Source organism: Pinus tabuliformis, chromosome 5_2 (assembly GCF_031772625.1).
Source record: "Pinus tabuliformis cultivar Carrire ecotype Pingquan chromosome 5_2, CPIR1, whole genome shotgun sequence".
Classification (NCBI taxonomy): domain Eukaryota; kingdom Viridiplantae; phylum Streptophyta; class Pinopsida; order Pinales; family Pinaceae; genus Pinus; species Pinus tabuliformis.
Window position 1 is genome coordinate 281,214,115 of NC_142306.1, and position 72,089 is coordinate 281,286,203.

Sequence of the window (72,089 nt, forward strand, 5' to 3'; positions counted from 1 at the left end):
CAAGGTATCCTCCCTGAGCTATGCTAAGGTACGTCGATTTATGGTGATTTGGTTTAGCTGATATATTATGCCTTGCAGGAAAGAGATGATATGGCTAGAAAGGTGGTAGACTACCTAGAATCTCTCTATGCATCAGATGGGAAGCATGGTGTGGGTCACTCTTATGACTTAGCAGACACATTGAGAAGCTTGAAGGAGAAAATAAAGAGTTGCAAAGCAGACAATGACATAATAATGCAGGAACAAGAGAAATAAGTAGAGGTGAATGCGATATTACTTCAGAGTTTATTAGATTTGCAGTGACATGGACCTCTTCAGATCAGCCATGGACATGAGGACAAAACTAATGGGGCACATGGCAACAGGTCTTATAGTAGACATAGGTTGGATAGGTATGACACTATCAGAGGTGGAAGGATGTTGGACACTCTCGACAGGAGGGGTGACAGACACAGGTATTACTCTAGTTTTGATTCTGATAGACATCATGATCATCATCATTATCATTATCATTCGTACAAGAGGAATGATAGGGGATACTTGCTAGATGATTTCAAGAAGGAAAACCTACCTACCTTTGATGGAAAGATAACGAAATTGCAAGATGCAGAGGCTTGGTTGCTTAGCATGAGGAAATTCTTTATATTGCATGATTACTCAGAAAGCATGAAAGCAAGGATAACCATTTTCAGTCTCAAAGGTAAAGTGAATATTTTGTGGGAAGATGTGAAGAATTTCAAGGACGTAAATGAGGATGATTTGAATTGTCATGCGTTTGAAAGGCTCTTCAAGAAGAGGTACTTGTGTGAGAGGTATTATGATGATAAAGCTAAGGCTTTTTATGATGAGTTGCTGATGGCTTCTATTACCGATGAGGAGTATACTAGCAGATGTTTGGAGTTGTTGAGATATGTGCCTTACCTCAGAGAGGAGAAGTCCAAGGTTCAAAGATTCATCAATGGATTTCTAGTTTCATATAGAGACTGGATTGAGTTCGATGAGCCTAGGTCGTTGGAGGAGGCCATCCAAAAGTTGAAGCATTGTTTTGAGCATTCTAAGCACAAATTTGAGTCGAAACATGACTTAAAGAGAAACAACAAAGCTAAAGGAAAATGGCCACCAAAGCGACGAAGACATCAAGATGCAAGTGAGAAAAATAATTCAGTTGCTTCCAAGAGATTCAATACAACTGAGAAGGGACATGAAGAGTAACAATCTAGAGGTGGTGGTAGGGAATGATTACAGTGTTGGATATGTGGTAAGGATCATCATAAGACATATTGTCCGTAGTATCAAAGAGGTTGTAGACCCCATATATATAGTGCTCAGGAGGCACATATAGTTGGTGACATTGGTCATAACATTCCTCAAATTTATACAGTTATGGACAACATGCATGCAGATCATCAGGTATAGATCATTGAGATGGATGATAAGCTTTGTGATCAAGTTGTTTCTATTTTGATTGATCGTATACCTAACTATAGTTATATTAATCCTAACTTGGTGGATAAGTGTAGTTCGAGAAAAGAATTACATGCAAAATCTTGGTTGGTACAGTTGGCTAGAGGTACGAAGAACCAAGTTCACCATTAGGTAAGATCTTGTGCATTTGAGTTAAATGGTATGCCTACAACAACACATTTGAATGTATCACCATTAGATTCATATAGTATGATTTTCAATATATATTGGTTATACCTTCACAAAAACAAATTGGATTGCTTCGACAAGGCCATTGATTGTGTGGATGATAGTGGATAAAAGATGACCTTATAGGGAAAGAAGAAGTCTACATCATTAAGGATGGTTATCACTATGCAAGCTAAGCATAGTTGCAGAGAAGGTTGTGTGATTTTTACAATACACGTTTCCAGTGACAAGGGTAAGGAGGTTGAGGATGCTGATGTGTTGAGAAGGTACCCAAAATTGCAGCAGTTTTAGGATGTATTTCCTGAGGACATTTTAGAGTTTCCACCTCATTGGCTTTTCTATTGAATTAGTGTCAGGGGAAGCTCCAACATCGAAAGCACCTTATAGGATGAGCACACCTGAGTTGGTAAAGTTGAATTTTAAAGTGAAGGAAATGTTGGACAAAGGACATATTAGACCCAGTGTATCACCTTGGGGTGCACCAGTGTTATTCATAAAGAAAAGAGATGGTACACTTAGATTGTGCATTGACTACAAGTAGTTGAACAAGGTAACAATTAAGAACAGGTACCCATTGTCGAGGATTGATTATTTGTTTGATCAGTTGAAGGGAGCAACAATGTTCTCTAAGATCGACCTGAGATCACGATACCATCATGTATGTGTCAAGGAAGAGAATATCTTCAAGAATGTGTTCAGGACAAGGTATGGGAATTTTGAGTTTGTTGTTGTTCCATTCGGTTTGACTAATGCTCTAGCTACATTCATGTGTTTTATAAATAGTGTTTTGTGTCCTTATTTGGACAAGACTGTTATCGTATTCATTGATGACGTATTGGTATATTCTAAGAATGAGGAATAACATGCTGAACATTTAGCAATAGTGTTGAGATTTCTAAGAGAGTGTTAGTTGTATGCTAATATTAGCAAGTGCAACTTCTTTTAGAATGAGGTACACTACTTGGGACATGTTGTCTCCAAGGAAGGCATAGAAGTAGATCCAGAGAAGATAAGGGCCATCATGGAATGGGAAACTCCTAAGAATGTGGATGAGGTGAGATCATTCATGGGTTTGGCAAGTTACTACAGGAGTTTCATCACGAACTTCTCACACATTGCATATCCTATCACGTCACTGCAGCGGAAAGGTAATAAGTTTGAATGCATGAGAGAATGTGAAGATAGTTTTGAGTAGCTTAAGCAATTGTTGACACATGCACGAGTGTTAAAGATTGTGGATCTAGATAAAGAGTTTGTAGTGTGTAATAATTCTTGCAAGAGGGGACTTGGTGGATTTCTCATGCAATAAGGACAAGTACTGTGCTATGAGTCATAAAAACTAAATGAGCATGAGCAGAACAATCCAACGCATGATATTGAGCTAGCAACAATTATACATGCATTGAAGATGTGGAGACATTATCTTCTGGGCAGGAGATTTACATTGATGAGCAATCATAGTGGGTTGAGGTATTTGTTTGACCAACTGAATCTAAATGCTAGGCAAGCTAGATGGTCGACTACCCTTAGTGAGTTTGACTTCGAGATCAGATACATCAAAGGGAAGGAGAACCAGGTTACAGATTCTCTTAGCAGGAAGGTACAAGTAAATTATATAGCAACTATAAGCTCCTATGGGACAACATTACAGGATAGGATCTTGGAGGTAGGACAGTAGGATGATAAATACATGGAGATCATGCACATGTTATAGTAGAGTATAGGCATAGGTACACATTTAGGTGAAGGTACATGTTGGGTCCCTATAATACTAGTGATTACCCCATTACTATTGTAGTTATACCCCTTATTTATATTGTTGTGCCCCTATTACCCCCATATTGTTATTTCTGTGCCCCATAGAATCCCTCTATTGTTATTTTTGTGGCTTTATATTATTATTGTTAGGTCGGCTGGATTACATGGTGACTCCTTAGACTCCTATATATAGAAAGGAGGTTTTGTCATTTGTATCATCCAAGAATTGTTCATTTATGTAATGTAAAGGAGGTTGCCCCCTCGAAGAGGCTGAATTCTAAGTCGTGGATCTCTCTTTTCTATCTTTTTGTGAGCTGGTTTCATAACATTTGGTATCAGAGCTTTGGATTCTAGGGTTTCACTGCTCCAAATAGGCCATCGTGGCATTTTCGCTATAACTTTTTTTCTGTAACGTTTCAGAAGTCGCAAAAAAAAACCCATTTGAGAAGAATTGGCGCTGAACTTTGGGTCCGAATTTCAGAGCTTTTAGCGCGATATTTTCGGAGATATGATCTGAGGAATTTGGCCTTTTTGCAGACTCCTGAATTACATTCAAAACAGGTGACCTGGGGAAAATCGTCATAACTCTCTCTCTGAGGATCGGATTGAAATTTCGTAAAAAGGTGCAGAAAGAGGACAGACTGTAGTTTCTTGTGGGTGAGTTTCAGATTCAAAGGTTGAAACAGTGACTCGTGGCACGTCGTACAAGTTCGCTCTACTGAACTAGTCTAAAAGCAAGTCACTGTGGGAGATTTCACATAACTCTTCCTTGGAGAATCCAATTTGGCTCAGACTTGTGGCATTGGAAAGAGGACACAGAAGGCTACTACAGATAGCAATTTCAGAACTGGATGATCCGAAATTACAGAGATACATCAGATTCAATATCAGGCTTCTATAAAGTGAAAAAAGGTGTGTAGTTTTTTTTTTAAATTTTTGTGTAAGCTTGGTTTAACGGAATTCAAAGGGCATAGTAAAGCATTATTATCGGTAACTGATGCCCCGAGGAAAGAAAATGCAAACACCTAGTAAGGAACCTGAAAGCTCTAGCATGACTCATGAAGAAGAGGAAGAAATGCTACATGATATATCAAAATTACAAGAACAAGTGCAACAAATGTCACGCTCACAAAAGCTAACAGAAGCTAAGATAAGTGGCGTGGAATCTAAGATAAATGGCGTGGAATCTAAGGTAAATGGCGTGGAATCTAAGATAAAGGGCATGGAAGCTAAGATGGATGGCATGGAAGCTAAGATGGATGGCATGGAAGCTAAGGTGAATGGCATGGACGCTAAAATTGATGGCATGGATGATAAGATGGATGAATTGAAGAAGTTGCTACAAGAAAGGGTCACTAATGGTGAAAAGGTAGTAAAGGAAACTCATGATGAGAACAAAAGAAATGTTAATCATGATTCCATAGACTCTAATGTTGGATCGAAGACTCACCATGTTCCAAAAATCGATATGAGGAAGTTTGATGGCAAGGATCCCGCCACATGGATATTACAGATGGAGCAATTCTTCGATCTCAATAATGTGCAAAACACACAAAAGGTACGTATGCAACTTTATATTTGGAACCAAATCAGTTTGTATGGTATCAATGGCTTTGTTCTCGTAAACAATTTATCACTTGGGCAATTTTTACGGAAGAATTGATAGCACATTATGAGGATACAAAAAGCAACATTTTTTTTAGCCAATTGATAAGTCTCAAACAAAAGGGTTCAATAATGGAGCACATTGAGGAGTTCCAAAAATTGAACATAAGGGTAAAAGATATTCCAGAGGAGCATAGGATTGATGTGTTCATAGGGTCTTTAAAGGATAATATCCAACATGATGTGCGCCTTTGGGAACCTGATTCATTAGAGAAGGCATTCAGGTTAGCAAGAAAAATGGAAAGCAAAATTATGGCAACTAGGAAGCATACCGTTCACAACTATAAAGACGGAAGTGTTGTTGCCCATAGTCTTCCACAACCTACAAGGTTGACACCACAACAATTGGAAGAAAAAAGAGCAAAAGGGCTTTGTTACAATTGTGATAGCAAATACACAAAAGGTCATAAGTGTGCTGAGAAGAAATTATTCTACATAGATTGTGAAGAGGAAGAAGAAAAGGAGCAAGAAAGGTCAAAAGAAGAGGATATATTCCAGGAACAAAGCCTAGATGAAGAACAAATAAATCCGACCATATCTTGTAATGCATTGGCGGGAATTACCACTCCTCAAACCATCAAGATAGAAGGACAAATCAAGAAAAAAAAGGTAATAGTGTTGATTGATTCAGGAAGCACCCACAATTTTATTCATTGTAGGGTAGCAAAAGAATTGAATTGCTTCCTATATCCAGCACCAGAGTGTCAAGTGATGATTGCAAATGGAGGAACAATAAATTGCTCTGGAAAGTGCCATAATATCAAGCTATCCATGGGAGAATATGTATTGACTAGCCCAATGCTTTCCATTCCAATGGGAGGTGCGGATGTTGTACTAGGAGTCCAATGGCTACAATCCTTGGGTACAATAGCTTTTAATTTTCAAGAACTTTTCATCAAATTTTCTTCGGAAGGAAAGGAAGTTGAATTAAGGGGTATTGCAGGGAAACCAGGAAAGATAATCAGCTCTAATGGTATGACAAAGCTTCTAAAAAAGGAGCAAAGAGGTGTAATTGCACAATTATGTTCGCTAGATGTTTCCACATTGGAATCATCTATTTCTCCAGATCTCCAAAAAGTCTTGGACAATCATTCCAAGGTATTTGAGACTCCCAAGGGTCTCCCACCTATGCGTGATCATGATCATGCTATTCATCTGATTCCAGGAAGTGTTCCTCCAAACATCAGGCCGTACAGATATCCCTATGTCCAAAAAAGTGAAATTGAACGTATGGTTGCAGAAATGCTAGAGGCTGGTATAATTCAACCGAGTCAAAGTTCTTTCTCAGCTCCAGTAGTATTGGTGCACAAGAAGGATGGATCATGGCGCATGTGTCCAGATTATAGGGAGCTCAACAAGCTCACTATTAAAGATAAGTTCCCCATTCCTGTTATTGATGAATTACTGGATGAATTGCATGGATCAATTTACTTCACCAAGTTGGATCTTCGTTCGGGATATCATCAAATCAGAATGAAGATTGAAGACATTCCAAAAACGGCATTTAGAACTCATGAGGGTCATTATGAATTTTTGGTCATGCCTTTTGGCCTTACCAATGCACCTTCAACATTTCAAGGTTTGATGAATTCAATTTTCAAACCATTCCTTAGAAAATTTGTGTTAGTATTTTTTGATGATATACTAATCTACAGCAAGTCTTGGAAGGATCATGTTGAACATGTTGACAGGGTGCTACAACTATTGGAGGAGAAACAATTATATGCAAAAAGATCCAAATGTTTCTTTGGAGTCCAGGAGGTGGAATATTTGGGTCATATTGTATCTCATGAAGGAGTTAAGGTAGACCCTAGCAAAATTAAAGCCATTAAGGAATGGAAAATCCCCACATCCATAAAGCATCTGCGAGGATTTCTTGGGTTGACAGGGTATTATCGCAAGTTTGTTAAGAATTATGGGAGAATAGCAGCACCTCTAACAACATTATTGAAGAAAGATTCATTTTCATGGACTCCGGAAGCAACAAAGGCCTTTGAAAATCTTAAAGAGGCAATGTGCCAAGCACCGGTCTTAGCTACACCGGACTTCACAAAAACCTTTATTGTGGAATGTGATGCTTCAGGAAATGGAATTGGTGCTGTTCTAATGCAAGATGAAAGACCCATTGCTTTTGAAAGTCGTCCAATCAAGGGAAAGTTTTTAAGCAAAGCTATTTATGAGAAGGAAATGTTGGCAATACTCCATGCACTTAAGAAATGGCGACCCTACCTAATGGGAAGACACTTCAAGGTAAAAACGGATCATGATAGCCTTAAATACTTTTTAGAACAAAGATTATCCTCTGAAGAGCAACAAAAGTGGGTCACAAAGATGTTGGGTTATGACTTTGAAATCATCTACAAAAAAGGGAAGCAAAATGTGGTGGCAGATGCACTCTCAAGAAAGGATGAGGATGTGGAAGCATTGTTGTGTGCCATTTCTATTATCCAACCAGATTGGATAAACGAAGCAAGGGAGGAATGGAAGAATGACGAAGAAGTGTGGGCACTTATTCGAAAGCTACAACAAGATTCCAGTACTTCTGATACATTTAGCTGGAAAAATGATTCGTTATGGTACAAAGATCGCTTATACCTCTGTAAGAATTCCCAGCTAAAACAAAAGATTCTTATGGAATTGCACACTTCTCCCTTAGGAGGGCACTCAGGATTTTTAAAAACTTACCACAGGGTTAAGAAGGAATTTTTTTGGGATGGCCTTAAATCAGATATTCAAAAGTTTGTGGCAGAATGTTTGGTTTGCCAGCAAAATAAAGTTGAAACAATTAAGACACCGGGTCTATTACAACCTTTATCCATTCCAAGCCAACGTTGGGAGGAGGTTTCAATGGATTTTATCACAGGTTTACCCAAGTCTGAGGGAAAGAGTGTCATCATGGTGGTAGTTGACAGACTTACCAAGTATGCACACTTTTGTGCATTATCACATCCATTTAAAGCCAGTACAGTTTCTACTGCATTTATGGAAACAGTTCAAAAGCTACATGGAAACCCAAAGATTATTGTAAGTGACAGAGATCCCATTTTCACTGGAAATTTTTGGACAGAATTATTTTCTTGTCTTGGTACTCAGTTAGCTCATAGCTCATCTTATCATCCTCAATCTGATGGGCAAACTGAGATAGTAAACAAATGTTTGGAAGGATATCTTCGTTGCTTTGTATCTGATAAACAGACACAATGGGTCAAATGGTTGCCTCTGGCTGAATGGTGGTATAACACTTCCTTCCATACAGCAACAAAAATGACCCCATTTATGGCACTTTATGGGTATCAACCACCATCCATCACATCATATTTAAGAGAAAATTCTAAGGTTCAGGCAGTGGAACATCACATCGAACATCAACAACAAGTCCTCCAACTCTTAAAGGATAACCTCGTGTTGGCACAAAATAGAATGAAACAACAGGCAGATCAACATCGCAGTGAAAGAAGTTTTGATGTAGGTGATTGGGTATTCCTACGGCTACAACCATATAAGCAAATGTCCCTAAAGCAAGCTAAGAAGGATAATAAATTATCACCAAAGTATTATGGTCCATACAAGGTGTTGCAAAAGATTGGTACTATGGCATACAAATTGGAGCTTCCTGCAGCTTCTCGATTGCACCCAGCCTTCCATGTTTCATGTTTAAAGAAGGTTATAGGTGACAAGCTTCCAATTCAAACAATATTGCCAGAACTTGATGAGGAAGGAAAAATTATATTGGAACCAGAAGCAGTCATAGAAACAAGAACTCGACAGCTACGAAATCGATCAATTTCAGAGTATCTTATCAAGTGGAAGAACTTATCCGCTGAAGATTCCACATGGGAGGATGAGAATTTTATGCAGAAGTATCCAGAACTACTCAAGCGTTGAGGACAACACTTTTTTGAAGGAGAGGGGCATGTTGGGTCCCTATAATACTAGTGATTACCCCATTACTATTGTAGTTATACCCCTTATTTATATTGTTGTGCCCCTATTACCCCCATATTGTTATTTCTGTGCCCCATAGAATCCCTCTATTGTTATTTTTGTGGCTTTATATTATTATTGTTAGGTCGGCTGGATTACATGGTGACTCCTTAGACTCCTATATATAGAAAGGAGGTTTTGTCATTTGTATCATCCAAGAATTGTTCATTTATGTAATGTAAAGGAGGTTGCCCCCTCGAAGAGGCTGAATTCTAAGTCGTGGATCTCTCTTTTCTATCTTTTTGTGAGCTGGTTTCATAACAGTACAAGTGCAGGTAGAGGTACAGGGGATCACGATGTAGACTATCGTCTCATGACAGATAGCTTCGTGAGGTTTCAAGACAAGATCTATGTGCCAAATCTTAGTGATCTCAAGAAGCTTATCTTGAGGGAATTTCATGTGAAGCCATATTTAGGTCATCCATGATATCATAAGACATTGATGACGATGAAGAAGTTTTACTATTGGCTGAATCTGAAGAAGGAAGTGGTTGAGTTTGTGGCTAGATGTTTATACTTTCAACAAGTAAAAGTGTAATGCAAGAATCTAGGTGGTCTACTATGGCCTATTGTGATTCTGAAATGGAAATGGGAGGTCATTTCCATGGATTTCATCACAGGTCTTCCAAGGAAAGTGAAGCAGCATGATACTATTATGGTTGTGGCTTCTAGGTTGAGCAAGGTAGTTCACTTCATTCCGGTGAAGACTACATATTTAGCGAGTGAGATAGCATAGGTGTTCATCAAAGAGACAGTCAGAGTACATGATGTTCTAAAGAATATTGTCAAACATGGATGCAAAGCTCAATTCCAAGTTTTGGAAGGATCTATTTGCAGGCTTGGGTATAGAATTGGCCTTCAGTATAGTTTATCATCCACAGACAAATGGTTAGATAGAGAGGGTCAACATGATCTTAGAGGATATGCTGAGGATGTGTGTGATGCACCAACAGAGGAAATGGGAGTAATATCTTCCCTTGGCGATTTTCCATACAATAATGGTTATCAAGAGTCATTGAGTATGATTCCCTTTGAGGCATTGTATGGACTGAGTTGTAACACTCCCATAAGCTAGAGTGCTCCAGTGAATAGGGTATTTATCAGACTAGACATGTTGATAGATATGGAGAAGGAAATGAAGGTTATAATGAAGAATCTAAAGGGAACACAGGATAGACGGAAGAGTTATGCAGATCAACACAAGGTATTCAAATATTTTCAGGTTGGGGAGCATGTGTATTTGCACATCAATCCCAAGAAATGGTCTTTAAGGATTGGTTCATGTGCCAAGTTGGCACCACGATATTGTGATCCTTTGGAGATCCTTGGGAGGATTGGACCAGTGGAATATTGACTTACACTGCCTCCAACGGTGAAAGTCCATCATATTTTCCATTTTTCATTGCTTAAGAAGTATATAAATTATGTTGATCATGTTATTGATTGGTCTGTATTGCAGGTCGAGCAAGAAGGAGAGTTCCAGCCGGATCCCAAGTTTATATTGCAGTGGAAACATATCATGCTTAGGAACAAAACTGTTATAGACATTTTTGGGCACTGCGACCCCAAGCATAAATGTCCATAAACCAAGGGCTCCTAAGTCCCTAAAGGTTTTGTTCCAACCCCTAAAAGAACAAGGTCAACTGATTAAAGCTTCTCCCAGAAGTTCTCCACGAAAGACTACTCAGAACTGGTCAAAACTGGACCATTTCACCTGCTCCATAGGCAAAGTGCGTTGCATCTCACCTCAATACACATAGTAGGTGAGTTGCATTTCAAAAATCCCTTCTATGGGGTGCGATGGGCAAGAAGAGACAGATGGCAGGGTCAATCTGCAAGGTGGAGAGGCATGGAATCTTCTAGAAACTTCTCCTGTGACACTTGCCTCTCTGAATTCGACTAGGGATGAGTAAGAGATCATCAATCTCTAAGTGGAATCAAGAAATATCAGAGGGAAGACACTAATCAAATCATAAGCTGACTCATCTCCCTTGCAGACATCTATATATGGATCCCTCATCCCAGAGATCCAGAGGCTGGAATTTTGCATCTTGTAAAGAATTGTTGTTGGTTTCTTGAGGCAACGTCATAGTGTTGGGTGATCTAAGCTTTTCATGAGGTGAAGAAGGGCTTCTTGCTGAGAGGATGATGTTGGGTCAGAACAATTGGTTGTAACTCTCTTGGCTCTTTCTTGATTATCAATAAAGCTATTCAAGTTTCCCTCCATACTCTTGTGTGATTTATGTTTTATGCATTTGTATGGTCAATTTACATCTAATCCTAAATTGTTTATGATAATAGATCTATGTTCTCATATAGCGTTATGCTGCTTTGATTCTATAGGTACTCTGTGAAGCTGGGTATACAAGAAAGCAAGTAGCAAAGGACTATCAGAAGAGAGAGGAATCAAACAAAGAACCAAGCGCAAGACAGAGGTTGGTCTCTTTTATTCTTCTCTCATCTATCTTTCATAAAGGAAAACGAAAGTAGTTTTACTTTGTTTTTTTCTAAGGTAGCTACCAGCCTTAGTGGGATTAGCAGTTCTACATAGACACTTCTCCCTGTAACAAAATGGCGACTCCACTGGGGAGCGAGTAGATTGTTTGTTCATCTACATTTGTTTACTTTATAAACTTACAGACGGAGCCTGAAGTCAAGCCAGCTAGCCTTCGAGCTGCATTTGTTATGCAAGTGCAAAGTAGATCAACACTGCTTCAGTCAATCTCCGGGTTTTGTTTATGAATTAAACAATCGATTTACAAGCTCTCTAATTGCCCTTGTGGTGGCTCTAGTAACCTCCTTAGATCTACCCCTGTGATTGACTTATTGATTACCACTTGCTCGGCCAAAATCCCTGAACTGAACTACAAACTGTGACCCAGAACCCAACCAAAGTCTCGTCCCTGGTCCAGCGCACTGTCTGTTCTGTGAAGCTCAAATTCAGCACACTTCCCAAGTGTAGTAGGTGCGTTGCATTTCAGTTTCACAGTGTTACAGGTGCGTTGATCAGACAAGGCCTTGTTCCTGAATTTTGGTTTCTGTGTTCACTCTTTTCAGATCTATTCAGAAGTTTTGCTTCCTGTAGTTAGTACACCTTTGTTTGAAACCCCTTTCCTTGTTGTTATTCCACCTCCATTGTGTAAAGAACTGTAAATGTTTTTATGTATTTTTGAGTCATTTTTAGTTCTCCTTTACAAAGAAGTAACGTAATTGTACTGTTGTTTCTTGATTTGAGAGTGGCGGAAGTGTTGTTTTCAGTCATGGAAGAGAGTTTGATTGCTCTTGATAGTTGATTACCCTGTTACTATTGTATTTGATCTGAATTTGTAATTTTTCTAGTGTCGAAAAAGTTTTCAATTCCAAATCGCAAAGTGTTGTCATTGTCCTCATTTTGTTTTTGAAAAGAAACTTGTTAGTAATTGTCACTTTTAAAATAATTCAGATTTGCGCATTAGCTTTCTTTTTATCATTTACACATTAAGAAGAACAATGTAAACTTTGAAACGGGAACTGATACTGTTACCCGTTTCGTAGAGATAGCAAAAAAATGACCCGATTTTCAAAAGTGGTGATGCAGAATACACATGTTTTTTTTAGAACATGGTTTTTGGAACTTTAATTTTTTTCATGTGCATTAAGTTTTAGAATGGTAGTGATTTTCATGCTGATTTTAAAAAGTGAGTATTCTGCATCACACCCTTTTTTTAAAAGACCTATTTTTTTACTTTTAATTTTCTAGTGCGTGAAATGTAAAAAATTATTTTCTAAATTTGATAGTTTTTGAAGTGGTCATTTTATTCATATTTCCTTGTTCTCTATCTTAATTTTTTTTTTTTTTTTTTAGTGGGGTTTTTATTGTTTTGCGTTTTTAAATTAGAAAGTCGATAGTTTGAATTTTAGATAATCTACATATTTATACATCCTTAATTATTTTTTCAATCCACATGAAATAATTGTTTCTAAAAAACAACATTTTTTAACAATGGACATAAAAATAACCATTTTTAACATAAATATAATAAAAAAACTAAATGTTTTGATAATTTTTTGCTAGAATTAACATGTCAAAATCACAATTTTTATACAAAAATATTAACTAAAAATGGTCAAATAATATTTTTTTTTATGAATTTCATGTCAAAAAAATAATAATAACAACTTTTTTTTCAAAAAATAATAATTAACTTAAAAATCAATGCAAAAATCACAAATTACAAATATTGAACACATAACAAGTTTAATTCATTGATTATTCTTTTCATGAAATGTCAGAGTCAAAACATTGCAAAGCTTGATTTCCAGGTATAACTTAAATTTAATCAACAATGTCACGTAATCCAAACTCTTCGTCCTCTAGAGTTTCATCATGGTCATCTTCCACAATATTTTCTGCTTCCTTTTGCGCAATTTCCTCTTCTAATGGGTCTTTGATGTCTGCAAATCTCCCAATATATGTCTTTCCAAACATTCCATGTAATGGTGGTTGGGGTTCCTTTGCCTTTTTTGCCACACGTGATTCACTAAAGTCCCCTTTCTTCAACCCAATTTCTTGCATTTCATCTGGAAGAAATTGAAGAGCATTAATTCTTTGCTGAATGAAATTGCATTGTAATGGATCTTTCTCAATTGCAATGCAATTTCTTCCTTTTTGAAGGCAGCATGCTAGTGTTGTACCTAATTATCAAGCACAAAAAAATAATGAAGTAAATTAGTACAATGACATATTAATTAAAAAAAAGAACATATTGAAATTCAATTCCATGTGGCAAAACCTACCTGAGCCAGAAAATAAATCCAGAACCCAATCTCCTTCATTTGAACATATGCCTATAAGATAGTTAATCAATAATTGTGGTTTCTGATAAATGTTAACTATCTCTCCTTTCGTTTCTTTGTCTTCATATGTTAGTTTTCTCACAACAGCATCATAAGTCAGTATTTGGCTATGACTCTTTCTCTCCACCCGATTAAAAATCATAGACATATGGCTATCATCTTTTGCCCAACTATCAATATGAATGAACTCACAGTCATTTATAAATTGTTGATCTTCATTGTTAAGAAGATTTGACTTTTGCCTGTAACATAAAATAGTAAAAGTTCAATTAACTTGTACATAAATGAATTTTTCAACATTAATCAAATATACCTTTAAACATCTTACCATGTAAGCTGCATCCTTGAATTTGTTTTCCCCTTGAAGCTTGACAATACCATTGCCAATTGTGTGTCTGAATGAAATGTCACAAATATCCATAATGGTGATGACGTCACTTCCATAAATCCCGCCACCACTTTATTAAAAGCTTGATAAGTATAAGGGTCACTATCATAGTAAATGTTTGGAATATTGAAACCATGGGGAATATCTGCAATAACCAGGGCATAATCCCTTTTTGGTACGAGTTTAGCAATGTCTTCACAGTCGCCTTGTATTACTTCATATTGAATAGTGTCCAGCCCATTCCAAATGAAATGATTAAGAGTTGGATCAAGTTCAACATTCTTAATACGTTGCTTTCTCAGTGTTTCAATATTTATTTTTTCAATAAAAGTCTTGAAACTGTCTGGTGCTCCATTATCTTCTTTCCTCATCTTTTGCCAAACAAACAAATGTATGTGTAAGTTTTAAATTAAAAATAGTACACAGATGATTAAAACTGAATGTATAAATCAAGTTACCTTTTTAAATGCAAGATAAAAAGCTTTTAATGTTGATGTAGAACTTGAATCTGGATAGTTGCGTACAACATCATCCCAACTATCTTCATTCAACAGTTTAACCATTTGTTCTTGAATTTTCATGTAAACTTTGTGACTGCATAGATAAAGTAAGAAAAAGTTAATATAATGATATGTATAACAAATACTACTAATAACAACATGTTTTATTTAAAAGATAACTATAATCCTGGAAATAAGTAAAAATAATTCAGCAAACTTACTTTTGAAATTCTTCAGACATTTCTTCCAATGATAATTCCCCTGACCTCACACGAGATAATATTGTTTTGACTATTTTTTCATCTTTCACTCCTTGCATTGCCCTCCAAGGCGTGATGGTCATATCGTCTGGAAGTTGCTTCAGTTCAGGAGCTGATTTATTGTTGCTACATATCAATGGCTTAGACTTTTTGACCCTCTGGTTTTTAATGCCAATGTCTTCCCACATGCTAAAAATGTCATCAATCAAATTCCAAATATCTCCAGTTCTAAATGGCCAATTGGAAAATGTTATCAACACCTCTGAATAAATCGCTATATCTGCTGTCTTTTTCACCTTTTGAATTGGTTTTCTCTTCAATTTGATAGCCTATTTCCATACAACATTCCTTTCGGAAATCTGTACTAATATTTATCTTATCCCCACCACATTTTTCTAGGAATTCACTATGAATAAATCTAACCTTTTGGATCAAAGTCATAGACATCCTATATTCATTATCTGAATTATGATCCAATGCCACTAACTTTGCTTCTGTTTCATTTAAACCAGCATAAATGATACATTTCATTGTTTCAAAACGTGGGTTATTAGGATATTCCTCCATCAATTGTCTTTGAGCTTCAACAGAATGGTTCCCCCCAAGCACATAATAATTGTATTCAAAACATTTTGACTTATCAAATGCTTCTTTGTTGGGAACTTGAAGTGGATCAACAAGAAGCACATAACTAACCACATGAGAATATGGATTGTACCTCATCAATGTCTTCAAGTTGTGAACATGCAGATGATGTGGCTTGATATTGGCATTGTCCTTCACTTGCCTTATAGGTTTGTCTGACATTTAACTGAAATGTACGACCACCATCAATTAAGTTTCTCTTTGTCAAATTCTGTCGAATGGCATTTTGTTTTGTTTTGATTATGCCATCATCTAAATCAGCTCCTGGTGTAATGATTTCTTTGCTTTCTTTTGAAGTTTCACTAGGTTCTTGACTGCTGGTAATGACGACTTCAAGATCTTCAACTCTACTTTTTTTCGTCATAACATTCTCAAGAGATCTATTCTTGGGCATTGTTACTTTTGGTCTTTTACGACCTTCTTCAGTTCCAATGTCATCTTCAGTAATGGAAACATATGCTTCATTGTCAATTTCAACTTCATCGTCCTCAAAATTAACTTGTTTACCCTTGCTAGATTTATCCACCAGAGGCCTTTTTTTCTGATTCTTTGGATGTAGTTTTGTAGCATCATCAATTACTACATTTTCCATGTTTTCCATATCTTCTTCTGACACTGAGTAAAAATGGCTGACAACTTTCATGATATCATGCTCTATGAAATGAATGCCTCCCAACCTAATTGAACAGCTTTCAACAAAATTCTGCCAAACAAAATATCATATGTTAATATAAACAAAGTTAAAAAAATATAGCGAGACACTCTCAAAACGCAAAATAAAAATACAAATAACAATACTTACGATGTTTTGTGTCATCTCATTTACGATTTGTTTACACAACTTTGTAGATACCTCTCTCGTGTCATATAATGAATATGATAGTCGGTATTTAATCCTTTCATGTGACTTGGGAGCTTTTGTAAGTACGTAAACAACTTCAGTGTTTGGTACCGAACACATATCTATGACTCTTCCCATCACCTCCAAATTTTCATTATTATGGGGTATATCAATGTATAGATATATATTCACAGTTGTGCTCTCTCTTTCTTTCACATACCAGACTCTTGATGGAAATTTCACCTCTTTTGAACTTTTCCAATCTGAGATTAGCTTCTTATCACTTGAAGCACTTGAAATATTTGTAGGCATGAGCTCAGGTGGAGTTCGTTCACCAATGTTTTTTGAAGATACACCTTTAAGACTCTTTGGTCTAGAAAGATTCACAGAAATTTTCCTTGATGCCATTTTCCTAAAAAAAAACACATAAATTAGTAAATAAAAAAACATATTAACTTAAATTAATAACAAAAATATACCATAAATTTTTTATTTGTATAATCAAAATTGCCCAGCCACCTCTAACGGGCAGGAGGGTCGATGGGCGAGCGGGAGGTCAGGTGAGGGATAATGAGGCTAAGTAGACATTTAGGCAAGTATAGGTGAGCCCCTACCCACGCACCCCCCACAACCCCCTAAGCTTGCCCCCTCCCCGCCCCCCCTCCCCTTCCCTCACCCTACCCCCTACCGTCCCCCCACACCCCCGACCCCAAAAACCCCTCCCCCCCATCCCCCGCCCCAAAACCCCCTCCCCCCCATCCCCTACCGCCAAAAACCCCTACACCCCCCAACACCTCCCCGCGCCCGCCCCTCCCCATTGCGCCCACCACTCCCCACACCACGCGCCCCCCCCCACCCCATCCCCCCCCTACCCCTTACCCCCCCTACACCCTACCCGCGCCCTACCCTTACCCCCCCCCCCCTATTCTGCACCCGCGCCCTACCCAATTTCCCCCCCTCCCCTTCCCGCCCCCTACCCTACCCCATCCCCCCCCCCTTCCCGCCCCCTACCCTACCCTACCCCATCACCCTACCCTACCCTACCCCTACCCCCCCTGCCCCCTACCCTACCCCATTCCCCCTCCCCGGCCCATATCCTACCCCCCCCATCCCCCCCTCGGCCCACCCCATCCCCATCCCCCTGCCCTACCCCTACCCCCACCCCCCGCCCTACCCTACGCCCCCTACCCTACCCCATTCCCCCCCCCCCCTGCCCCCTATCCTACCCCCCCCTCCCCCCCCGCCCCCCCATCCCCATCCCCCCCCCAGCCCACCCCCCCCGGCCCACCCCATCCCCGCCCCCACCCGGGCCCACCCCATCCCCATTCCCTACCCGGCCCACCCCGCCCCGCCCCTACCCGGCCCACCCCGGCCCACCCCGCCCCGCCCCTACTTGGCCCACCCCGCACACCCCTCCCCCTCCCACGCCCCTCCCCGGCCCCCTCCGCCCACCCCTCCGCCTCCCCCTCCCTCGCCCCTCCCCGGCCCCCTCCGCCGCCCCTCCCCCTCCCCCTCCCCCTCCCCCTCCCCCGCCCCTCCCGAGCCCCCTCCGCCCACACCTCCCACTCCTCTGCCCCCTCCCCGGCCCCTCCGCCCACCCCGGCCCCCTCCGCGCGCGTAGCGACACCCCCGGGCCGCCCCGCCCGCCGCCGGTCGGGCGGGGCTGGGCGGCCCGGGGGTGGCGCTGCCGCGCGCGCAGTGCCACCCACGGACCGCCCCACCCCGCCCGACCGGCGGCGGGTCGATTCCCGGAATCGACTCGCCACCGGTCGGGCGGAGCGGGGCGCCCCGGGGGTGGCCTTGCGCGGGCGGAGGGGACGGGGAGGGGGCAGGGTGGGCGGAGGGGCCGGGGAGGGGACGGGGGAGGGGGAGGGGAGGGCGGGGTGGGCGGAGGGGCCGGGGAGGGGGCGGCGGAGGGGGAGGGGAGGGCGGGGTGGGTGGAGGGGCGGGGAAGGTGGAGGGGTGGGCGGAGGGGGCCGGGGAGGGGCGGGGGAGTGGGAGGGGTGGGCGGAGGGGCCGGGGAGGGGGCGGGGGAGGGGGAGGGGGAGGGGCCGGCCGGGGAGGGGTGGGTGGGGTGGATAGGGTAGGGGGCGGGGGGGGGTAGGGGGATGGGGTAGGGTAGGGTAGGGGGGGTTGTAGGGGGGCTAGGGTAGGGGGTGGGGGGGTAGGGGGGTTAGGGTAGGGTAGGGGCGGGGGGGGGGGGGGGGGGGGAATGGGGGGGTAGGGGGATGGGGTAGGGTAGGGTAGGGGGGGTGTAGGGGGGTTAGGGTAGGGTAGGGGCGGGGCGGGGGTAGGGGGATGGGGTAGGGTAGGGTGGGGGGGTAGGGCTAGGTGCAGAAGGGGGGGGGGTAAGGGTAGGGGTTAGGGGGTAGGGGTAGGGGCAGAAGGGGGGTAGGGTGCGGGTTGGGGGGGCAGAAGGGGGTGGAGGGAGAGGGGGCACGGGGAAGGAGTTAGGGGGTAGGGCCCATGGGGCCGGCATTAAGGAATGGGGGGAGGAGTTGAGATTGGAGGGGAATGGGAGTTAGGGGGTGGGCTTATGGGGAGGAGAGTTGTGGGGTAGGGAAGGAAGAGTTGGGCAAAGGGTGCATGGGTGGGTGAGTTGGGGGTGGCAAGAGCTGGCGCATGGGTAGGGTAGAAGGGGGAAGAGGGCATGGGTGAATGGGAAAGATCGGTAATGGGTTGGGGGAAGGGAGCACGACGACGGCCTACCCACGGTTATTGGGTGATTGAGTTTGATTGGGCCCACCATGCTCACGATTGACATAATTGTTATTTTGGCTTGGAAAAGTTATTAATTTAAAAAAAAAAATCTTCTTCGACGTTAAATTAATTTAATATGAAAATTTTGAAAAAAAAATTGAACTTACCTTTCAATTGTGATAATTCTTCGTTGAATATGTTGTTGATAGCAATATAGCTACTCCACAAATTCACGTCTTTCAACGAACTTCAGAAAACCTGGATGTGAGGTAAGTAATAGTGATAACGAAATTTAATATATAAGTGAAATTACGAAGATGTTTTTCTGTACGATTAATGTGGGATAATTTGTTTTAAATTATTATAGAGCGAATATTGTAGAGTTATTTTACAATGGATTGAATGTGGGATTAATTTGTTTTAGAATATATTATAAAAATTAAAAAAAAAAATTAGTTGTTTAGTAAATATTATTTACTTTAACTATTAGAATAATTAATATAGAAGTTGTAGTTTACAATTTGAATTTCAGTGATTGATTTCATAAAAAAAATTAGTTTATGTTTTTCAATGAATTGTAGAATAAAATAATAAAGGTAAATAAATCTAACAAACTTTTGGAGGGAAATATTTTCGCGAAAATTTTTGGAGGGAAATATTTTCGCGAAAATTTTTGGAGGGAATATTTCATTCTTTAAGCTATATAATATTCTTAGGAGACTCCATTTGTATCATTCAACATCTTCTATTTGAAAGGGATGGATTGTTCTGATGGTGAGGTTTCGATTTATACACCATCAACATCTTCATCGCGTAACAACTCTATTCATATTGATGAATATAGCGGGAATTCTTCCACTATGAATAGAAAGTCAATTCTTCCACTTAGTCCCGATTCTAAGGACTATGAAAGCAGCGGTGATGAAGAGCATGATGGTGAAGTTCAAAATAATGGAGTGTCACGATGTCCACTTAGTCCTAATTCTGAGGACTATGAGAGTAGCAGTTTTGAAGAGTGTGATGGCGAAGTTCAAAAGAATGGAGGGTCACGGTGTCCACTCAGTCCTAATTCTGAAGACTATGAGAGTAGCAGTTTTGACGTGCATGATGGCGAATTTCAAAATAATGGAGTGTCACGGTGTCCACTTAGTCCTAATTCTAAGGACTATGAGAGCAGTAGTGATGAAAAGTGTGATAATGAATTTCAAAAAAATGGAGTGTCAAAGTGACCACTTAGTCCTAATTCTAAGGACTATGAGAGCAGCAGTGATGATGAGTGTGATAATGAATTTCAAAAGAATGGAGTGTCAAAGTGTCCAGTTAGTCCTAATTCTAAGGACTATGAGAGTAGCGGTGATGAAGCGCGGGATGATGATTTTCAAAAGATTGGAGTATCACAATGTCCTCTTAGTCCTGATTCTAAGGACTATGAGAGCAGCAGTGATGAAGAACAGGATGAGAGCAGCAGTGATGATCCAATGATGGAGATGTTGCCAAGAAATATTATATCGAGGAGTAGGAGCAGACCTTTTCGTATCAATGCAAACTATTCTAGTTATACAAGGGGTAGAGCAGAATATCTGACGAGAAGAAGTTCTATCAGCGCTCTCATTTCAAGTGAATGTTGCCAAAAAAATTGCTTGAAATGTATGGATTTCACATTTGCATTAGAAAGCAGGAAGAGATATTTGTCAATGAATAAAAGCATGCAAAACTCATATTTAGTTGGCTGCATGCAATCTACATTGTCAGGTTATGATTATCATATTAGGAATTTATTATTGTGTAGAAAAGCTTTCAAAATGTTTCATTCAATTGGGAATTTTCATCTCTCGAGAATTCAAGAAAATTTGGAAAAGGATCCCACATTTTATTCAGAAGTACGTTATAAAAGACAGTTTGGGCCATTATCAAATACTGCAATGTCATGGATGAAAGATTTCTTTTCAAAGCATGGAGAGTGTATGCCAAATAGAGAGACAATACATATTCCAGATAATTTTTCAAGATGAAAAATCTACAACTTATACAAAGAATATGCAGAAAGTGCTGAGGGACAGGGCCAATTTATTACATATCAATATTTTGTGAAGATATGGAAGAAAGAATTCAATAATGTTCGTATTCCTAAGAAGACAAGGATGGGGATTTGCAGTACATGTGCTTCTCTTAAATAAAAAAGGGACAAATGTGAAGGCTCAGAAAGAGGTAAGTGTTCATAACTTTTACTTTCAAAATTGTATAGTCATCAACTATGAAAACATATTTCTTAATGAATTTCTTTTATGTTGTGTAGATTTAATTGTCAAAGAACTTCAAGAGCGTCACGAACAACAAACAAATGAAAGGAAGAAGTTGTACAAGCATCAAAAGAAGTGTTATGATAATCCAAATAAATATTTGGGTTTGATAATTGATGGTATGGACCAGAAGAAAACACTTTTACCACATTTTGTTCGCACACCCAAAATCTACAAGAGGAAAATTTTATTCAGTTTCACTTGGTCGGTTGTATGGTCTTCAATGGGAGAATGTTGCCAAGGGTGTACTTCACAGCTCCAAATATTCATAATGATGCAAATCTGACCATAACCATAATTCATGATGTGATTTCTCATTGGTCTGGTAATCTTCCTGAAGTTTTGTATCTACAATTGGACAACACTTGCCGTGAAAACAAAAATCAGGTTGTTTTTGGGTATCTGAACATGCTTGTTGAATTGAGAATTTTTCAAAAGGTAAAGGTTGGTTTCCTTCTTGTTGGGCACACTCATGACCATATTGATCAGATGTTCAATCGTTTTTCAGTCACATTGAGGAGGAAAGAAGTTGGGAGCTTGCCATCACTAATTGAATGTATTAAGAAATCATACATGCCAGAGCCTGCTTTTGAAGTGTTGGAAGAAACTGTTGACATGCGAAGGTTTATTCTAGGATCATATGGTGAGGGGAAATGCATTGAACAACTTAATGATATTAGCTTCCAACATCAATTTCGTATAAAAAAAATTGATGGGAAAACACTAATATGGGGCAAGAAGTTTTCAGCTACTACAGAATGGGCACCGTCATCAGGTTTGCAATTTTTGAAGTTCATTCCAGATCGTCCAATATTTGCATCAAAAATATTGTTATTACAATCAGTTGGTGAAGTTCAGAATGCACGCAGACAGAATAGACATATAAATTATTCTGATTGCCTAGAAGAAATTAAAAAATGTATTAGATATACATATCAGTACTTTGACATTGCTGATTCAGTTTGGTGGGAGTCATTTTTCAATAATCAAAGTGATATCATTTCAACAACAACCAATGAAGATATACCTTTGAAAAATCCATTTATTTGGCCACAAAATGTGTCGAATGAACAAGAGGAAGTAAACATTGTTGAACAGCAACAAACTCAAGGTATTATTAATTCTTCACAGGCAATGGAAAGAGAGATGTATATTGGTTCCAGAAGATCTCGTGCACAACGTGAAGCCATGGAAGACCTTTATAGGGGTTCAGTACATGATATTAAGGAGGGTTGCATGATTGCAGTGCTAGCAGATGGAGATCCCAAAGGCTATCCATTTTGGGTTGCTAAAGTTATAAAGGTCTTTACAGAAAATGAGGATGTTACAAGTGTTGAAGTACATTGGTATGCCACAAATACACACCCATTCAATGGTGTGTATAAGCCGGAGATGGTAGTTGACAAAAAAAATGGTGGAAAAAGAAAAAGAAAGGGTACAAATATAAATCGCCGCCGCACAAATATATTACAATTGGAGGATGTTGAGATACTTGTTTATGACTTCAATTTAACAAAGAGAGGAACTCTTCGCTTCAAGACGATAGAGATTCTGAAAAGGTTGTTACCAGAAGGAATAGTGTTGACATGGGAGTCTGCTGAAACTAGTCGTAGATCTAGAAGACTTTTGAAACCTGGAATGTTGGGCATGCATGTGGACTCAGATGGGGCACTAGTTTATGAAAGAGAAGAATATGGAACATCTTCATCAGCATCCAGTCACTCATCTGAAGATGTGAATTGTGATGGTGTGCAAGAAAATGTGAGTGATTTTGAATAATTGTTTAAGACAGATTATATAACTGATGTATGCATCATATCTTCAAATAAAATTAATGTTTTCCATATGTTGTTAAATGAGAAGTTATGAAGCATTTTTATGTTGTTGGATTATGTCGTAATTATGATAAATTTTATTGTTTAAATATCTACAATGCAATATCAAATTAGAGATATAATGTCTGTTTTATTCAGTATACAAATAAAGACTTTTGATTTCATTCAGTGATATACATTGTTCATAATGTCATGGTTTTTTAATTTTATAGTTGAAAAATTTTCAATTTCTTTTGTATCTAGCATGGTGTGGTTGAAAACATGTTAAATTTATACTTAGGAAAGAAAAATGATATTCTACCAGAAACATTAATGTTTTTTTTCCTTAAAAATTAACTTTGTTTGAGACATAAAAAATTGGTTTTATTAGCATTTTTTAAAAAGTTTGAAAATTGACCCTAAAAAAAAAAAAACGTTATTCCAGTAGCATCACTTTCGTTTTGAAGCCATATTTTGCACGAAAATTTCATAGTAAATTTCGTAGTCACCGCCATTTTTAAAACACATTCAAAATTGACACCTAAAAAAAAACATCGTTCCAGTATACACACTTTTCATTTTTAGCACTGTTTTTGATGTTTTTTTGGGGTTTTTTGGCCAAAGTTCCTGTTTTGAGTTTATAGTTCTCGTTTCAAAGTTTACATTGTTGAAGGCTGAAAAAAAATACATGCATGTGCATTTGCATTTAGGTTGTTTGATTGGTTTGATTTAGGACTGTGCATATAGTGTGTGCTCTTTCCTCTTTGTTGAAATAATACTGTCTCTCTTTCCTTAGTAGCTAGGATTTTCATTGCACAAAGAAGATAAAATGATTGTTTATCATCTTAGATTGCATTTTAGGAATTGTACATCTACATCACGCAGAGAACTTGAAAGGCAAATTTCTTAAGCAAGATCAACTATAAAATAAATTTAATGAATCTAACAACGCTTTGGAACCTAACACACAACATCTAGAAGTCTAGGCTAGAGACGTATTCCGGCATCGTAAAGCCTGGTAACTGTTGTTTTCACTATTGGTTGGGTGATTCCTCCACTTTGAGATGATAAGTGCCAGTACGGACTTGTGTCCCACGTACCGTTGAGTATATTTTGGGAGACCATAATAGGCTTAATCCTTTATCCATAGGAAGCCATGTCTGCTGCCCTATCGATCGCAATGCACTGAGCACAGCATTCAGGAAGATTGAATGTCATACCGTAAAAAGTATTCTGCAGTTTTGCGATTGGTTTGGTAATCCCTCTGTCTAGATTTCCAGAACAGTCCCTTTCGTTCCTTTTCATACTCCTTAATGGAAAAGGTCCATCTGAGCACTTGTCACTTCAGGCTCATTAAAAATCTAAGACGACTAGAGTCATCTTTTTTTTTTCTCAACTCTTAAAAATTGAAAAAACAAGTTGTGTCAAAGCATCTAAAATTTATTTTAAACGGAATGATTATCACCTTTCCTACGGTGGTCTTAGGTTGAGAAAATGGAGTCCACCAACCAAGGAGTTCCCCTTGGAGGAAATCCTAGTCCCTTCTCCTCTTGGGGAAATGTTGGTGCACCCCATATGGCCACATTGTCATTTCTAGGATTGACAATCGGCTTGCCCGTATGGCTCTTCTCAACCTCTGTCGTTCAAAACACCACAATTCCTGAACAATCAAGTCAGCAACTAGACAATTCCAGAGTCACACCCCAACCCTCTAATTCGTCCAATTCTTCCTCTCCTCCTTCCTCTTCGCTTGATGAAGTTGGTAAAGCCAAGAATCAATTTCCTGAGAAGAAGAAGGAAAAGAATAAGAAAGAGAAGAAGAAGAAGGAGCCAAAGGCGAAAAGGGGCAACCAAGCATTGTCTAGCAGAAATCCACACACTGCACTGACCAGGCCTAAATTTCCATGTGTCATTTGCAAGGGAGACCACTTTCATTGAGATTTTCCTTGCATCCCTCAGATCTTAAGGGACTGGTCTCCTCATTTTCACAATCCAGTGTCGTCAACCTCTGATGATCATGTTGAAAGTACACCGTCAACTAGTGAAAGTGAAGCCCATAGACAAAAAGGAAAATGTAAATTTCCTTGTAAACTGTGTGAAGGCAATCACGTCGTCCACCGTTGTCCCTTCTTAGACGAGGCTAAAAGAGTTTTGGATGATCGTCTGGTTTCACTGTACGGCTTCCTCCTGGATATAAAAGACTCTTGCCGAGTCCGTCACCAGTTGGAAATCCGGCTGACATGCCCTTGTGGTCGGCCGAAGTATCTATCATTGAAGAAAAACCATCTGAATTCACGCTAGACGAAAGTCAAAAGGTCGAGGCGGCAATTGACCCGGTCTTGCCTTCAAAGGTTCCATCTTCAGATGATACACTCATCGAAGAGAACAAGGATGAAACCATCCAAATTCTTTTTGTAAGCACAGACTCCAAAGAACATGGGGGCAATCTACCCATTCCTTTACCATAGGAAGGAAGTTCATCAGAGTCATATCCGGCCGTCTATTCGGTCCCACCTCCAAGCAACCTGGTTGTTTCCTTCGATTGGAATCAACTAGGCAGACCCCGTTTAGCGGCTAGTGTACCATTTCGGATCATTACTCAAATATATAGAATGGTCATGGTCGGTACCATCATAGATGAAGGGGCTTCTGTGAGTATCCTTTCTTCGACTGCTTGGAAAGCGCTTGGTTCACCATCACTTTTTCCTGAGATGAGAAATCTAACAGGCTTTGACAAAGGAACCAGTCAACCTTTAGGGATCCTTCCCGATGTGCCCATAACATTGAGAAGGAAAATCGTTAACCGCAACATAATGGTAGTCCAAGGACCCCTGGATTATAATCTACTCCTTGGACGAGACTATATTTATTGCATGGGAGCCATTGTCTCATCACTCTTTAGAGTAATGTGTTTTCCGCAGGAAGGAAGAGTGGTCAAGCTCGTAGACCAGCTTTCATTTATCGGTTCACACAGAGCAAATAGTCATACACCAGCCTTGAATGGTATTTTCACACAAGGAATGTCTCATCAATCACCAGTCCGTCCTCTTGATGAGCACGAGTGATTCGGGGACATGACTGAAACCCAGGGGGCATGCACCCTGGTCTGCTTCGGCAGGAAAACTTCAGGTATAGGGTAGGTTTCCGCGAGAGATATATGACTAGTCTGACACTCCCATCCGTAATTGGAAAAGGGGGTTAGACTAGAATAAGATTACCTCGTCAAAGTTATGTGGGTGGAGGCGTCTGCGCCACTCTCCTTTGTCTATTTCGGTAGACATCGCCGAAGAAGTGTTTTGTTTGTGACACAGATAGAACAATCTTTGGTAACCTGAAAGAGGTAAGCCTTTCCTGATAAAAGAAATGTTTTGTCTGAAAATTGAGGGGTAATCTCGAAACTCTATTTTATACCTGGGGCATGCAAACCTTTTGGCATGCAAGCGAAGAGTGACCATTTATTTTTTTAAATTTATAGGTCCTCTAACCCTTTAAACTCGTAGGATTGGTCGTTTCCTAACTTGCATAAAGAAAGGATGCAGGGCAAAGCTTTGAAATAATGTTGTTTTTAGATGAGACATTCTTATTATACGACTGGATCGAGCAGTTTTAACATGGACTTCGGGCTCGTTAAAAAATAAACATAAGCAATGACCAAATGTTTCCCCCAGCGTTTAAGCTCATTAAAAAATGAACCAATTTCCGGTAAATAACCATCGTGAATGTAGTACTTCAGCCTTTAAAACCTTGGTCGTGTTCTCATCATCACCTCCACTTTGTATTGGTCGATCATTCACCTCCACTTGATTGTTTACCCCTTTTGAGGAACAGCTATGAAGAGTGATCTTGTTAGCCATCCTTGTGACACTGCCATAATTGGAAAATTCCAAACCTTACCTGGAATGAGCTGCTACCCGAATTTATCACTCGTTCCTCAAAGACGAGTCTCCTTTAAGCTCTTTTCAACTGACTCGTAAAATATGAAAAGGTTGCCGAGCCATTGGCCTCTCCAGCTCGTTAAAGTGACTGGAAGTGCTATCCCTCCTTTAGATTTTAATCTTTTTGGACCTGAGATTATTACACAAAAGATCAAGCACTTGTTTTGTTCGGCTCGTTAAAAGTACCGAAAATTCATCCCTTCTGTATTGTTTTATACTTTTTCGGACCTAAGGGATTAGATGATGAAAAAGGATTTTTGGAGTTTCCTTTATGTCCCTTTTTAGACTCTCTAAAATTAAAAAGGACCGAGTTATCTTTGTCGTTAAACTCGTTAAAACCTAATAGCGACAAACTTGTCCATAATATACAAGAATGAGTTTCACTATCGCTAGGTTCGTTAAAACATAGCGATGGGTTTTCTCGAAGGGCATATTATAGAACAAGCATATGTTATCCTCCTCAAGCTTGACAAAAATAAAGAGGTACTGGTCAGCAATGACTGGGGAAAAATTCGGAAGAAAACTTGAAGAAACTTTGTTGGTAGCAAGTCGCTCTTGAACATGACACTTTCACTCCACATCCAAGTCGGGTTGGGTTGTTTCATTCACTGGTCACATCACCATGGTTCCATTGCACCATCCACATTTGGGGTTATTGCTACTGATCCATCATGTTAGTGTCGCCGGTATGTTCAAGAGAAGTCATTCTGAGAATTCACCTGTGTCTCACCCATTGCAATACATTTACGCTCCATTCTTTCATGACTGCCACCCTGAACCATATATCACCAGATCGTTTTCACCTCCATTAAAATCATTTGCTCCGTTCCATGTCATTGATGTGGGATTCATTAAGGCCCTCCTATGATGGATCGCTTCTTGTCGACATCAGCTCATTATCCAAGAAGTCGATCTAGGAATACCCCTTTCAGTACTTTGAAGCTTGCATGCCTCAATGGCAAGTTTCTCACTTCCGGCGACAAGTTTACATCAATGGCCTCTGACCGAAAGATTTTGCGTGGTGTTCAACACCAAGTCCTTTATTCACACCACCCGAATTGTACTGTAGTACCTTGAGGGTCATCACCATTATCGGTGATTCCTCTCGCGCCTGTTAATGGCTTACATCATTGGCTGGTAATCAGGCAATGTCTTTCCATGTTCGACTCCAGAACATCTCTCACATGGATCGACTTGTACTTTGAGTGAAGATCGAACGAGATTGAAGACCCCAGATATAGTTTCATCCATCCAGGCTACGATATATATTCAGGAAAATAAAGACATCAAATGTACATCATTGCTACACAGATAATCATCCAATCTAAGGGAGATGGCTCCACCAGAATCATCAGTCTACACTCAGATGATTGTCTGTCTCATGTACATGAAAAATGAATTTATAAAGCTGAGCATGGGAATGCCCGCCTCAGCTAGATCATGAAAATATTATGAAGATAATGTATTGTATTGTATCTTATTACAGGTCTCCTTCCAGCTTGAAATAACTTCGGATCCTCATGATAAAGCATTTCACCCAACATCAAAAAGATTAACGACCTCATGCTTTAGGGGGCAACTGTTATAGACATTTTTGGGCACCATGACCCCAAGAATAAATGTCCATAAACCAATGGCTCCTTAGTCCCTAAAGGTGTTGTTCCAACCCCTAAAAGAACAAGGTCAACTGATTACAGCTTCTCCCAGAAGTTCTCCATGAAAGACTACTCAAAACTGGTCAAAACTGGACCATTTCACCTGCTCCATAGGCAAAGTGCGTTGCATCTGAATACACATAGTAGGTGCATTGCATTTCAAAAATGCCTTCTATGGGGTGCGATGGGCGAGAAGAGACAAATGGCAGGGTCAATCGCAAGGTGGAGAGGCATGGAATCTTCTAGAAACTTCTCCTGTGACACTTGCCTCTTCGAATTCGATCAGGGATGAGTAAGAGATCATCAATCTCCAAGTGGAATCAAGAACTATCAGAGGGAAGACACTAATCAAATCACAAGCTGACTCATCTCCCTTGCATACATCTATATATGGATCCCTCATCCCAGAGATCTGGAGGCTGGAATTTTGCATCTTGTAAGGAATTGCTATTGGTTTCTTGAGGCAACATCATAGTGTTGGGTGATCTAAGCTTTTCATGAGGTGAAGAAGGGCTTCTTGTTGAGAGGATGATGCTGGGTCAGAACAATTGGTTGTAACTCTCTTGGCTCTTTCTTGATTATCAATAAATCTATTCAAGTTTTCCTCCATACTCTTGTGTGATTTATGTTTTATGCATTTGTATGGTCAATTTACATCTGATCCTAAATTGTTTATGATAATAGATCTATGTTCTCGTATAGTGTTATGCTGCTTTGATTCTACAGGTACTCTGTGAAGTTGGGTATACAAGAAAGCAAGTAGCAAAGGACTATCAGAAGAGAGAGTAATCGAACAAAGAACCAAGCGCAAGACAGAGGTTGGTCTCTTTTATTCTTCTCTCATCTATCTTTCATAAAGGAAAACGAAAGTAGTTTTACTTTGTTTGTTTCTAAGGTAGCTACCAGCCTTAGTGGGATTAGCAGTTCTGCATAGATACTTCTCCCTGTAACAAAACCCATAGAGTAAGTTAAAGTGCAATGGAATCACTTTGGGCCTAAAGAAGCTACATGGGATATGACGGATTAGTTGCGGGCCCTATATCCTTCATCAGTTGCCAATTGAGGCAAAGCAGTTTTAGTTTGATGTTGGTTTATGTTCGACATATGTCTTGCTGATGTTTTGATATTTGTATACTTATATGTATATGGATGTAAATACAACCATGAGATAAGTTATAAAGCTCCAATAAGCAGTATGATTATTATCTTGTCATGTTGTCATGATGTTTTTCTTTTAAGCAGGTTCTTCATTGTAAATACTACAACGAGCAAAGTTAGAAATCTCCATAGGTAGTATGTTTTCCTTTCAGTGGTTTTTTCTGAGGCCATGGTGTGGTTTAACACCGAGGACAGTGCTCCCCAAGTGGGAGGGTTCTGTAACAGCCCTGGTGAAAATTTCATGTAATAAAAGTGAATAAAGGAAAAATAAGACCATGGTTAAGGGACACTATTCCAAGTTGAATGTTGGGCAAATGTATCCTAGTGGGCATCACTGGATGTCTATTTTGGATAAGGAAAGTAGCAAAGGCTAAGGAAAAGGAATTAAAATGCATTAGAAGGGGAAAAATGAATTTTCTCACATTTATTTATGAAAATAAAGGAAGTCAGGAGGAAATGAAGGTAAAAGGTGATAGGTTGCATATGAAGAGGAAATTAAAGGAAAATAATTGAAAATGAATAAATTAGAGGCCTCATGCATACAAGCGATTACAAGGATTAGTTCATGGCTTTTGTCAAGTTCAAGTTTGGAGATCCCTCATTATTCTATCTCTCTCACTCTTGGTCACTTAGAGTTTTCTTGGAGCACTCTAGTTTGGAGCAAGGAAAGGAAAAGAAAGAAAGGGTCAAGGAAAGGAAAGTAGGATTAGGGAACTTTAGCAAGAATACTTGCATGTAACCTTATGCATGTGTCATATCCTATCTAGTTTGGACATGCATGGATTTGCATGTTGGTGTATGGTTCTCTTGTTGTCAGTGGCATGGTATTGTCAGGTTATGAAAGTGGATTTCAACCTAGCCCAACCTTTTTTTGGATGCCATGGTGTGTTGGCATGTTGATCTCGATTTTAGTACTTTGGAATTTCCTGATGGATTTTGGAATCCAGGGCGAAGGTGGTCTCAAGGTTCATTCACAAAGGCGTAGGAATCCCTTGACCTATTTTGGCTGGATACACGGTAAAGCCTAAGGGACAAGTCTCAGTTTAGGTCCTAGTGATCCAGGTTTGGATTGCAGTAAAGTCTAAGAGACAAGCAAACAGAAAATTCGTCAAGGATAGTGATGGATTCCATATGGCATGCTAAGTTCTATTTGATTATGATCATAGCACCAGTTTTAGTGTGATCATGGTTTGATGAGGGTGGAGGTGGTTTAACATGTAGATTCCCTCAATTTTTGTTGGATTGGTTGTTCTATGAGATCCCACATTCATGCTTAGAATATGGAATAGGGGTGACTGTTTGATAGAGAGATTTGGTTTAGACATGTCTATAGTTGAGTGGTATGTATAAGTCTTGAACCTGGTCAGATATGATTATGATTAATAAAAGCTAAGTTCTCTTCCCTTTACACTGATTTATATGTGGATTTAATGGTTGTCATATCTATATGTTTTTATGTTGGTTATAAGAATGGTTGAATGACTAGTTCATGTCATGGTTATTTCATATATTTACTTGTAACTATTAAATGGATGGATGCAAGACCTAATTTATGATGCAGTGGTTCAATGGATAAGGAGGTGATCCTTATGGTTATGTTTCGTAATTTGTTTCGGTCATTTATGCTCTATCTTGTATCCTAGACCTGTAGGTTACATTGATGCCAAGTGTTTGATAGAATGTCAATCCTGATTGGGGATTATCAGGCCTAGTACTAAGGGTTATTTTTTATTGATCAAAATTTTTATTATACTTTTAATGAATGCTTAGAAGTTAGAACAAGTTCTGGGTAGAGGCCAGGATTCTGGACTAGAAAAGTGGCTTAAATCTTGGGGTCTCTGGCACAAAACTAGAAATTTTGGTCCACAGTCACTAGCAGGCAGGCCTACGAGGGCTACTTTACATTTTTGGCCACTCCCTTTTCGATAGCATGAGAGAGACTATGGCCTAAGAGCTACAAAATAACAGTGCGATCTAGGGACATGTTGTTTGATTGGTTGACTTGTCTCCTAAGGGTTCTGTTGATGGTGTTGGATGACTGTATGTGATGTTCTCTTGATTCCAATTCCTTAAGGTGAAATAGGAGGTCGAATCTAATTGTAGTAGCATCTCTCCTCATGTTTACCCCGCTTGGCATGGTTACTTTGGGTAGACATGGGAGGGGGTGTTACATTGCTAGACACCCCATTGCCAAAGATTAGGTTGTATATCGTGTATGTTATGGAAGCAAGTGACGTGATGAATAATGACAACAACTGTTGGAACAGGGTGTCATTCGATTAAATACATCACCATGTGGTTCACCCATAATTATTGTTCCAAAGAAGGATGCAACTTGGCGGATGTGTATAAATTACAGGGTGTTGAAAAAAATCATGCTCAAGAACAGATACCCCATTAGAGAAATTTTGAGGTCTAAAATGGGACTCCGAAGGAATACTCTAAGATAATAGTGGAAACAATGAAATAATAATAGATTATTTTGTCAACTATTAGAGGGAAAAAAGAGAAAACTACATTTTCAAATCGTATTTCAACTTATCTTGTATTTTGTGTAGAAACAATGGATGCAAAATTTAATTCCTCATCTAATGAGTACCCATGTTTCATATTTTCAATGAACCCTTCTACACAAAAAATGAGAAATGCATGAAAAAATGTGATTGCAATTACATTTTTCATGTATTTATCATTTTTCATGTAGCAAGGTCCATCGAAAGTATGCAACATGGGTACTCCTTGGATGAGAAATTAAATTACACTTCCAATGACTTATCACACTCAAAATTTGAGTAAAACTATAGGGATATAAGTTGAAATTACAAGTTGAAAAAATAGTTTATTTACTTTCTTTATCTTTTAATATTTTTACATTTTTACTCCAAAAATGGTGAATCATCCCGCATAATTTACATCATCATCTTGAATCCTATTGGTTCTTATAGAGTTGATTTTTTTTTTGAGGCCCATTTTAGACCTAAAAATTTATCAAATTCTCTTTCGAGGATAGATGATCTATTGGATTAGTTCGAGTAAACAAAGTACTTCACCAAGCTGGACTTAAGTCTAGGTATCACCAAGTTTGAATCAAAGAATAATATACATGTAAGACTGCCTTAAAAAATAGGCAAGGTTTGTATGAGTGGTTAGTCAAGCCATTTGACCTATGTAATGCCCTAGCTGTATTTATGATATTAATGAATAATGTATTGTACCTTTTTATTGTTTCATTTGTTATTGTCTATTCAAATGATATACTGATATACAATGGTGCCAGGGAGGAGAACATCTCACACTTGACCCAGGTGCTAGAGACATTAAAGAAGTGATCACTGCTATAAAATCTCAAGAGTGTGAGTTTGCACAACATTATTTGGTGTATCTGGGTTATGTGCTAGGTGGAGGAGAGATGAAGATATATCCTACCAAGATGGAGGCCATAATGGAATGGTCAATGCCTACTAATTTTTCTGAGATTAGGAGTTTCATTCGGGAAACACAATACCTAAGGAAATTCATGGCCTCATTTTTAGTGGTATTAGGGTGACTCCATTCCATAATAACATTTGGAAAGAGTTTCTAATGGAAAAAGGGTTGGCATAGGGCTTTCAAGGAGCTAAAGAAGAAAATAACTCAAGAACCATTTCTGGTATTACCAATCCTACAACATCCTTTTGAAGTGGATACATATGCGAGTGGGTGTGCTATGGGAGTGATATTGATGCAAGGAAGAAGGCATTTATGCTACGATTCTAAATTATTTCATGGGCCATTTATTAACTACCCTACCTACGATAAGGATCTATATTCCCTAGTGCAAGGTGTTGAAGAAGTAGAAGCACTATCTGATGGAAGAGGGGACAGTAGTGCACACAAATCACCAGCCACTATAGTACTTATAGGCCTAGAGTAAGTTACAACACACTGGGAATTACGAGTGGATCAGGTTTCCAGATCAATTTCATTTGGTGATCAACTACAATAAGGGTAGAAAAATCAAGTTGCTTGACATGCTTTCAAGGCCACACACAACAAAGACCACAACTTTGGGAACTCGTAAGGATATGGAATAATTAACCCATGATGCATATAGAGAGGCATATTTAGAGGTTGAAGACTTAAAGGAGGTGTTTCAATAGTTTTAGAGTCAGAGTTATGTACACAACGATGATAACATCGTTAACTACCATCTCTAGGATGGGTCACTCTACAAGCTATATAATATATGTGTTCCTAAAGGCGAGTCATTGCAATTGATAAAAAAGGCTCACACCTGCAAGGTTGCAGGGCACTTTGGTGTAGAGATGTGATGTAGTTGTTGCAACACCCCCTCAAATTTTGGCTTACACCAAATTTCAGAGCCTTCCATGGTCTTGTACAATTTTGTCGCAAACATTAAATCTTATTTCATGAGCTTTCTTGTAGTGTTTTGTTCCCTTTTTCATGTTGGGTAAGCTATCATCTTTTGGAATGTTTGGTTATCGCCCAATGTGTACAAACCTATTTTTATGGTTTCAAAGGTTGTTCTTTGTTTATATGAATTTTTCTAACTACGTAAACATATGTCGCACTCATTCACAAAGTTTTGAGCATTGTCTCACAAGTGTCATCACGGTCATCCCAAAGTCTATCTTAAGTGTCACACTTGTCGTAAAGCTATCACATAGAGGGAAATGATTTGTTCATGTGCTTGGATGATCTATGTTGTTGTTTCAAAAAATTATTCTTAGTGTGTGATCATAGTCAAGGTTCATCATAGTTCATCACCTATCTCACCGATCCCACACTTAGCCATTTTTAGAAAAACTTCCCAATCGAGCAACCTAGCATCACGGAGCCTCTCATAACCTATGCACTGTGTGGTCTCAGCTCTCTAGCTATGAAATTATTTCTTAGCACTACACAATGAGGATTTCCTTCCTCCTAGATCTGCTGCATTGCGTAGTCTCTGTGTCCAAACCCTGACCTTGACCTCCAGAATTGCGCAGTCATGTCCCTAGCCCGACTTAAACTACACACTTCACATCCTAAAACCTTAAGCTCTTCCCCTGATTCCTTGAACTACGTAGTTACATAGTAGCCCAACCTTCCTTGACTCCCAAAATTGTGCAGTGAGCTCTCCTAGTGTCTATTCCCTTAGCTTGTCGCACTAGCTCTAGAAAATGTGCAGTCTTGTCCTTCATGCTTGCCTAAGCTACTCACTGTGTAGTCTCAAAGCTCAAGCCTTTCCCCTAGCTATTGGAACTTCATGTTGCATAGTCACTAAGTCCCTCTTCCCAACCTGTCACTTTTTTTGGGCTCAGTTGGTGCATCAGAATGCTTCATCTTAGACTAGGGGTTTTTCATATTAATGTCATCTCATCATGAGTGAATTGCAGGAACATGTACCCTATCATGTCATTGCAATATGATGGATAAGGAGAAGAAGGAGTGAATCATGCTTAAACACTCTCTTGTAGCTGATTTTACATGTTGATTGATCAAGAGAAAGCAAAGGAACACTATTTTGTGACCACTATCCAAGACTGGAGATCATTAAAGATTTTGCATCACCAAGCCATGCAGAGGTGAAGAGAAAGAATATTCAAGAATACATCCAACACTTAGCAGCAATAGTGACATGAAATTTCCATATCATCAAGCAGTCCATGTTAGTAGTGTCATGTTGTGTCATTTCATGAGTGGCCATATGCCACATCACTATTGTGGATCATCTATAACGTGTTCAAAATGTATTGTAAAGTGGAATTCCAAAGGACACACATGGAATGTAGAGTAATGTAAGTTGAAAAGTCATAGTAAGTCAAACATTCATGAGGGTAGACAAAGACTCACCCATGGTTATATATACTCCCTCATTGTATGAGCAAAGGACTTTTCACCTCGGCTCCTCCCGCAAGGAATTAAAGAGATAAGCTAATTCTTTAAGGAGAAAGGAGCAGCTCCAATGATCCACTATTGGAGCTAGTAATGTACATTGTAAACATGTGTCTTGGAATTTTTACTTAATAAAAAAATCCTTAAAGTCCAACACGTTCTTCATGCATGGATTATGAATGTTTGTAACACTATTTTGCACATGTTTGTATTTCATGTTTGCTTTCACATGTGCTAAGATAGTTGAACTCTTTCAGTTATTTTAGTACTTGTATTATTGAGAATGTGTTGTAATGGTTGTTATTATTGCCACATGCTTGTGTACTATTTGGTGGGATATTGGATAGATCTTTCCTCATTTGTTGGTTGTAATGACCATCACATCCACTGTGGACTATTTTGCTGGATGTTATATAGATCATTTCGCTTCACGTGTGTCTCTTCCTAGGTGGTACTATTACCTCTCACTTAGAGGCTCAATTTTCCCCCTCTCAATGGTAGAATAACCTTGACATGTCTGCAATTGAACACTCACCAGAGACACCTTATTTCTTTTTGAAGACACCAGTGCATCCCTGTCTCTTGCTAACAGTTAGAGCCAAGGAAAATCTTTAAGGATTTAGCAACCTGACCTTTATACTAGTTGGGACTCCTACACCAAATGATGCGAGGTCTAATTGGGACTTCACATCGCAGAGATCACCTTAATTTTTGTGGTTCCAACACTGTAAACAAGATGATCATGGAAAACTTGCAAAGGTATGTGTATGGGCCCAAGATGAAAGAACAAGTATCTAGGTTCATAAGGATGCATGCTTTATTGTACCAGCAAGCCTAACGACATGAAATTGGTTTATAGCATCCCTTACATGTACCCACTAATTATGAGGAAAGTATTTCCATGGACTTTGTGGGATGATTACTGACAATGAGGAAGGGACATGACTATTTGTTCATGGTAATTGACAGGTTCAACAAGATGTGTGTTTTGATGCCCTTTAAAAAGACCATCAATAGGAAACAAGCATCAAACTTGTTCTTTGGATAGGTCTAGGTTCATTTCGATATACCAAGGACCATTGTTTCAAACAAGTATACAATATTTCTCAGTGCATTCTGGACTACATTATGGGAGAATATGGACACAAAATTGAAGAGATCTAGAACATTCAATCCACAGACAAATGGATAGACACATGTAGTCAATTGGACTTTGGTGCAACTTCTGAGGGGATAAAAATAGAAGCATATGAAGACTTGGGATGAAAATCTGTTATATATACAACATTCTTATAACAAAGTAATCCACACTTCTATGGGAAATTCCCCATTTGAAACATGTTTAGGATATTTTACACCTTCACCTTTAGATATTGCATATGGGCTATAAGGAGGAGTCAGGAAAGTTCTTATAGGAGACGCTTTGAAGGATGATTTTTTTATAGAGAATATTAGGTAGATTCATCTACACATACAAGAGACACTCCAAGAGTCACAAGAGAAATATAAGGATAGGCATGCTCAACATTGAACAGAGAAATCATTTAAGGTGGGAGACATATTATGGCTGCATTTGAATAAGGAGAGGCTATGGGTGCTTGGTAAGAAAATAAAGGCTCTCATGAATGGTCCCTTTGAGAAAATGGAAAATGTGGGTGATAATGCCTTTCAACTCAGATTACCACCATATATGTGCATTTACTTAGTTATGAATGTATAGAATTTGCAACTCTATGAGCCTTCCATGTTAGATAGCGAAGAGGAACATTCCCTACCTTCTGTGGAGGATATGGACCCAAATTTTCAGGCATATATGATAAAAGATAAAAAATTTCTGAAGATGGACAAAACTACAAGACAAGGGCAACATGACCATTGACAGATTGGGTTGAAAGGACAATTACTAGGCAAAGCTAAATGTTACACTACAGTGAATATGAAGGAAACATTTCCTCACCTCATTTATTAGAAGCTTGGGGAGACAAAAAACATCCCAAAATGGGAATGTGTGATCCATATTTGATTAAGATATTTTTTTTCGTCCATCATGATACTTTTAGACTTGAAAATTTTGATGAATTAGCTCATGGGACCATTTTTTCGGCGAGACCCAATTTGGAAAAATAACATCTAAGACTTTTCTAAAGTGTTTTGAGGCATCAAATGAAATTTTTAGGGGGTAACATTTTGTCAATGTAGTGCTGCACTTTTTCATGATATTCTACACATAGAAAGATTTCCAAAAGAGCCAAAATCACATTAATCAAAGTCAGTATGTGAAATTTATGCCACCGAGATGTTGACCTTCCTATTTTCACCATCATAATTGGAGAGGATGGCACTTCAACCCCTATTATTGACAGAAAAGGTCCTAGCCACATGATTATGATGTAGGGGACTTTAGTAGGGTCTATATTGTAATTCTCATTAAGGGTTGAAGTAGTCAAACCTAACCACTAGTAGGCTATTGGATTGTGTTATAACCAGGCCACTAGGAGGAAAAGGGATTCCATTCTTTTGAGTGCATTTGTTGCATAACTAAGCAAAAATTTCCAAGAGCGATAAGATATAGAGCACACATAAAGGACTTTTACATTGTAGCAACCCCAAACCCACAAGCCATACTTTTTTATACTCGTAGCCATATTTCCATAAAAAGAAAGAGAGTGAAGCAACCTCACCTTCCAGTTGGGTTTTTCTCCCGAAATGTTTTCCAAGAAAAAATATTGTGTCAAATGTGTGTATGATCGCATGCACTCACTATTAACAATAAATTTATAGATCCAAAAATTTAATAAAACTATACTAGTGTAGAATTTCATATTTTAAATATAATATTATCAGATATGTTGTGAAAAATTGTCCAAAGGAATATCCAACGTAGTTTATAGATAATTATGGGTGGTTTGTTTATCCGCAAAATGGGTACAACAAGGACCATCATGATAGGCTTTGAGAATATCCTCTATTTTGTCCTCCTTGACACATCTGTGAATTGTCTGATAAACCCCTCTGCAAAACAGGTAGCCAAGTATCCATGATAACCTGGTAATTTGCTGGATGATCTTTTGTCTCTCTCATGGAGAAACATGGCTTAGAAATTTTCCTGTACAAAGGTGGATTTCAATGTTGACATACAAGGGCGTATGAGTGGACACTTCAAGTAGATGTTCATCGAGAATACTAGTTTCTACAAGAGAATTGTTAGTATTCACAACATGACTAGGTAAAAACTCTACAACTACATTATATTTACCATGTTTATCAACAATTATAATATCAAATTCTTGCACTAATAGCAACCACCTGATAACTTAAGCACTAATAATAGGTTTATTTGCTAAATACTTGATAGTTGAGTGATCTATGTGCACAAAAATAAGGTAGTCAATTATGTAATGCTTGAACTCGTTCATTGCAAATATGATAGCAAGAAATTCTTTTTCCGTTAACATGTAATTTAGTTTTGTTGGTGACAAATTTTTTCTGGCATAGTAGATTCCATATGGCTTCGTGTCTTCCTCTTCATAGAATGGCTCAAATAGTAGTGACAGAAGAATCCGAGCCAATATGGAATGGAAATTCCTAGTTTGGTCCACATAACACAAGGCTATAGACATAATTATTTTTAACTTATCAAAAGTAGCTTAACAATCATCAGTCCATAGGATTGATGCATCTTTCATTAGTAACGCATATAAAATGTATGCAATTTTAGAATAATTTTGATTAAAACAGTGATTGTCTCTTATTTTCCCCAAAAATATGTGTACCTCTTTTGGTGTTTTTGGAAAATTACCTAAACCTTGTCGGGTTCAACCTAAATTCTAGCATTTGAGAGGATATCTCCCAACAAAAATCCTTCTCTCATCATAATGCGGAACTTCTTTGTACTCAATGAAAGATTTTTCTATCTACATCGTTGTAGTGTTTTGTCCAAATTAGATCATGCTTGATTAAATTTGGTTCCATGTGGTGTGAAATCGTCCATATAAATTTCAACGCTATAATTAATCAAGTCATTAAATATGTCCCGTTGGATGGAAGCAAGTGTGTTGTAAAGTCAATGATTTGGATCTCTCAACTACTAGAATTAATCAAGATTTTTTACTTTTGTGATGTTAGTAGAATCACATGTGAAAGATTATGAAAAGCCACATGAGCATGTTTTAAGGAAGAGAAACATAATGAAAACCATAAAATCAAACAACACACACACAATTATAAGGAAGTTTACCCAGTGTGGGTTATGTCTTCAGGCCCGATGTCAAGAGTGGGGAGGTTACTTCATTAAATGCTGCAAGATACTGATAATGTACATGGTATATTATTTGTCATCACAAGGAAAAACGCCCTAGATAGAATGGCATGTCTCTCCATGAGACGTCTTCCTATAGGAAATCTCACTCATCTAAGTCCTCCTTTAGCATGACAATACAATAAATTCTCGAATGACATGGCATAAAATAATGGTAACAAGGATCTCAACAACAAAAACATCATCTCAGCAAATAAAAATAAAAACATGGCATGATTGCATCATCTACCTCCACTTCTAAGAATGGTATGAAATTTTAAAGTGCTTCTACAAAAAAGTACATCGTCGTTGAATTCATGGTGTGAAATCATGTCGACCGACTATAAAAACAACCCATTTCTGACACCATTAAAATCTGGATTGTCGTGAATCTCAAAAATTCCACAAAGATTACTTCCTGGAGATGGGGAAAAATCCACTACATGGATGAAAATTCTGAGTACACCACTTCGCTCGCTACGAAATCCTGAGAAAAATTACTATAAAGTTGACATCATTCTTCCTCTGTCAAAAATCAGCCTCCAAGGGAATCTTTTAGATTCCTCAAGATTTTGCAAAGATTCCTCACTAATGGCTTCTTGAAATTATGCTACTCAGACGATAAAACAACATCATCTTCCCTTCGAAAGTGTGGTTCATTTGAATATAAACATGACATGATTCTGTCACTATGAATGTTCTCTCTCTAAGGAATCGTTTAGATTCCTCACTGATTCTGCATGGAATATTGTGTGGAATATTCTAGAGAATATTCCCCTAGAATATTTTCTCTCAAAATTTGTGCGCCGTTTGGATTGGGTTTTGTGTGCACTATTCCACTTCTTCTCTCCTCCGTTTCGTGTCAAATGGTGAATTGAGAGTTTAGGTATATTATGAGTGACATTAATATCAATGTTGGGGTCCTTGGATTGTTGGAGGATATGTTGATTTGGGCAGGGTTGGATCGAGTTCATAACCTGCCCATTTCCATATTTGATTAACAAATTTTATTTTTTTGGCGGACTGTTCAATTTTGGCGTTCATCTGTTAGTCTAATTCATAGGAATTGGTTTTTAAGGTTGGAGTGGGGATGCCCATAAGGCGGGCCGACCAATGGTCGGGTGGGTTTGGCGAGGGTGGTGGCCCTCCAACCCATGTTTTATTATTATTATTTTTATTTTAAAAATAACAATACCTTCAAAAACCATTTGCCAGATTTTGAGGGTCATCAAAAAAACAAAGTAGGAAACAATTTTTCTTGTTTTGCGGACAAAATTCATGCGCTGGTAAATGCCAAATTGTTTCCTTGTTAGTGGCTACAACTAGGCCTAGTTTGACCAAAACATTGACCATGAATATCTTGAGCACACGAACTCAAATTTAAGTTTTGTTCATGCCATTCAAATAAGGAGAACAAGAACTATGATCTCGTCCTGGTTTTGGGTCAAATTCGAGAGCTTTTATTTTTTAGCCTATTTTGAGCCACTTTTGAATTCTAAACATTTCTTGAGCCACCTCAATCATTCCTCCCAACTGAGGAGATCTTGGTTCTCGAAAAGCATGAACATAATCTACAACTAATGTATTACATTGTCTACACAACAAATGTCTTGACAAGTCACACTTCCTTCTCCTTCACCCTTGTTCTTTAGAGCCATAAGTGATGAACTGACACCTGCATCCTCTGCAAACCTGTATCACAATATTTGTAAACTACATGTTCAATTAGATGACCAATCATGACCCAAGCATCCCCTTACTTTCCAGGAGATAATAACACACACTCTTTGGTCAAGTGTACATCATAATAGAAACCAATTCCCCAACTATCAATAAAAGGACAAAAGCATCATTGTTTCTTTAATAAGTGATGGAAAACACATCATCACTTTTACAATTATATCGTAACACATGACTGAAAAAATGTGGCCATAACAAGCTATTATATCTAGTAAAACCATCTCTCACTCTTGAAAGTGAATGGGTCATCATCCTGGAGCTGATTCACTTGTTGAACAACTTTTCCAACTAGTTCCTCCACAAGCGCTTCATCCTTGAGACACTACTCTAGATGAAGCCTCCAAAATCTAGCTCTTTGGTACCCATCTCTATTGCAATGACTGCATAAAATCTTCTTCCTTCTGTGACGTGAAGAAGGCCCTTAACATGTCATCCTCTTTCTTGCTTCCATTCTCTTCTAGCACTCAGCAACCATGTGGTTATGCAAGCCACAAAAACTACATGGTTTTCTATGCCATGATTTCTTCTCATTATTAAGAATATTCTTTTAATCAAAAGGAACTTTAGAATACTAAGATTATTTATACCTCTCTCGACTATCTTTGGTGCTACGCTAGTGATGAGAGCTTTCCTTAGCTCTTCCTTTACAATGTGCACTATCATGGAGGGATTGTGATGTTTTCCAATCATCCTCTTTCCCTAATGGCTTCGACAATGCCTTGAAATCTTTTGCTACTTTTGAGCACTCTCTTTCAGTGTATGTCATCCTGGTAAGGAGTCTCAAATTTGTTCTTGAAATGGGTACCTCAAGGCTTCCAATAGAAATAGTGTCATGTGAAAATGAAATTGAGGAATGACTAACATTGTTTACCTCAGTTGTCGATTCTGAGGTAGGTGATAATGACTTCGCTAAGCCTTTGTTGAGCTTCAACTTTTCCAAGGCCTCTTATGTGGCTCATAAATGAAGCTGCAATATTTTATTCTCCTCTTTTCCTTCTCGTAGAAGTCTCCTCAATTCAACATTCTCTGAATGAAGGTTCTTATTGATCTCCTCATCTGAAATATAAGAAGACGACGAATAAGAAGAATTTTCACTTGATGGGGTAGATGAAGCATCGTCCTCTACTCTTTCTTTCTCCCATTCCTCTTGTGGCATCTTCTCCTCAAAATCTCCATGCATTAAATATACCATTTTTCACATCCTGTAGAATGCCTCATAGAGATATTTGTCATCCTCCATTTTCTTTCTAGATGCACGTTCAATCATTCACACTCACAATTCGCATTATCAAGAAGAACACTCTCATAAAAAACTTGATCCGGATCTCTTAGCTACCATAATTATCCAATATCTTTTACTTCTGTGATGTTAGTAAAATTGCATGTGAAAGAGTATGAAAAACTACATGTGCATGTTTTAAGGAAGAGGAAACATAATGATGGCCATGAAATCAATGGACACACACACATTGATAACGGAATTCACCCAGTGTGGGTTATGCCTTCAGGCCGGTGTCAAGAGTGGGGAGGCTGTATCATTAAATGCTGCAAAATAATGATGATGTACATGGTATATTCTTTGTCATTACAAGGAAAAACTCCCTCATCTTGAGTGGCATGTCTCTCCATGAGATGTCCTCCTATAAGATCTTTCACTCATATGGGTCCTCCTTTAGCATGAAAAAATAATAAATTCTCACATGACGTGGCATACAAATATCCTTCAACATAATGGTAACAAGGATCTCAACAACAAAAACATCATCTTAGAAAATCGAAATAAAAACATGGCATGAGTGCATCATATACCTCCACTTTCGAGGATGGTCTAAAATTGCAAATCTCTGTTGTAGAAAAAAACATCACCATTGAATTTGTGGCATGAAATTGTGTCAAACAACTGTAAATTTGACCCCTTTCTGCCAATGTCAAAATATAGACCCTCAGGAATATCTAAGATTCCCCAAAGATTCATTCTTGGAGATAGGTGAAAAATATGTTGCACGAATGAAACTTCAGAGTACACTACTGTGCTCCTTGTGAAATTCTAAGAAAAATGACTATAAAGTCGGCATCATTCTGCTTCTATAAAAAATCAGCCTCCACGGGAATCTTTTAGATTCCTCGAGATTCTACATATATTCCTCACTATTGACTACCTGAAATTATGTTGCTCAGATGAGGAAATGGACCACACCATCACATTCCCTACAAAATTCTAGTTTATTTGAGTATAAAGTTGGCATGATTATGTCACTCTGAATTTTTGCCAGAATCTATGTGCTAGTAAATGCCAAATTATTGCCTTGTTAGTGGTTGCAACTCTGCCTAGCTTGAACAAAACTTTGAACATGAATATAATGAACATACAAACTCGGATTTTAGTGTTGTTCATGCCATTGGAATTAGGACAATGAGAACTATGATTTGGTCTTTGTTTGGGTGGAATACAAGATATTTTATTTTGAGCCTTTTTTGAGCCGCTTCTAAATTCTGAGCATTTCTGCAACCACCTCAATGATTCCTCCACACTGAGAAGCTTTTAGTCAGCCAAAAGTATGAACATAATCTTCAACTGTTCTGGTACATTGTCTGCACAAAAAGGGTCTTGACATGTCACACTTCCTTCACCTTCACCCTTGTTCTTTGAAGCCATAAGTGATGAACTGACACCTGCATCCTCTGCAAACATGTATCACAATATTTGCAAACTACATGTTCAATTACATGACCAATCATGAATAAATCATCCCCAATATTTCCAAGAGTGTATAATACACACTCTTTGGTCAAGTGTACATCATAATAGAAACCAAAGCCCCAATTATCAATAAAAGGGAAAAAACATCATCGTTGCTTTAATAAGAGATGGAAAACACATCATCACTTTTACAATTATATCGCAACAAATTATTCACAAAATGCATTCATGACAAGTTACTATATCTATTAAAACCATCTATCACTCATCAAGGTGAACGGGTCATCATCCTAGAGCTGATTCGCTTATTGAACAACTTTTCCAACTGGTTCCTACACAAGTGCTTTTTCCTTGACACACTGCTTTGGATGAAGCCTCCAACATGTGGCTCTCTGGTGTCCATCTCTATTGCAAGACTACGAAATCTCTTCTTCATCTAGACCTTCTTTACCATCTTCCTTCTGTGATGTGGAGAAGGCCTTTAATGTCTCGTCCTCTTTCTTGTTGCCATTCTCTTTTAGAACTCAACAACCATGTGTTTATGAATGCCACAAAAACTACATGGTTTTATATGCCATAATTTCTACTCATTATTAACAATATGCTTGTAACCAAAATGAAGTTTAGAATACTAAGACTGTTTATACCTCTCTCGACTGTCTCTAGTACAACCCTGATGATGAGGGTTTTCCTTGGCTCTTCCTCTACAATGTGCATTGTCATGGGAGGATTGTGATGTGTTCCAATCATCCTCTTTCCCTAATGGCTTCGAAAATGCCTTGGAAGCTTCTAACACTTTCGAGCACTCTCCTTCAGTGTATGTAATTTTGGTAAGGAGTCTCAGGTTGGTTCCTGAAATGGCTACCTCAAGACTTCCAATACAAATAGTGTCATCTGAAAATCAAATTGAAGAATGATCAACATTTTCACCTCATTTTTCAATTCTAAAGTAGGAAATAATGGTTTCGCTAAGCTTTCATTTCACTTAAACATTTCCAAGGCCTCTTTTGTGGATCATGACTGGAGCTACAAAATTCGCTTCTCCTCTTTTTCTTCTCATAGAAGTCTCCTCAATTCAATATTCTCTACCTGAAGGCTCTGATTGATATTTTCATCTGAGCGATTAGAAGAAGATGAAGATGAAGAATGTTCATTGAAGGGGGTAGATTGAGCATCATCCTCTTCTATTTATTTCTTGCATTCCTCTTTTTCCATATTCGCCTCAAAATCTCCATATATTAAATCTACCACTTTTGACATCCTGTAGAAGGCCTCGTAGAGATCTCTTTCATCCTCCATTTTCTTTCTAGTTGCACGTTCAATCATTCACACTCACAATTCACACTAGCAAGAAGACCGCTCTGATACAAAACTTGATTTGGATCTCTCAGCTACCAGAATTAACAAAGATATTTTACTTCTATAATGTTAATAGAATTTCATGTCAAAGGGTATGAAAAAGCAAATGTGCATGTTTTAAGGAAGATGAAACATAATGGCGACCATCAAACTAAAGGACACACACACATTGATAACGCAATTCACTGAGTGTGGGTTACGCCTCTAGGACGGTGTCAAGAGTGAGGAGGTCGCTTCATTAAATGATGCAAAATAATGATGATGTACATGGTATATTCTCTGTCGTTACAAGGAAAAACTCCCTCAGCTAGAGTGGCATGTCTCTCCATGAGACGTCCTCCTATAATAACTTTCACTCATATGGGTCCTCCTTTAGCATGACAAGATAATAAATTCTCACATGAGATGGCATACAAGTATCCTTAAACATAATGGTAACAAGGATCTCAACAACAACAACATCATCTCAACAAATCGAAAGAAAAACATGGCATCATTACATGATATACCTCCATTTCAAAGGATGGTCCAAAATTGCAAAGCTCTACTACAAGAACAGACATCATCTTTGAATATGTGGTACAAAATTGTGCCAAATGACTCTAAACTGGACACCTTTCTACCACCATCGAAATCTGGACCCTTAGGAATCTAGAAGATTCCCTAAAGATTCCTTCCTAGAGATGGGCGCAAAATCTGTTGTGGGGATGAAAATTTAGAGTACACTCCTGCACTCCTTGCAAAATTTTGAGAAAAATGACTATAAAGTTGGCATCATTATGCCTCTATCAAAAATTAGCCTCCAAGGGAATCTTTTAGTTTCCTCAAGATTCTGCAAAGATTACTCAAGAGTCTGCAAATATTCCTCACTATTAACTGCTTAAAATTATGTTGCTCAGATGAGCAAATAGACCACACCATCATGTTCCCTACAAAATTATAGTTTGTTTGAGTATAAACTTGGCATTACTCTATCACTGTGAATTTTTTCCCTATAAGGAATTTTTCAGATTGCTCACTAATTCTACATGGAATATTCTATGGAATATTCCCTATCTTGAAATTCGTGCCTCACTTGGGCTAGGTTCTGTGTACACTATTCCTCTCCACCTCTCCTTCATTCCCCGTTGAATGGTGAATTGAGAGTTTAAATATATATGATCGGTGGCATTGCTATCAATGTTGGGGTCATTGGCCGATTGAAGGATGTGTTAAGTTGGGAATAGGTGGCCCACGTTCAAAACTTGCCTACTGCATGATTTTATTAAAAAACATTTTTTTTTGGTGGACTGTTAAATTTTGGGGTTCAGTGGTTAGTGTAATTCAGAGGCATTGGTTTAAGGTTGGAGTGGGGTCGCCCGTGGGGCAGGTTGGCCAATGGTCATGCAAGTTCGATCCTGCTGGCCCTAGTTTGGTGGTCAGTGTCAGATGGTTCGTGTCATTTAAACACACACACACACACACAGATATATATATATATATATATATATATATATATATATATATATATATATATATATATATATATATATATATATATATATAGTGTGTGTGTGTGTGTGTGTGTGTGTGTGTCTGGAGAGGGTGTGGTGGGGATGGCGACCCACCAGCCCATATTTTAATATATATTTTTTATTTTAAAAATAAAAATATAGTCAAAAATTGTTCACTGAATTTTAAGGGTCACCAGAAAAATTAACTAGGAAACAAATTCACATGTTCGAGTGGCTGGAATCTGTGCACCTGTAAATGCCAAATTGTTGCCTCATTAGTGGTTTCCATTGGGCCTAGTTTGACAAAAACTTTGACTGTGAATATCTTGAGAATACGAACTCAGATTTGAGTGTTGTTCACACCATTGGAATCAGGACATCAAGCACTATGATATGGGCATCATTACCTCAAAATCATGACCATATAGACCTCGAATGAAAGAAATTTACTTCTTTGGCTCAAATAATTTGTGGCAACCATGACCACCAAGTATGAATCAAGACCCTTCTACAAATATCAATACTTGGGTTTCTCAGTATAATTATCCACATACACAATTTTTTTGTCCTCAATGGAATAACCCTCAACAATTCCAATATCCCTCACCCTAAATGAAATGGCTAGTCTAGCAAGTCCAAAACCCATCATGGCCATTGAAATGGTGAATATTCTCTCTCCCTAGACAATAACTTCCAACACCCTAGCCACAACTAACCCCATTGTTACCCCCACAACCTCAATTACAATTCTATGTAAACACACCTATCAAGGCTTTAGCAAATGGTCCTGTTATTCAAACCCAATTACCCATTCAATATGCGCCAAATCAAAATAATAAAATGGTTCAACAGGTTGAAGCAAAAAACCTCCTATCCTATAACATCATCCCTATTTTATGCAATGATGTAAATATTAGGTCTTGTAATATACCTTACCCACAAAACCCAGCATTAATCACAAAATTGGTGGAGGACATGCCCTCACATCCTGAAGTGAAAAATGATAATGAAGATAAAGAGGATTCAATACCTCAAAATTTCTCTAATGGGATATCTGTTCTTGAGCATGATTTTGTTCAACACCCTATAATCTATACACATCCGCCAGATCCCATCCTTCTTTGGCATAATAATAATGGGTGAACCACATGGTGATGTATTCTCTCTAATGACACAATGTTCCAACAATTTCTACCATTGTTCATCATGTCACATGCTTTTATAACATACTTCCTATACATCCTGATGTTGGGCAATGAGGAGTCTAGCAACAACTGGATCTCGTGCTCCACTTCCCTCTTAGGTGGTAACCCTTTAGGCTCTTAGAACATGTCCATGTATACTTGTATCAACTCTTCCACTTGTTCCTTTTGTTTCTTAGCACACCCCTTTAGGGATTCCTTGCCTCTTATTGACTCTTCCACACACTAATTTTCTCTTAAAAACAATAAAACATACTTCTTTCTAGAACTGATCAATTTCTTAGCTCAATTGGCACTTACTAGCAAAATTTTTGACTTGGCATTGTGTGCATTGATGATTAATGATATATGATACTTGACGAGCCAATATTGGTTGGCTCTATGCATGAATATTCCATCTTGAATGTACATGTAGGGACTCCCAAACATGACCCCGCATACATCAAGGGGAACCACATCTAGTTCCACTTCATCAATAAAATAAACACTCATAGCAAAACTATCTTTGCATTGTTTTTTAACGTTTAGCTCTGCATCCTTATTTATCCATCCAGTGAATATCAGTTTGGTTGACCACAAACCTCCAACCCCAACTTCTTGACCATCTCTGCTACAATGAGATTCACCCGTAATCCTAATTTAAATAGGGCAACAATCTTTGTCTTCTTTACTTGTATCTTTATATGGAATAGCTTGGTCATTTTTTCTCTTCCTATTATTGAAGGATACTGAGGTTCACCTCCTTTTGTACCAATTTACAAACGATCTTCTCATCCACGTCTGAGATACTTTCAACTTGGTTTCTCAAATTAGTGGCCATGATATTAGATTTATTATTGTCTTTCTCTTTTTCTTCGGGTTTAACTCTCGATGCAAATTCCAACATTTCTCCTTTGTATAGTTTTCAATGTTCTAGTGGTTCAAGTGGTTGTTGGGATCATTGCACTAGTGCATTTGGTTGCTAGCTTTCCATATTTTCCCCTTTTTTTGCTTCTTCTTCCCATCCTTAGAAGCCTCTTGTTTCCCCTTCTTCTTCGATCCACTTGATTGCACACTCTTTAGGCCTATGTTCCCAAAATATTGTTCCTGTACACAAACCTTTTCCACTTATTTGAGCTTGAACAACATCACTTGCTCCTATAGATGAGCAATACATCTAGGTTCTTTGGGGAGATACCTAGTGTTATGGCCATGTTTTTAAATCAATGGTGTACTCTTGCACACTTTTCCCTGAATTTTGTGTAAAGTAGTGTCATTGTATCCACTGGTCATCTACGTACCCAATCATGTAAAACTATGACTTATTGAGGGTTTTGAAGTCCTCCCACTTAGTCACTAGAGGCTCTCCCTCTAACCTCGTGGTCTTCATATGGCTCTCCGACCAAGTAATGGCATGGCCCTCTAATTTCAGCCTCGCAAATGAAATCTTTTATTCTTCCTTAATTTGATGGATGCTAAAATAAACTTGTAGTGGATTCAACCAATGATCAAGATTCAAAGTGTCGGTCTCACTGTGGTATGGATTGATATTCACCTTCACTTCCATTTTTAATAGGCCCAACTATGATTGATTCACGAAACTCAAACTAGGCCCATATTTTCTTAGTTATTTCTTTGGTTGATTCACCATTTCTTCCCAATCTCCTAATGCCCCTTCTAATTTTTCCTCTGCATTTAAACCCCTATCTTCTCTTAATATCCCAAGAATATTATTTAGGGCCACCATGAGGAGATTTACATTATGACTTAGATATGAATCTTTTTGTTCTAGCAGCAAAATCCTCTTCTCTGCAAGACAACAAGGGTTACTCATAGATTCATCAGCCATGATTAGGGATTTTCTACATTTCACCTAGCTAATCTACATCCCCTACAAATATGTAACACCCTACTACCACATTTACCCATGTTAACTAGTCCGATGGGGTAAACATGTGACGAGAGGCTACTAAAATATGATTCAATTCCCCATGTACATTTAGGGAAGTGGAACCAACATAACAAAACCAATCAGACTTCTGCACATGTCACACATCCTACAAGAGCCAACCAACCCTACAAGTGATGAACCCTTAAGACATTTGACACTTCACTCCTCTAGAGCCTCAGTGGCTCCCATGACATGGGAATGCATGTGATTGGGGCCCTCCAGTCATTCTCACAGCATGGGTATGCAAGCGACTAGGGTCTTTTTCAGTCAATTTTGAGCTTGGGACCCCAGATGTCATGCCACCTTTTAAGGGCGAGGACTTAGGCCACTTCATAGAGCTCCTTGAAATGTTTAGGAACAAAATGTAACATCGAGACAATGACACAAATGAAAATATTTGAACAAGTACTTGACTAAACCCCTACTATCCATGACATGCATTTCATTAGACATGTTACCAATATGCAATCTATAGCTCATAACAACATATCTGAGCATAGGGTCTCATACTTATCTAAGAATCACAAAGGATCATTGATGCCTTAGCACATTAGCTACATTATCATCTATTAGTTCATATATTCATTTTTCATTCATTTACAAGTCATAACAAGATGAAATCCATACATCATTACTGTCATAAAACATACTCATAGCCAACATATAAATAATAGAAATAATAGGGATACATCAACCATAAATTTCACATATGAACCAATATATTTGTTCATAAAATACTAAGGAAAGGAACTCTTATTAATGGATGCAAAATCCAACTGGGTATCGGACTTCCACCAACCACCCGACCATAGATTGGTTGAACCAAGTCATTCTTTCAGCCAATCACCCTCATGCCATATTCCAAGCATGAATGTGGGACTCATAACCAAAACTCAGCCAGAGCTTTCCGAGGCTACAACACCTTACCCTCATCAATAAAACCATGCATTACCACAATCCTCACCAAATCACTACGCCAAATCAAGCATGTATGCCACTAGTTTTTCTCCACCTACACCATGAGGAATTTTCTTGTCTCCTAGTCTCTAGGCTTTACCATAATCCACACTGGATCACTAGGCCTTAATCGAGACTCCAATCTTTGGGCTTTACCTATATCCCATATCAAGATTCTTAGGCCCTATAGATACTCCACCCTACAAGATTTACTGTATATCCCATCTTCGGATTGTGAGGCCTTATGCAGAGAACCCACCTTTATGTTTTACCATATATCTCAACATTCACCGGTCTAGGATTCCTAGGCCCAATGAGATAGTGAAAAATCTATCTTTACCTCAATGCACACTCTGGTTCATGGGTCACAAGGCCATGTGTTCTTTCTTTTAGAGATCCACCACACTTAGTTTCTAATGCATCCAATAATCTAGCTCAACCAAAACCATGAGAACCCATCACACCATGGTTATCCAAAAATATAAAGGCAAGGTTAAAGAACACTGTCACACCTGGAAGGACCCATTTTCATGACAGAAAGAGAACCAATAACAGACATGCATAACCATGCACACCAAAAATAGCAAGAAAATCACACATGCAAATTGATACCTGTAAACAATCTTGTGGTAGTTGCGTGATCTTTCTCTTTCTTTCTTGGTGTTAGCCTCCTGTTGCAACAGGGTTTCATCTTTCATGATTGACAATTTTACATGCCAAATATGTCATACTTTGCAGGCTGCAGTGTTCCATATTTCCACAAGATGCCATGAACTGTGCTAGTCCAAATGGCACTGCTGTATTCCAATTTTGATGAGTTGTTCCAGTTTTGAAGAGTTTTCATTTAAGGGAGGTCCAAACAGTCTAATCTTGGTCTCCCTAGGTTTCAATTTCCTGTTTAGAATATAGAGAATGTATCTGTCCAAACAGTTTAATCTTGGCAGATTTGTAGATAGGTAGAGAATCAAAGGGACCCAACTGCTTAATCTGGGCCCTTGGCAGAAAAAATTGTAGATTTAGATAGGAAAGCATTCAAAAGAAAAATTTTAAGTCAGGGTCTGCAAGTCTAAGTGCACCCACCCAAAAAGAAGAAAAAATGTTAGGAAGGTAGGCTGGGTAGGTAGCTGTGAGGTTGCAGAAGGATGATTCATGATCAATCTTGTGTTTTAAAGTCTTAGATATTTTCAGATCACAGTTATCAGGCAGTTTTTCATCTAGAGGAGCTCGAGCTAGACATAACTAACTTCCCCTTCTTCTCATTTCCCAAGTCATTTACTAACTTCCCCAAAGAGGTCAAGATCTGCTTGATTCCTCTTATTTCCATCATTCTCCATATCAGCTGCCTTGGTGAAGATCTGCTTCGCTCAAGGATTTCATTTCTTTACAAGTTATTTTCCCCAAAATTAGCCTAAGGACCCTTAACTTAGCGCTTTCTGGTCATCTCCATATTAACTACTGACTGTATTATCTAAATCCCTAATCTGTATCCCCTTGCCCTACTAAAACTATGTATATAAATCCCAAAAATATTAAATATCCCCTCCCTGGCACTATAGCCATATTTCCCCTAAAGTCCGGAGAAAGGCAGTCCATCTGGGGCTGTTTTTAGCCCATCTGAGTCTTACAAGAATTAGTCTGGCACCTGGTCAGGCTAATAACCGTTGTTGCCTAGTCCTAACCCTCAAAAAGCCTCTTTTCCGCCCCTAACCTAAAGTTTTGTGCACAAATCATTAAGCCCCCACTCATAAACCCTCAAAAAACCATGTTTTACCCCGTATGCCAAAGTCCCGAGTGTAAATATATTAACCCACCCATTTATAACCCCCATAACCCACGTAAACCATAGTTTTGACCCCCCCCCCCCCGCGCTTTATTAAATTTGGAATATTCCGTGTATATTCCCGCCCCTTATCCCTCCGCCGCCTAACCTTCTCCACCGACCGTCCGATCACCCGCCCCACAGATCAACGGTGGGCAGGCTTTCCCCTCTCCCAAGCTGCCCGAAGGTTAGCATCCGGGAGATGGGCGGTATTTCCACCGTACTCCAGCCACGCGTCGCCTTCTGGGCTGTGGCGGAGCCCCCTCTGACAAAACCACTCATGTCCAAAGGCGGTGTGCCTAGAAACCACTTACCACCCTCCCCCTGTGACGTAAGCCCCACGTCATTTGCCACGTCACCTGCCTACGTGGCCTCCTGCCACTGTACCACCGAGTCACCCTGCCATCGTGTCCCTTTACCGTACTGCCACGTAACCCCCGTACGTGCTGATGTCATCATGCTGATGTCATCCCACCATGTCATCATGCTGACATCATCGCTGACATCACCCACCGTACGAGGTCCGTCATGCTGGCGTCATCAGCAATTTTGGCGCGAAGGGCGAAAATCGCACTCTGGAGCCCCGGAATCAGTTTCTGAGGCAGTTTTTGATGCGTGATTTGCACCGATTTGCGCCTAGCATAAATCACGCATCACTAGATAAAATGAGCCAAAATGGGGAATCTTCTCATCGCGCAGCCCCCAGCAAGCCCGAAAGGCGCCGAATGACCCATTTTTCTTCGCGAAGCATGCAGAAAGGAGCAAAAGACAGTTCTAGAGGAAACAGAGGTCGAACAACGACCATTAACTTGTGATTAGACCCACAGCAAAGGAGAAAAGCAACCCAATTCATTTGTCAGAGAGTATCAGAGGAAAGAAAAGCAGCAAAGTGTACCAGTTAAATTGTTTGATGGAAACCTTCAGTTCCCAAAGCAGGTTAACATTGAATGGCCGCCAACAAAGTCAAATCAGGCGGTGAAAGCCCATCCCAGCTCTCAAATCATAGTTGAAGCATTTAAGGCCACCAAACTACAATGGAGCAGAGACCCATGCACAGTTATTGCAGAGGCAACTGCACCAAGCCACCGAGGACAAGCACATTCACTTCATTTTGATACAGCTGCCCTCAGCGCAGCCAAAGATATTTTCATGCATTTATTTCAGATAGGATTAGGTAAAGTTAATTATTCTTTAGGACCTGTTTAGGTCAAGATGTAATAAACAAATTGTAGAGAGTTTTCCCTATATATACCGCCCTCAGCATTGTTTTAAGGGTTGGTAAATTGGTATTTTTCACTAGAGACTCGCACTGTATACCTGTAGTTGTTTCTGTAATCAAAGATTGCTGAAAGTTCTGCGAAGAGACTGTTTGATGTGTTGTTAATGTTTTTCTGGAGACTGAAGATGGAATTCTTGCGCTGCAACCTGATACAATAAGTGCTTCTTACCTCTGTTTACTGTTTACCATTATCTAAATAGCAGAAAGAAAGATTAGCTTAGAATTTGTTTAAATACACTCTATGCTCAATTTCTGTTGTTTCTTTATGTTTTCCTCTGAATGAATTGGTAATGAATATGAATTCCTTCTGGCTCGTATTTACCCCGATTCACCTATGTGTGCCGATTATCTAGGGATTCTTTACTGCCCCTAGGTAGAGCTCTGTTATCTTCCCCTGTTAAGCTGATTGAGGGATTCTTACTTGCCCCTCATTACTTAGCATTCATCCCATCCTTTAAACCTGAAACATTGTTTCACTTGCAGCTACCTTGCTCCATTTTCTCTCTTGGGACCAAGAAAACACACCAGCAGTTCTCCTTTTGGACTCCACGCCCAATGGTTTGAAACTTTAGACTATGCTCTGCCTCTCTACCTGAGAACATCAATTTTCCCACCAAAATCAGAACAAAAACCCCTGAACTCAATAACTAGCCTAAAATCCTTTTCAACAAAGCCAAATCTGAAAGAGAGAGCCCTCTCTGGTTGCAGGTGGGCTAGAACCTGCAGTCCAAAGTTGGTCTGTGGTTACCTCAGCTGTATCCTTTTCCGAAGCTTAAGGACAACATGAGTGATAACATAATGGCGACTCCACTGGGGACTTTTCTCAAATAGTTTCACGAAGAAGGTAAGAAAGCTCTGCTGAGACCATAAATCAATCTTTTCAATTGTTGTTTACCTCTTAAAACTATAGATGAAGCCTGAATGTCAGCCAGGAAACCTTTGAAACTGTTCTTTGCTTTGCATTAACAGGGGTAAATAAATGCTACTTCAGTCAATCTTCATGCTAGTTTTAAGTTACAAATAGTTGTCCGAAATTTTGATTAGTTCTTTGCTATTTCTAAAAACATTCCCAAAAAAATACCAAAAACAAATTCGGAAGCTGGTTCCCAAAAGAAAAACTCGACATACAAGATCAAACCCAGATACGAATCCCCTAGCTGCTTTTGAGAACCCGAACCTAATCCCAAAGATTCTTAGGAAGCAAGAAAGACATGAAAATTTTGCTGATTTGAGTCCTGAAACAGCTCACCCAAGCTGTGTTCCAACTCTTGTCAAAGTTTTATTTCATTCAACCCCTGTTTCCCTTAGTTCATCATCCACATCTCATAGCACTCCTTCCACACCTCCATTCGCTGCACATATTCCCATTACCACTACTGTTGTTTCCAGCGTTCCAGTTACTCCTGTTATCCCCGCTACCCCAGTTGTTCCATTTATCCCTGCCAATATGGCTAATAGATATGCACCCCTACAATTACCTACTAATGTTGGGGCTTTACCTCAATATTACCAATCGAAAATTGCATATTTTGATTCCACTGGTTCTTTCAAAGCCACTCAGCATACCAAAAAGATGCAAGGTTATTTTGAAAACTATGAAATAGATGATGATAGTGTGAGAATGAGAATTTTTTTTCAAAGTTTAACAGGTGATGTAAGAACTTGGTTCAGATCACTCGCTGCAAATTCCATAACCACTCCAGATGAGTTGTACCAATCTTTTACCAACAGATGGGAGAAAAAGAAAGACCCCTTACACATACTAGCTGAATATGATACAATTAAAAGAGGTCCTCAAGAAACTGTTTTGGAGTACTGTGCAAGATTCAATAATGTTTACAATGCAATACCACAGAATCTGAGGCCTCCCCCTGACCTTGCCTTGTACAAATTTTCGGATGGTTTTGACCCAGATATGGCATACCAGTTAAAAGAAAGAGCTCCTCAAACCCTTGCAGACATGTAAAATGTTGCTGTCAGCGTTGAGGCCAACTTAATTGCCAAAAGAAATAGAGCTAGGATGGAAAGAAGAACTACCTTTAAGGAAGAACCCTCAGCCTTTGACCAGAAGCTTGGTGCTATTATCAATGGCCTACAAAGATTGGGAGAAAGAGCAGAAAACGTTGAAAGAAAAGCATCATGGGAAGGACAGCAGTCCAATACCATGACGAACCCAAATTTCAGGAAAACGCAGAACACAAATGCTGGTAGGTCTAGCCAAGACCATGACATAAGACCTCCTTTTCAAGATAACTATGTTGAAGGATCCACTTCTAGTCAACCCACAAAAGACACTCACATGAATTTGATGGATCTAAAGGGTGAGCATCATACTTTCCTGAGCCAAGAAGACCAAAATGAACTTGATTACAATCAGTTTCAGACTAAGTCTAGTGAGTCTTTTGATTTTAAACAAGGATATGATACTGCTGTGTATTAAGTACACAAACAATATAAGCTGAGAACTAGGACCATTGACATCTCTGAACCTGGTAAAACAAAGGAAGGAAAATAGCCCAACAAGATTAAAAACAAAGCTGTCACGACAGAACCAGCTGATACAACTGTCCCAAACCCGCAACAAGTGACTGTAGAAGACATAACAGACACGCAGCCTTCTGTTGAGTAGCCTCTATCACCTCCTTCCTCAAAAGAAAATTCGAACAACGTTCCAAAAAGCCCTCCTGAAACTGTAAAACCGCAAGTAGTCAATCCCCACAACGCTGATAAACAAGAGCGAATCACTGATATTTCAAATGAAACAAAAAAAATGCCATTATCAACACCAAGACTCCATTGGAAAAACCATTTAATTTAGAGGCAGAAATAGGTAAATTGAAAATACCTGTTCCTCTTTCAGAACTTGCCAAACACGATGTATATAGGCAACAAATTCAAAGGTCGCTTCAGATTCCAGAAAACAAAGACGATGTAAATGTTTTGGATGATTCTCCTGAACTGCTATTTGGTCCAGAACTCAATGGAAAATCAACACATGGACCTATTCCACCCTTTTATGTCAGTTTGCATATACATGACAAAGTTTTGCACAACGCTATGTTTGACTCAGGAGCCTCACACAACCTTATGCCCAAGGCAGTCATGGATAAACTGAACCTCGATATCACAAGACCTTACAAAGATTTATACTCATTTGACTCAAGTCAAGTTAAATGTTTAGGCCTCATCAAAGACTTGTGTGTCTCCTTAGTCCAATATCCCAACAAGACCATCCTCATGGATGTGGTGGTGGCTAACATCCCACCAATGTACGGTATGCTCCTATCAAGATCATGGGGAGCAAAGCTGCAAGGATCCCTTCAATTAGACCTCTCTTATGCCACCATTTCTGTCTTTGGGTAACCAAAGAGACTGTACAGAGAAACGCTGATGAAATATGTGGTGAGTAGTGAGAGCAAGCCTGAAAATTTTCCCATTTACTCAATACATTCTGACATGGATTCCTTTATTTTGTTTAATGATGACACAAATTCTCAATTGAGGATGAGCCTTTGTCTCTAGAACAACAAACACACATTAATGAAGAATCGATTACACGCACCCATGAGACTGTCACAACAGATAATGCAACTAGCATACAAGAAGAACCTCTTCAAACAGAAATTTCAAATCTGCTCGCTGCAAGAATGGCTGAAACTCTTAGCACTAACCACAAGCAAGAAATCACATGGTACTTAGAGTTTGACGGCTCTGTCAACAAGTTAGGGGTAGGGGCAGGTGTTTGGATTCACAATACATATAACAACCATGCACAAGGCCATGCCTACAGACTGAATTTCAAATGCACCAACAACATGGCAGAGTATGAGGCTCTATTGTTAGGCCTTAAACTCATCAAAGCTCTAGGAGCTAAAAAAGTGTCTATCCTAGGTGACTCTGATTTAATCATACAACAGATGAAAGGTAATTTTGTTACCAATGATAATAGAATGAGAGCCTATAGGACAGCTGCCACTAATATACTCAATGCATTCACTGAATTCAAGCTTGACAAGATTTCAAGAAATCACAACATTCACGCTCACAGCCTAGCCACTTTTGCAAGTACATGTAAGCTTCCCTTTGACCCAAACCACCACTTCACAGCCAAAATAAAACATAGGCCCGCTGTCCCAAATAACATCAGAGATTGGCAAGTGTTCGAAAACGATGCCCAAATTAATAATTTTCTCACCCTTGAACATGAATTCTTAAATATTAACATAGATATGGATGCTATGACAGATTCAGAATGACAAGCAACTGAAAACCAGCAGGCTATAACTGCTGCAACAGCCAAACAAATCCTGAAAACCACGGTTTTTGACAAAGAAAACATTGAACAACTGAAACAAATGCACTTGGAAGAAATAGACAAAACAGAGGCAGAAATCATTGAGCTAAAGGATAACTTTTTACCTGCTGGCCTGACCCCACTAGAAGACATGTTTGACGCTAATGATGTTCCTAGAAAGCCAAAATTGCAGCCAATAAACACTGATATAGAAGAACACAACATTGGGACAACAGAAAATCCAAAAATGATCAAACTGTCCAAAAATTTGCCTCTTGATCAAAAGCCCAAGTACATTGATTTATTCAAAGAGTTCCAAGATGTATTCGCTTGGAGCTATGAGGACTTGAAATCCTATGATACCTCAGTGATCCAACACACCATTCCTTTAAAACCAAACCAGAAACCCTTCAAGCAGAAACTTAGAAGAATTAATCCTATGCTTCTTCCCCCTATTGAGAAGGATGTAAAGAGGATGTTTGAAGCAAGCATAATAGCACCCATCAGATTTTCTGAGTGGGTGTCCAATCTTGTTCCTACAAGAAAAAAGACAGGTGAAATCAGACTTTGTGTAGATCTTAGAAATTTAAATCAAGTCTCCTTAAAAGACCACTATCCTTTGCCCAAAATGGATCACATCCTACAAAGAGTAGTGGGGTCATCTAGAATCTCTTTGCTAGATGGCTTTTCAGGTTTTAACCAAATACTTGTTCACCCGGATGACCAAGACAAGACGGCCTTTACCACACCGTGGGGAACATTTAAGTATGTAAAGATGCCATTCGGTCTTAAAAACGCTGGTGCTACCTTTCAACGAGCAATGGATATTGCATTTGCCAAAGAAATACATGATTTCCTAGTTGTCTACCTTGATGAATTAACCCCATTTTCCAAATCCGATGAAGAACACCTCAAGCATCTTAGGAAAATTTTCATGACATGTAGGAGATATGGCATTTCCTTGAATCCAAAGAAATCTCTGTTTGGCCTTGAAGAAGGCAAGTTACTTGGCCACATTATATCAAAAGAGGGGATTAGAATTTATCCTGAAAGAATCCAAGCCATCCTCCAGATTCCATTTCCAAGAAACATTAAAGAGCTACAAGCATTCCTTTGGAAAATCAACTTCCTAAGAAGATTTATTCCAAATCTAGCTGAACTAACACAACTGTTAAGCAACATGTTAAAGAAGGATGCCAAGGTAAGATGGTCCCTGGAAACCAAGCAAGCATTTGAAAGTATCAAAACTGCATTAACCCAAACCCCTGTCCTCACCAGCCTGCAGTTTGACAAAGATTTTATCATATTTTCCTTTGCATCTGATCACACAATAGCCGTTGTCCTTTTGAAAAAGGATGAACAGGGAGCTGAAAATCCAATCGCCTTTTTCAGCCGAGCCTTAAGAGATGCCCCTTTGAAGTACCCAATAATTGAAAAGCAGGCCTACACACTTGTTAAGGCCATGAAGGATTTTAGAGTGTACATACTGTATTCACACGTGATTGCCTATGTTCCACACGCTGCTGTAAAAGACATATTGACACAAGAAGGATTAGAAGGCAAAAGAGGCAAGTGGATTGCAAGCATCCTTGAGTATGACATAGAAATAAAACCAAACAAGCTGATAAAGGGACAAGGTTTAGCTAAACTGATGTCCGAAACAAACTTTCAAGCCTTAGACATTAACCAATTGGACAATGAACAGGAGCTGACGACTCCACAGATCAGTGAAATCTTTTTGCAATGCCCCTGGTACGCTGATATATGCTTTGTATTGTTAAACCTGTGTGCTCCCCCAGGATTGTCCAGGACCAATAAAAGATTCTTGAAAATGAAGGCTTTAAAGTTTTGTGTCATAGATGGTGCATTGTTTTGGAGAAATCATGAAGGTATATTGCTTAACTGTTTAACCATGAATGAAACTAACAATGTCATGAAAGAATTCCATGCAGGTGATTGTGGAGGACATCTATATTGGAAGTCCACTGCTGATAAAATCTTAAGGGCTGGTTTCTATTGGCCCACTCTTTTTGCAGATGTAAAGAAGTTTGCCATGTCATGTCACAAATGCCAAATTTTTTAGGGCAAGAGAAAGCTATTACCCCTGCCCCTTAAACCCATCTCAACCGAACAACCTTTTCAACAATGGGGTCTTGACTTCATTGGAGAAATCCATCCCTCTTCCTCAGGCCAACACAAATGGATCCTAACAGCCACCGACTATTTCACTAAGTGGGTTGAAGCCATTCCCTGTAGACAAGCCAATGACACTATCATTATCCAATTCCTTGAGTGCAATATCCTTTCTAGATTTGGCTGCCCTGAGAAAATCATCACTGATAATGCCGTTGTCTTTAAGTCCAAAAAGATGATCAGTTTCTGCCATAAGTTTCATATAACCCTGGGCCACTCTACAGCCTATTACCCTCAAGGTAATGGCCTGGCAGAATCTTTAAACAAAAGTCTCATCAACATCATAAAGAAGGTGCTAGAAGAAAACAAGAAGAACTGGCACAAAAAACTGATAAATGCCCTATGGGCAGACAGACTTTCAAGCAAAAGATCAATTGGGATGAGCCCTTATGAGCTGGTATACGGCATGGAGGCTAGATTTCCTTCATCCCTGGGCATTCCTACTATCAAGCTGTTACAAGAGATTCAGGCTGAACCAAATGACATTCAAAGAAGAATCAATCAGACCATTCATCTTCAGCAAACCAGAGAACAAGTTTACGATAGAGCTCAAATTTTGCAAGAAAAGCTTAAAAAGATGTTTGATAAGAGAGTTAAGGCTGAGGATTTCAGTATTGGTGACAAAGTTTTAAGGTGGGATTCAAGAAGAGAATACAAGGGAAAACATGCTAAGTTTGATTTTTTATGGAAAGGGCCATTTGTTGTCTCTGCTGTTCAGGGAAATAACACTTATTTTCTTAGGTCTATAGAGGACAAAACTGTTGAAGAAGGCCCTATTAATGGCCGTATGCTGAAACATTACCATGATCCCTTTTAAGGGACACAATGCAAGCCTTGTATATATCTTTGTGCAGTAATATTTGTATATATTAGCATTCTGTTTTTATTTTTTGTAAGCAGGCCGATTATTTAAGGAACAACAGTAAATTTTATGAAGACACAGCCAATGCAAATATTCCAGTTCCAAAGGCTCTGTCTCTACACCAATTTCAACAAAACAACAAGAGGAAAATTGTCACATTACAAGCAATTCATGGTAGAAAAGAACTATTTGCAGTCAAAGGCATGTTCCAGCAGCATTGCACATAGTTATCAAGCACGCAGAAGAAAGCAGGTGATGCTATATAGTTCATAGTAACTCATTTGAGGAAAGAATGTTTCAGATTTCAAAGTTTCACATTTTTAGCAGCCAGAACAAAGAAGTGTTTCCAATCTACAGCAACAAATTGAAAAACAAGGCAGTATGACATGCTGTTCTTGGCTTTTCACAAGGAAAAGCCATCCCCAAGTGGAGCCACTGTTAGCCTCCTGTTGCAACAGGGTTTCATCTTTCATGATTGACAATTTTACATGCCAAATATGTCATACTTTGCAGGCTGTAGTGTTCCATATTTCCACAAGATGCCATGAACTATGCTAGTCCAAATGGCACTGCTGTATTCCAATTTTGATGAGTTGTTCTAGTTTTGAAGAGTTTTCATTTAAGGGAGGTCCAAACAGTCTAATCTTGGTCTCCCTAGGTTCCAATTTCCTATTTAGAATATAGAGAATGTATCTGTCCAAACAGTTTAATCTTGGCAGATTTGTAGATAGGTAGAGAATCAAAGGGACCCAACTGCTTAATCTGGGCCCTTGGCAGAAATAAGTGTAGATTTAGATAGGAAAGCATTCAAAAGAAAAATTGTAAATCAAGGTCTGCAATTCCAAGTGTACCCACCCAAAAAGAAGAAAAAATGTTAGGAAGGTAGGCTGGGTAGGTAGCTGTGAGGTTGCAGAATGATGATTCATGATCAATCTTGTGTTTTAAAGTCTTATATCTTTTCAGATCACAGTTATCAGGCAGTTTTTCATCTGGAGGAGCTCGAGCTAGACATAACTAACTTCCCCTTCTTCTCATTTCCCAAGTCATTTACTAACTTCCCCAAAGAGGTCAAGATCTTCTTGATTCCTCTTAGTTCCATCATTCTCCATATCAGCTGCCTTGGTGAAGATCTGCTTCGCTCAAGGATTTCATTTCTTTACAAGTTCTTTTCCCCAAAATTAGCCTAAGGACCCTTAACTTAGCGCTTTCTGGTCATCTCCATATTAACTACTGACTGTATTATCTAAATCCCTAATCTGTATCCCCTTCCCCTACTAAAACTATGTATATAAATCCCAAAAATATTAAATATCCCCTCCCTGGCACTATAGCCATATTTCCCCTAAAGTCCGGGGAAAGGCAGTCCATCTGGGGCTGTTTTTAGCCCATCCGAGTCTTACAGGAATTAGTCTGGCACCTGGTCAGGCTAATAACCGTTGTTGCCTAGTCCTAACCCTCAAAAACCCTCTTTCCCGCCCCTAACCTAAAATTTTGTGCACAAATCATTAAACCCCCGCTCATAAACCCTCAAAAAACCACGTTTTACCCCGTATGCCAAAGTCCCGAGTGTAAATATATTAACCCGCCCATTTATAACCCCCATAACCCACGTAAACCATAGTCCCGAGTGTAAATATATTAACCGCGCTTTATTAAATTTGGAATATTTCGTGTATATTCCCGCCCCTTATCCCTCCACCGCCTAACCTTCTTCGCCGACCGTCCGATCACCCACCCCACAAATCAATGATGGGCGGGCTTTCCCCTCTCCCAAGCCGCCCGAAGGTTAGCATCCGGGAGATGGGCGGTATTCCCGCCGTACTCCCGCCACGCGTCGCCTTCTGGGCTGTGGCGGAGCCCCCTCTAACAAAACCACTCATGCCCAAAGGTGGTGTGCCCAGAAACTACTTACCGCCCTCCCCCTATGACGTAAGCCCCACGTCATTTGCCACGTCACCTGCCTGTGTGGCCTCCTGCCACTATATCGCCGAGTCACCCTGCCACATCACCCCCATACGTGCTGACGTCATCCCGCCACGTCATCGCTGACATCACCCGTCGTACGAGGTCCATCATGCTGACGTCATCAGCAATTTTGGCGCGAGGGGCAAAAATCGCACTCTGGAGCCCGAGAATCAGTTTCTGAGGCAGTTTTTGATGCGCGATTTGTGATTTGCGCCTAGCGCAAATCGCGCATCTCTGGATAAAATGAGCCAAAATGGGGAATCTTCTCATCGCGCAGCCCCCAACAAGACCAAAAGGCGCCGAATGACCCGTTTTTCTTCGCGAAGCATGCAGAAAGGAGTAGAAGACAGTTCTAGAGGAAACAGAGGCCGAACAACGACCATTAACTTGTGATTATACCCACAGCAAAGGAGAAAAGAAACCCAATTCATTTGTCAGAGAGTATCAGAGGAAAGAAAAGCAGCAAAGTGTACCAGTTAAATTGTTTGATGGAAAATTTCAGTTCCCAAAGCAGGTTAACATTGAATGGCTGCCAACAAAGTCAAATCAGGCGGTGAAAGCCCATCCCAGCTCTCAAATCATAGTTGAAGCATTTAAGGCCACCAAACTACAATGGAGCAAAGACCCATGCACAGTTATTGCAGAGGCAACTGCACCAAGCCACCGAGGACAAGCACATTCACTTCATTTTGATACGGTTGCCCTCAGCGCAGCCAAAGATATTTTCATGCATTTATTTCAGATAGGATTATGTCAAATTAATTATTCTTTAGGACCTGTTTAGGTCAAGATGTAATAAACAAATTGTAGAGAGTTTTCCCTATATATACCGCCCTCAGCATTGTTTTAAGGGTTGGTAAATTGGTATTTTTCACTAGAGACTCGCACTGTATACCTGTAGTTGTTTCTGTAATCAGAGATTGCTGAAAGTTCTGCGAAGAGACTGTTTGATGTGTTGTTAATGTTTTTCTGGAGACTAAAGATGGAATTCTTGCGCTGCAACCTGATACAATAAGTGCTTCTTACCTCTGTTTACTGTTTACCATTATCTAAATAGCAGAAAGAAAGATTAGCTTAGAATTTGTTTAAATACACTCTATGCTCAATTTCTGTTGTTTCTTTATGTTTTCCTCTGAATGAATTGGTAATGAATATGAATTCCTTCTGGCTCATATTTACCCCGATTCACCTGTGTGTGCCGATTATCTAGGGATTCTTTACTGCCCCTAGGTAGAGCTCTGTTATCTTCCCCTGTTGAGCTGATTGAGGGATTCTGAACTGCCCCTCATTACTTAGCATTCATCCCATCCTTTAAACCTGAAACATTGTTTCACTTGCAGCTACCTTGCTCCATTTTCTCTCTTGGGACCAAGAAAACGCACCAGCAGTTCTCCTTTTCGACTCCACGCCCAATGGTTTGAAACTTCAGACTATGCTCTGCCTCTCTACCTGAGAACATCAATTTTCCCACCAAAATCAAAACAAAAACCCCTGAACTCAATAACTAGCCTAAAATCCTTTTCAACAAAGCCAAATCTGAAGGAGAGAGCCGTCTTTGATTGCAGGTGGGCTAGAACCTGCAGTCCAAAGTTGGTCTGTGGTTACCTCGGCCGTATCCTTTTCCGAAGCTTAAGGACAACCTGAGTGATAACACTTGGTATTTGCTTCCTCTTGCCTTCTTTTCTTTCCTTAATCCAATGTTGAATTTATCCAAGAAAAATCTAAATGTCCAAGAGTGTGAGAAAGAAACAGTAGAGAGAGAGCTCCAAAATTGAACTGACAAAATGTACGAATTGACTCTTAGAACCCTTTTTGTTAATGAGGCAACTATTTTCTTTAAATTTTCATTATTTTCCTTCATTTTCCTCCTCCCATGCAACCTGTGTCCTTTCACCTTCCTTTTATCCTAATTTCCTTTATTTTAAAAAATAAAATGCCAATTAATCCCTCATGCCTTTCCAAAGCCTTTTTCATTCCCTTTTCCATTTTCCTTTAGCCATAAAAAGTGAAATGGACACCCACTAGGATTTTTTGCCCAACATTTAGCTTCGAATACATGTCAACTGTGTTTATTTTTTTTCCTTTATTAACTTTTATTAAATTTAATTTTCACCAGGGCTATTACAAAATTCTCCCCCTTGGGGAAACACCATACTCGGTGTTCTACGACACCTACAACCAACAAAACTGTTGCAAGCAAAACATAATACCCATGGATATTTATAACTTAGGTCGATGCAATATTTACAATGTTCAACTTGCTGAAAAGAAAACCAATGTAACAACCTAACACTATCACAACCATAATGACATGACACCCATACCACTTATTTGAGCTTTATAACATAGCTCGTGGTGGTATTTACATCCATATACATATGTACATATACCAAAACATCACACCAAATAATATACAAAAAACATTTTCTCAACCAAAAAATATAGAAGAACACATAACCCACATCTGATCCACCATCTACCATGTAGCTACATCGGGCCCAAAGTGCTCCCATTGCACTTTAACCTACTCGATTGCTCAATTCAAATTCATAAACATTTTTATCTACAATACATATTGAGATTCCAACTGAAATTCTCCATCTAGATCCACTTGCAATACAGACTAGTCAATCACATGATCAACATATTTGACATATTTATCAAGAAATGACACATGGAAAACATCATGGACTTTCACTCTTGGAGGCAGTGCAAGTCGATAGGCTACTCATCCAATCCTTTCAAGAATATTAAAAGTTCCACAAAACTGCGGTGCCATCTTAGCACATGATATAATCTGCAATGAGCTCTTATTTGGATTGATGCGAAAGTACACCTATTCCCCAACCCGAAACTCCTTAAATAACCTGTTCTAGTCTACATAAATGTTTTGTTTGTCCTATGTTGTCTTCAAATTCTTCTTTATTACCTACATTTCCTGTTCCATTTCTACCAACATGTTCGGTCGAATAAACACCATGTTAACTGGATCACTCCAACTGATGGGAGTATTACAACTATGCCCATACAATACCTCAAAAAAAATCATCCTCAATGATTCCTAATACCCATTGTTGTAAGTGAACTCAACTAGTGGAAGATACTCTTCCCACCTCCACTATTGATGCATCACATACATCTTCAACATATCCTCTGATATCTTGTTGACCCTCTTTGTCTGTTCATATTTCTGCAAATGATAAGTTGTACCGAAGGACAACTTTGTCCCCAAACTTGCAAACAACTCCTTCCAAAACTTGTAAGTGAACTTAGCATCCTCGTCTCACATAATCTTCTTCAAAACATGATGTAATCTGGCCACATCTCTGATGAAGCGCTATGCTACATCACTAGTTGAATAAGTATACTTAATTGGAATGAAGTGTGCTACCTTTATCAACTTGTCTATCACAACCATGATGGAATCATGTTGTTTAGATGTACTCGAAAAACTTGTGATGAAATCCATGGAAATGAAATCCCATTTCCATTTTTGAATCACAATCAGTTGTAGTAGACCACCTGGAAGTTTACATTCTTCCTTTACCTACTGAAAATCCAAGCATTTAGCCTCAAAATCTACCACATCCTTCTTTATATTTGGCCAATAATAAAACTTCTTCACTGCTGTCAATTTATTTTGATATCCTAGGTGACCTAAATACGACTTAGCATGAAATTCCCTTAAGATGAGATTCTTGAGTTCGCAATTATCTGGAACATATATCCTATCCCTAAATCTGACCAAGCCATCTACTGTAATATGATATCCCAGATCCTCATCACCTATACTCGCACCTTTACCTGTACCAGTACTTTGTTGTAACCCATGTATAAGCTCCATATACTTGTCATCCTGCTGACCTACCTGTATGATTGGATCCTGTAACTCAATCCCAGAAGAAATCATAACTACTATATGGTTCACCTGTATTTTCCAAATAAGAGCATCTGCAACCTTGTTATTATTACCCTTTATGTACATGATCTCAAAATCAAACTCATTGATAATGGCCAACCATCTAGTTGTCTTGGCATTGAAGTTCGACTTATCAAACAAGTTTCTCAACAAACTTTGATCACTCATCAATACAAACCTCCTGCCAAGAAGATAGTGCCTCCACGTCTTCAATGAATGAATGATCAGTCCCAACCCAAGATCATGTGTTTGATAATTCCACTAATGCTCATTCGGTCTCTGTGACTCATAGCATACCATGTGTCCTTCTTACATAACAACTTCACCAAATCCTTTCTTGAAGGCATGTGTACATACCACAGACTCCTTCTCTAGATCTGCAATCTTTAACACTGGATCATTTGTTGACAACTTCTTTAACTACTCAAAAATTGTTTCACATTCCTCTTTCCAATAAAATTTCTTACCTTGCCTCTGTAATGACATAATATGATATGTAATTCGAGAGAAGTTCCTAACGAACCTCCTATAGTAACCTTCTACCCCCATAAATCATCTTACCTCTTCCACATTTCTAAAAGTTGCCCACTGCATGGTAGTCATTATCTTCTCTAGATCCACTACTATACCTTCTGTGGAGACCACATGCCCTAAGTAATGTACCTTTGTCTAAAAGAAACTGCATTTTCTAAGCTTAGCATACAAATGATGCTCTCTCAAAAATCTCAACATTGTTGCTAAATGCTCGATATGCTTTTCCTCATTTTTAGAATATATCAAGATGTCATCAATGAAAACAATAACAAACTTGTCTAGATAAGGATGCAACACACTATCCATCAAGCACATAAAGATCGCTGGAGAATTAGTCAAACCAAATGGAACTACAACAAACTCATAATTCTCATACTTGGTTTGAAAAGTTTTCTTGTATATGTCATCTTCCTTTATGCGTACCTGATGATATTCAGATCCCAAATAAATCTTTGAGAACATTGCTGCTCCCTTCAACTGATCAAACAAATCATCAACCCTCAACAACAGATACCTATTCTTGATGGTTACCTTGTTCAACTGCCTGTAATCAATGCATAACCTTAGAGTACCATCCTTCTTCCTCACAAACAATACCGTTGCACCCCAAGGTGATACGCTTGGCCTAATATATCGATTTACAAGCATCTCTTTCAACTAAAACTTCAACTCTACTAACTCTAGAGTGCTCATCCTATACGGTACCTTGGATGTTGGTGATACCTCTGGTACCAACTCGATAGAAAAGTATACTTCCTTGTGAGGAGGCAATTCTAAAAGCTTTGCCGAAAACACATCCTGAAACTCTTGCAATCTCAGGTACCTGCTCAATACCTATGCATCGTCAACATCCATACCTTTGTCACTAGTAATATGCACTGCAAATAACACACTCCCTTTTTTGTAACTGCAATTTTCCTGCATAGATGTAAACGTTCTAACGGATGTTGCCTCCTTCTTACCCTGTAAGATTTTTTGTTCTCCATTGTCATCCAAACACTTAATGGATTTTTCATAACAATTGACTTTGGTCCTATGAAGATATAGCCAGTCCACACCCGATAACATACTATATGACCTTGACAACAATACATTCAAATGTGTTGATATAGGCATACCATTCAACTAGAATTCACAAGATCTTACCCAATGATATACTCTCTTCTTTTTACCTGTGGCCAAGTGCACTAAATAGGGATTTGCATGCACTTCTTGATTCAAACTACACTTATCCACCTAGTCAGGACTAACATAACTATAATTAGATCCAGGTTCAATCAAAATGGAAAAAACTTGATCATAAAGCTTACCATCCATCTCGGTAATAGTTTCTTGCTTCTCTTCCTACTTGTTATCCAATCTTGCATAGATACCAGTAATGCTCTGCTCAACATCCCCAACAGTATGTGACTCTTGTGCACTATAGATCTGGGGCCTACCACCCTAATTTTGCAGACAATCTCTCTTAATATGTTCCTTTCCACATGTCCAACACTACAACCGTCCTATAGAATCACCTCTATTCTAGTCCTCTGACCCATCTCCCTACCTAGCTATGTTGAACTTCTTGTATGGTGCAACATTCCTTTCTCTTCTTCATTCTGAGGCCTTGTTATTTTCCGCTGCCATTTACCTTTACCTTTATCTTTCCATTTCCATCCTTGCTGAGATTTCATCTTACTCTTTGACTGCTCATAGAAATGCTTCAATTTCCCAATAACTTCCTTAAGTGATCGTGGCTCATCATACTCAATCCGATATATAAAATCTAATAGAAATCCACTAACAAATATTTGAACTTTATCCTTCTCATCCTTAAGATATAATACATACCTCAATAGCTCCAGGAATTTAGTCATATAGTCCTCATCTATCAATGATCCCATCTTTAGCTCATAACATTCTTTGGCCTTACTGTCGTGGTACCTTTCTGACAAGTACTTCTTCCTAAAAAGTCTTACAAATTCATGAAAACTCTACTCCTCTATCCTGATGTATCTAACCCACCTTACATATTCCCACTAGATATTTGCTTTACCTTTAAGACTAAATGTTGCTATTTTGGCCTTCATGTTTTATGAGTAACCATGTAGTTCAAAGAACTTCTTCATCCCAACTACCCAAGCCTTTGCATCCTCAGGTTTCTTAAAATCTCCATAAAAATTAGGTGTCTTTTCTTTCTTAAGCTTATCTACTAAATATACGTTGTCACTCCTCTTTTAAGGGTGATAATGATAATGATCATAGTGCCTGTAAGAACTATAACTAAAGTAGTACTTGTGTCCATCATCTCTCCTATTTAGAGTGTCAAAGAACCTACCATCTCTGATCGTGTCATCCTTATCTGACCGATGCCCACCATGAGATCTACTGCCATATGCCCCATTAGTTTTGTCCTCCTGTCCATGGTTGATCTGAAGTGGTCCTTGTCTTTGCAATTCTGATAAAATCTAAAGGAATATTGCATTGACTTAGGCTTGTTTCTCCTGTGCCTACATGATTATGTCATTATCTGCCTTGCAACTTCTTAATTTTTTTGAAAGATTCTCATGTGTCTTATAAGTCATAAGAGTGCCCAACACCACAATTCAAATCTTATCAATGGGGAGAATCTCAGGAACTGTAGTCTACCATCTTGTTAGTCATCTTTGATCTCTCTCTAGTAAAACATACCATGTTAGCTAAACCAAAAGATAAACATAATCAACATACCTTAGTGTAGCTTGGGGAGGATATCTCATCTGCAAGATCAACTAGATTAGCAAAATACATCTATAAACATAATCATAATAGAATATAGACATCACCTTAACCATAGTCTAGTCATCAATACATGACCGTATCAACCACACGTCATGACCTTATGCATGACAACTACAACCATGTCAATGTATGCATAATCAACATTTGAAGAACATGCATGCACACACGATATATACAAATAATCTCATGCATAACCAGTGCATAACCAACCTATACTCATGATAAAAACATCCAATAACACACCATCAACTTCCCCATGGTGACAAAAATGCAACAATCACCAATGCCATGCATACACAACAAGTACATACACCACAAGTATAAGGAACACATATACAACTGACATGAATGTGTGACTGCCACATTGCCCATCTAGTCCAAGGGGTGAACCATGGTCTGTTACCACTCTATAACACCCTCCTTCAACATTTACCCAAGTTAACTGGTCCACATGGTAAACATGTGACAAGAGGCTATTGCAATCTAATTCAACTCCCCATGTATAGTGAAGAAAGTGGAACCAACACAACACAACCAACCTCACCTTCTACATATGTCCCAAAATCTACAAGGGCCAACCAACCCTTCTAGGTGATCAAAACCTAAGACAACTTGATACTTCACTTCCTTAGTCACTCCCATAACATGGGTGTGCATGCAATTGGGGCCCTCTAGTCAGTCACATAGCATGGGCATGCAAGTTAATAGGGTCCTTTTTAGCTAATTCTAAGCTTGCAACCCCTGATTCTGTGCCAACTTTTTAGGGCGAGGACTCAGGCCACTACTTAGAAATCTATGAAACATAACATTGAT